This window comes from Dermacentor albipictus, chromosome 7 (genome assembly GCF_038994185.2).
Source record: "Dermacentor albipictus isolate Rhodes 1998 colony chromosome 7, USDA_Dalb.pri_finalv2, whole genome shotgun sequence".
Taxonomy (NCBI): Eukaryota; Metazoa; Arthropoda; class Arachnida; order Ixodida; family Ixodidae; genus Dermacentor; species Dermacentor albipictus.
Window position 1 is genome coordinate 112994805 of NC_091827.1, and position 72089 is coordinate 113066893.

General features: G+C 45.5%; 2 protein-coding genes across 7 annotated transcripts; one reads left to right on the top strand and one right to left on the bottom strand.

Moving 5' to 3' along the window:
• Positions 1-7488: 7488 nt before the first annotated feature.
• On the top strand, positions 7489-60723 carry LOC135907294 (uncharacterized). Of its 6 annotated transcripts, XR_011507547.1 has the most exons (5): positions 7489-7626; positions 30004-30104; positions 34505-34657; positions 38177-38332; positions 60489-60723. XR_011507547.1 is itself a non-coding variant. In XM_065438984.2 (4 exons), exons 2-4 carry the CDS (start codon positions 30008-30010, stop codon positions 60572-60574), a joined length of 339 nt encoding a protein of 112 aa, XP_065295056.1. In that variant the 5' UTR covers positions 7489-7626; positions 30004-30007; the 3' UTR covers positions 60575-60721. The 6 variants fall into 6 exon arrangements, 5 of the variants coding, with proteins under 5 accessions (XP_065295056.1, XP_070378712.1, XP_065295052.2 ...); XM_065438984.2 differs by lacking the exon at positions 34505-34657 and having other exon boundaries at positions 60489-60721; XM_065438982.2 differs by lacking the exons at positions 7489-7626; positions 34505-34657 and adding an exon at positions 29331-29420 and having other exon boundaries at positions 60489-60722.
• On the bottom strand, positions 13756-16469 carry LOC135907293 (uncharacterized). Its single transcript, XM_065438981.2, has 4 exons — positions 16176-16469; positions 14503-15196; positions 14183-14385; positions 13756-14083 (listed from the first exon to the last, which is right to left on the bottom strand). The coding sequence occupies exons 1-4, from the start codon at positions 16361-16363 to the stop codon at positions 13777-13779; spliced, it is 1392 nt and encodes a 463-aa protein (XP_065295053.2). The 5' UTR covers positions 16364-16469; the 3' UTR covers positions 13756-13776.
• Positions 60724-72089: the final 11366 nt, after the last annotated feature.

Consider the following 72089-nt stretch of genomic DNA (forward strand, 5'->3'; position numbering starts at 1 on the left):
ATTGCATCCCGTTTAGCCAAACCTTGCGGCATGCTTTGTAGATCCCGTGAGACGATACCATCTAAAGTAAAGCGGATCCTTTATAATGTACGATTCTCATCTCATTTAATGTATTCTCAGCTTGTGTGGGGTACCACGTCAAAGCAAAATATCATAAAATTATTACTGCTGCAAAAAAGGCTGTTCGTCATATCGCAAACGCGTCATTCGACGCACGTACATCTGAACTATTTTCCAAGTTTATTATCATTTGTCTAGCAAGTTAATGTGAAATTAACCTTGCCTTAAAATACCAGAGGTTTTTTAAGTATAACAATGAAGCGTTCTTGGGGTTGTGCAACCCAACAGAACCAACAGATATATCCTATAACATTAGGGAAAGAAAGAGATGGCTGCTACCACTCGCCCGCACAAATTATGAATCAAATCGTTTAACCAATCGCACCCCATCCTTATTAAATAAACTACATGGAAACGGTGTCGAGATAACTGAAATTACTAGGAAAACAATAAGACACTTCCTAATTCAAACTGAGTAATTATTTTTAAACGTTCCTTTGGCTAGGGAAAATCACTACTTACCTCCTTTAATTAAGCGGTTTACGTTTCGATAACATTTTCGCATATAGGATGTAACCTGCAAGACATTTATACACACCTCTATTTGCCATCTGTGTTTTCGTATGTTAATAGAACGTTTTATGGTAAATGTTTTAGCACTTGAAAATAATTATGTATGTCTGTTATATACTGTATATTCATATATGTCATTTGTACTGACTAAACACACTGCTTTGCATCACTGATTGCACATTTTGACTTACACATTTTCACTTATACATTTGTACATTGCACACACTAAAGTGTACAAACTTTATTTTATTATGTCCCCGTTGTCATGAATACGGGCAAGAACCTTGTCAAGCTGCAAAAAAGCAACTTTTAGTTCTTGTTCCAGCGTTCATTTTTTTTGCAAATGAACGAATGCGAAATAAAGATTGATTGATTGATTGATTGATTGATTCGCACGTACACTTTGGCAGGTTACAGAAAAGAGGGAAATTATTTATTCAAGGTCGCTGTGCGAGTGTTGCAGCAACGGGGTCTCAGGTTGTGATATTGGAAGAAACAGCCCTCCTCAGCAGCACTACGCAGGAAAACATCGCATTTCCGGCTGCGTACTCTAGTTTTCGCCATACGCTTCTCGTACTTGCACCACTGCGGAACTGGGACTGTACTTGCTGAGGCCAGTGGTCCTTCGCGTCGTAGCTCACACAAAGATGACCGCAACACGTTTAGACCAAAGAGGGTGGCTTAAAAAGAGCTATTGAGGAAGGACAGCAAAAGAAACGATGCTAAATTGCAGCGAAGAGAAAATTCTCAGATACAAAAACAGTGCGGGCTGGCTCTGCAGGTTTGCTTCGTCCGAACGATATTCCATTGATCTGGCATCAAACTAGGAGTCACTGACATCCACACAACCACACGAGGACCGTGAAATAAATGCTGGACCGACGTCATTCGCTCGATGGTTCGGCAACGAGAGCGTCTACCCCATTCACGATCAAATAGTGCATACAGCGACCTTTGTTTCACATTTAAAAATTACCAACATTCGTAAATGAAAAAAATACTAAAGAGAACAAAAGTTTAATTCTTCAACAGTGAACTAGATGGCACAGCAAGTCCATAAAAACTTCGGTAGTTTTAAATTGTTGCGTGGTGCGTATGGGTAGTCGGCGTGGTAAAGAAAAATTGGGTAAGTCATGGTGTCTCCGTGTGGAGACGCGGATCAAAACAGCAGCGATACTTTTCAGTAACAGAACCCTGAGTATTGAGTACCGGTTTTTATAAAATCAAGCTCCTTCTTTACATAAAACAGGGCTTTTTAACTCTTCAGAATTACACATATAGGCTGCTGTAAAATACGAATTTGAATAGCGACAAACCGAAGCTTTCGTAAAATGCGGAGTCGTCTATTTTCAAACGCCTTTTTCTTCAGCAGTGTTTCGCCACCTCATATAAGATGGCGCTCATTACGTTTAATCATGTCTCAAACATTAGTCGCACAAGTGCACACGGGACTCCTTCGCTTTTTGATGAAAAACGCAACAAGAAAGTCAGGTCTCCATGTGGAGACTTAGTGACTGAAAGGGCTACACAAGACAATTGAATGTAAATATACGATATACAGTATATATATACAATATATATACAATATATATAAATAACAATCTATATATATATATATATATATATATATATATATATATATATATATATATATATATATATATATATATATGAATATATGAATATATTGATGTCTCGAAGTGGGACAATGTATAAAATATTATCCCTTGTTTTTTCAGAGCGGGAAGAACTCTTCGCCTCTGTTTCGGTCTGCTAAAATTTGTTGCTAAATATATACCTGCCAACCTTGCGGAATTTTTCGTAAATTTTGCGAACTTGGCGTCGTTTTACAAGCTTATGAAAGTTCCATCAAATTTTACAAAAAAAGAAAGCTTTTGTGGAAAAGTTTCGCTCCTAGGCCACCGAACATCCCACTGAAAGATTTCCTATGGCGAAAGGGTGCTAGAGGGACGCTTGCTTCGAACAAGTTGACAGAGACAAGTTCCTGAAACAGGTGAAACCTGCAACAGCAAAGTGGCTGAAAGACTTATCTCGAAATAAAAAGTCATGCCCTGCTTGTTAGTCTCTGCTGTTCCAGCTTTGTTCCTGCTGTTGTTGCTGCTGCTTTTTGCTCTTTGTTTTTGCAGACGGATAGGAGATAGGCTACGTCAGAGCCGGCTATGCCAAAATTCCTAATTAGTTACTCAAGCAAAATAAATAAATAAAAAATAAATGAAGAATAAAACATCATAAAGCACATTACCACACGGCACAAGCGCACAATGATTGTCCTACATGGGAAACAGCCCCGAAGGCACAGTCCGTTTGACTATTGGATGTTAGCTGTTTACACAGGAGGGAAGCAGTTCGCACAAGTATGTACATTATATGCACAAGTATATGCACATTAGAATAGCCACACCGCAAGATTAGCTCGTTAGAAAAACATGCAGAATGTAGACGCCAAAGCACTAATTATATAGGCAGCCTAAGTATGGCATGCTAAAAACGAAAAGGGCGCTTACAGCCCGCCTCTGCTTATCAGGGCATGACCATGGTCCAAGCACTTTCCTCGCTGTAAGAGGACGTCTCTCAAAGACGTCAAGGGTGAGAAGGGTTTGGGCGTGAGGTAGTTGGTACGGATCGTTCATTTTAAACAGCGCAAAAAAAAAAACCGCTCACACACGGATAGGAAAGAGCATAGGACTAGCGCTGACTGCCAGCAACACGTTTATTGAAGCCTGCACTAATACGTACTATTAGTGCGACGGGTCTGCTTGTGTTCTCTGTCTAAAGCTAAACCATCGCTAAGACATATCCCAGAAAAGGCCTGTGCTCTAGGCAAGCTTTAAATAAATACGGGCTCGTGTCCGTATGATTTTTACAAATTTCAAAGTCCGCAGGTTGGTAGGTGTGCTAATAGTGTGTAGTGCCAAGATGGGATCCTGCCTTTTCTTCACATGAGATTACGCATGCTTGCGGTTTAAACCTGCCTGATATTTATGGATCGCCTATGAAACGTTCACAATATGCAGTTATTTGCAAAAAAAATTCTTTAATACACGTGACTACAGTTGCTTATCCCGCAGATAGTATTTGTGCTGGCAGAATTGATACCTAGAATGTACAAAATCCGGAGGTCATTGCATTCACTAATTCTAGTGCACCCAGAATAGGATTTCAGATATTTATCCAAATTTTTCAGAATAAAACATGGTTGTTCTTCACCTATTAGGCACGCGTCACCAAGTGCGCACCACGAAGACTGTACTGGTGCCTGATTATTGAACAGTTGACGATGTTTCAATTCCGGACTACCTCGATGCTAACTATGAGAATTTTTAATGCCTTGTTGCATGTGAAACTTCAAAGCTGAAAGATGCACGGAAAGTATTAAAGACACAGTACGCATTAACAAAACAGTACATTCCTGAGTGAAAGAAAAATGTGGAAAGGGAGGATCCGTGGATTTCGCGAAAACATTTCTGCATAAACAAGATCGAGACTCATGCTTCTTTGTGTGAAGAGAAAGCAGACATAGCAATCTACTTACCGTCTCCTGACTGGTCTTTTTCATTTTGTCTTCCAGATTATGCACCAAGTTTTCAGGCAGAATTCTTGGAAATAGTTTATCTTTGAGAAAGTTACCCCTATATGCTTAAAGAATAATTATTGTCACATATTGTTTTTCGCTATGCATCGCATGAACGCGTCTAGAAATTCAGCTGCTTTGAACTCATTTTGTTCACTAGCTCTGCTCCACTTAAACTTAATTAATTTAATATGTGTGCAAGGCCACCGAGAAATTCATCTTTATAAAATAGCTCATGCACTTCCGTACGCCCCTTTTAAATGGTTCAGTGGTTTCGGTGGTGCGAGCTACTGCTCATGCCACTGCGGCTAGATAAAGACAGTTTTCTTCGTCTCAAGACAGAAAAAAAACAATCATTAGCGAAATTCATGGAATTTCTGCACCTACATTACTCTTGGAAAATGCAGTAGTGGCCTTGCAAAAAACTATTCGAATCGTTGGATATCCGACGATTCGAAGTGTGATTTACAAGGCTGACCCTCGACCCTTGGTAATTATGCTTTCAGCATAAAAAGTTGCTTGGGCCATGGGATAAGGCATGATTACAGCGTTCAACTTTGAAAGCTTTATTACATTCTTTACTGAAAGTGGCATTGTATGTATATATCAACATCTTGTATGTCCTGTGTGCGGTATTGTTATATCGCAGCATTCCGTGTGGGTTATGATTGATTTGTGTGTTTTCTTTTGTATATTGACTGTTGTTTTACAGCGAAGCTGCTGGCCTCTAGTTGATCGGGATTTTTTCTGTCTGAGTGCACGGTGTTCACACAAAAATGTGGGCCGGTCCCGGATACAGTGCAAAGAAGCCGGAAGCGCGCAGTCTGCTGCTTCTCCAAGAGCCGCCTCATGACGTAATCAGGTGACATCATAACTCGACAAAGATGTCGTCACGTGACGTTACATTTCACGTGATGACGTCATCAGGTTACGTCATCAGGCGATATCGTCACGTGACGACGCCGTTGTTCTAGTATGTTCGAATTACAATGCGAAGCTATCATGTGTACTGCCTGTGTGTAAGTCGCACTTTACGAATTTTCCATCGCAATGCACTTCCATTAGAAATTCTGTTAGAGCAATAACGCTCTTGCGCTTAGCTGAGGGCCTACGAGAATGAGAATGTATGGTACACTTCCGCACGGGTGTATGCGCGCGTGGTGTACATGTGCACACAATGTATTTTCCCTTGATGCGTGGGTGCTCAGTGTGAAATACACCTTATTTCAGTTCTCTTTTGCGGGTTTACACGTCCTTATGGCGAATGCGGGCGTTTTCACATTTGTACTAGTAAAGGTACCTCCTCCTTAATTTGCATAGAAAACTTACCTTGGGTTGGGCCCCTCCAGAAGAAAAATCCTGGGTACGTGCCTGGTGCTCTGCCCGTTGCGCCTGTCGCACAGTATGTGCTGCGACCCTAATCGACATTATGGCAAACACTGTTCAAGAACCATACCTCCAGCTATAGCTGCCGCAGCCACTCAGGCAGACGTCAAATGGCAGCTGGAAACGGGCATTGTCTATGAGTGTCCGCGTGGCAGAAATATGTTTTCTCGTATGTTCGAGTTACATTCCGAAGCTATGTCTGCCGCTTGTGTGTGAGTCGCACTTTACGAATTCTGTAACACAGTTTGCTTTGAAAAATTCCATTAGTTCAATAAGGCAGTTGCGCTTGGCGGAAAGCCTAGAAGAATGAGCATGTCGGCTCCACTTCTGCACACATATCCATGCGCGCGTGATGTAGTACGTCATCTGTGGCGGTGGGGCTTGTCTGACGTCGGCAACAGCTTCGCTGTACATCCGCTTTCGCAGGGTGGAATGGAGCGAATTTTTTTACCATATTTGTGAAATGTGCTTTATTGTTGGATCGTTTGTTGGTTTTTCACGCGACCTCATGTTATCATACTTTGCTCATTGAACAATCGGCTGCTTGCGGTGAAGCCGGCCACACAAGAGTTGCAAACATTTGCAATCTCATCGCAATAAGCTACTCCATCACGCCTTATTTCACGACTCAATTTTTACTTGTACAGATATGGTCCGGCGGTGTCCCCTTTATGCTCACTCTGCAATGAAGTGCAATGAACGCATAATTTTATTTTGTCGCGACGGAGGTCTTCCAATCAACGAGAACAATTTTTGGAAATTGCGTTCCGTAATCTCGGGCTACCTTCATGCAGTACCTTCATGCTCTACTCTCACTTGAGCCATGAGCGTTAGGATACAGCTGCACGAACATTTGCCGAGGCATTTTAATGACCTCTGTGACACAAAACAATTGCCCCAGTAATATTTGCCATAGTGCACGCTTGATATATTTACCTTCAACCTTCTAGTATTTACCTTTAACCTTCTGGTAATGAAGTGGTTTGGGCACGTAAAACCCCACAATTAAATTATGGAATTTTACGTGCCAAAACCACTTTCTGATTATGAGGCACGCCGCAGTGAAGGACTCCGGCAATTTAGACCACCTGGGGATCTTTAACGTGCAACTAAAGCTAAGTACAGGGGTGTTTTCGCATTTCGGCCTCATCGAAATGCGGCTGCCGTGGCCGGGGTTTGATCCCGCGACCTCGTGCTTAGCAGCCCAACACCATAGCCACTGAGCAACTACGGCGGGCACTGGGGCCACTCATTGCAACTCTTCTATCTGCATCAGCTTACGAAGCTGGCCTTTCATGCGCCGTCGTATGCCCTTGAATGTGCCATTCACCAGTTCATACCTTCTATGAGCATCGATGTCCACCAGGTCATTAAGGACTTTCCCTTGCGTCAGTGGTCGCTTGACAAGATATGCAACACTCTTCAATGAGGGAAATTCTGGAACATTTTCACAATGTCTTCGTGGGAGCGCGCCATTATCAGTGATACATAATCTTGAATCTAGCATCTTTAGCTCTAATGGGTCGTCATCATCATTAATTCCCTCTTTTCTTCTCCTGCTCCTCTAACCCCTACGCAGAGTAGCAGGCTAAAGCACACTAGCTCACGCGGACCTCTCTGCGTTTTCATCAAAAAAAGAAAAGACCCCTCACTTTTAGTTTTAGGTACATTTATTATTTTGAAGTTCTATATGCTGCCACCTGTTTGTGCAAGGCTGACTATGTTATTACGCGCTATTTTATTTGTTATCGGCTGGTTTATTATCCTAGTTTAATTTTTTTTCGGTTATTACGTTACCACCCGGGTCGTGGCCTACACCCCACAGTGGGTCTATGCCAGTGTACAAGAAATCATCATCATCATTCTTAGCTCGACAATGAGGAAACTGACAAGTTCCACGGTATAACGCGGTAACCGCGCGACTCGTTTTACCCATTCTTTCATTCGTTTCGCGTGCTGCGAAGAAGAGGAAGTGGTTCAAATGAAGCACCTTGCAGCGGACATAGAAGAACGGCGTATGTACTATATTCACGCTTTTTCTTACCGGTAGCTTAAATTACATCGATTACGACCTGCAAGTCACAACAGGGAAGCAGTTGCATTCCCCGACAGCTCGATCAAGGGTGGTCGGCGGTGGCACCTTGTCCTGCAGTCGCCCTAATACCCACCATAACTTCCGATTGATCATTTTCTTGCGGTAAATGAAAATTTGAAACTCCCTAAGTTTAGAAAATATAGTGGCAAGCGGTATAGCTTTCTAAATTATTTACTATATAACTTCTTTCTACGAACCTGTTTTGGTTTCGGTACCAGGAAAAGGTGGATGCACCATGGCGTCACGATACACCGGATTGTTCTGTTCCGTCGATCGCCGACGTTGTCGTAGGCGAGCGCAGTGAGAGAGAACGCTCGCAGCACTTCTGTGTATTTTCATTATGAGCGACACCATCATGCTACACCACACACTACTGCATACTACTACTACTACCAGCATTTGCTACATGACGTTAGCAAATTTCGCTTTGTGTCGTGAAGTTCCAATAATGTCTATGGTCCGGCATTTTGAATCAGCTTTAGCTCGAAATAAAATATCTATCAGTCATTCTTAACCATCATACTTGCTAGACGTGATCCGTATACGTGCTGAAAGCGTGTGGTAAAGCATAGACAACTTGCAAAATATGCGTCAGTACAACTTTAATCTAGCCCTGCTTACAGTGCAGTTTTGGATGATGGCTCAGTAAACTAATTTTCTGCAGCAAAATAAGTTTAGTAGAGTAATTAGGAGTGTCGAAGCTGTGAAAAAAATTATTGCTTCTATGTCTGGTTTCCACTCCTTGTGCCGATCAACCTCGTGCAGATCATCTAAGGTGTGTGCTCGTTGCGTAAGACGGCATGCAAACTGCAAGAGCAAACCTGAACCCGTATTCACAAAATAAGGTGAAAATGCATTTTCCAGAAGATTCTTCATACGAGAAAAATCGCGTCAACCCTGGTGCTGGACGCATAATTAGCGAAGGTGGCACGCCAATGGCAAATAACTCTCACGAACGAAGACATTTTTGAATTCGGCCACTGGTCATGTGTCTGTTTCTATGTTTCTGGTGCGTTCGCATAGAAAAACACCGAGTTCATAAACAGGTTTAATGACTGAATAAGTTACATAATGAGCATCTAGCTTTGTGCTCGACGCCTTGTTCACTGCCCTAGTTACCGTGCAGGGGAGTGCTTGGAGAGGAAACGTCCCTAGAGTGTATGGTGATGCCATCTGGATGTAGATCATGCAACAGCGTCCTGTGATATAAATTTAGTGTTAGACAAAAGTAAAGTCATTGAGTCTCTGTGGTAGACTTTTCACCTGCCTTAGACGCAAAGGAGTTTGCCAGGTACGCAGGCTGCTGCGACACGTGTGCTGCCGGGAATGTTGTGGCCATCTGCGTATGTTGCTACGCGCACTCGTTGCTGGGGTCGCTTGGGTGTCTCGGACTGCTGGCTTCACCTACGAGGACTGACGTCACTAAAGCATCTTTGTGGCGGGTCTCGAACGTGCACTCTGTTGCACCTCAAAACACTGTCACCTACTCGCACCTTATATGATCTAAAACCACACTGTTTTACCACGGTACCCTTTGACCACGTTCTATACGAGTAGGCGGATGCTGTGACACTTTGATATTCCTTCAATGCATTCAGATCACTTGAACGTCTGTCGCGATGGATCTTCATGGTGCGTTTCCTGCGGTCGAAAAGGAGGTTCGCATTCACGGCCTTTGGTGCCGGAAGTGTAGCTATTGTGGGAAACAGTTCCCGCGTTCTTCTGTCCGTAAGGAAGTACGTAGTACTGGAAGGGGTGTTGCAGGGGTGTGCTGCGGCGATTGAGAAAGACAAATTGTGCATAACCAGTACTCTCCTCGGCCTTCCTGAAAAGCGATTTAACAGGATTCAGCTGATTCAGCCTAACCATTCGATCTGGGGTAACGTTGACTTTAGATAGAATGTTCGAAATTTCATTATGTACCAAAATTATTCAAGGCTTCAAAGGAAATATGGGGACCGTTGTCGGTGACAAGAACTGCAGTTATGCCGTGTCTTGCAAAATGTGCTTTCAACTTGCGAATGACCCAGGCAGTAAGGGAGCGAACGGGTCGACCTGCGAAAAATTGCTGTTGTCCGCTGTCACTATAAAATTATTGCCTTTGTGGTCCAGTATGTTACATCCTACCCGTTCCGGGAGTAAATTCGGTCGCGGATAACGTTTCAGCGTCTCTAGTTGCTGTGTCGTTGCACCCTTTTGACACACTTCACACGATTCGACATAATGATCTCGGCATTCATGCCAGTATATAAGCAATCTCGCGCACGTCGTGTTGTACTCTCAGTGCCCACGTCTTCAAAACGTAGCTTCTCCTTCATGTCAACTCGGAATGCTTTTGGCATCACTAGACGTTGGCCTTCGTTATATGAGGTCATTGTGTGTATCACAAGTTTATCCCTAAATGGAAGGTATGCTTTGGCTTCTGGAGGCAGTTGAGACTTCTTTGTGGCCATCCTGACAAAATAATTTCTTCAGGGAGCCTTCCCTTATCGTTGCAGTGCGTATCTTTTCTATTGTTCCTTTGGGAATTGGTAGACACTACACCAGATTTATGTCTTCAGCTTCCGCTTGGAATTGTTCGTTTAGTAGGAATGCTGGAGACATATGATATCTACCAGGAGTTTTATCAGATCGGTGTTGGATGTCGATGTTGTAACGCTACGTTTGCAAGATCATCCCTTGCAGTATTTGGGCAATTGATCCAGTTACTTCTTTATGCTGGTTTGCAGCGGCTTCTGTTTAGCCACTACAGTAGTGTGTCGTTCAAAAGTGTATCGACGAAACTCGCACAAGGAAAAGACGATAGCAAGCATCTCCTTAATCTGCGCGTATCGTATTTGAGTAGGCGTAATAGACCCCTTGCAAAAGTACGCCCCTCGCGGCCGCCGCCGCAACTACGTGCGCAGCCGCCATGTTGTGGGGGTGCCGCCAGCTGCCGCTCCTGTCTCGGCATTGTTGACTAAGGAAAGCGTCGCGTCGTTCAAGGCTCTTACGTTGCAAGTCTGCGTTAAGAATATTTATTTGGCAATGGTTCACTTCTGCTGTGTTCCTGAATGTCACCAGGAGGGATACCGATGCAAAAGCGGCGAAAAGGTACGTATACGTGCGTGCTATTATTACGGGTGTTGTTCGCGGACATACCACTGTTGTCCTGGTGCATTGACTCCGCGTAAACGAGCTTGGAGCGAACTTTCCCCGCTGCTGTATTCCGTTATTTTAGCGAAACATTGTGGTAACGCTTTAGAGGCTACGGTAACTGCGTTTTGTGTGTGTGTGTGTGTGTGTGTGTGTGTGTGTGTGTGTGTGTGCGCGCGCGCGCGCGCGCGCGTCTGTGATCACAGTAGGAATGAAACGACCGTGCGTGCTAAATGCAGGCGTTAAGCCGCGCTTCGCAAACACTGCGCAAAACTAGCCGCTCGAACTTCGTTCCCCACCGCGTGGAACGTTTCTGCTGAGCGTTGGTTTATCCACGCATGTGTTCGTATTTTGATGGGCGGTAACGTTTTGGGGCACTTGTATAGGGGGTAGAGACGCTGTCGCTCCCTGAAACCACGGCTGTACTGCAGCGCAGCGATCGTACTAGTGACAACACGTTAAAATAAATGACCTCGTCGCAGTGTCCGCAGTCTACAGGCAAGCTATATAGATACGGTGAAGTATATTTGCACTGACGAAAAGTCTGTATTATACCGTGATGCAACTCGAACGTCGCACTCTTGGCCAGCCTGTCTGGTACGACGTGCTACAAATGTGTCGGCAGCCGGCAAGTAAAAAAAAATGTATGTGGTCTACCTATAGCTGCCTAGTTTCCTCATAATCATGCCGAGTATTTTAGTCAAAGCCGCGATCAGAAAAAAAATATTACATTTTTTTGCGCCTGCGCCTTTTCATTTATTTTTAAAAACCAAGGATAATTTTTTGTGAACCACAGATTAAAATCATGCCATGAAGTTATAGCGAAGAAACCACTTTTTTTGCGAGTGAGCAACATGCAGTGCTAAAAACGTACTGCCTAGATCCATCCTGAATTTCCTTTTAGTCAGCTGCATTGGTACCCATGGCAACGTAAGAATATGACGGTTAGTGACCCAGCTCTTTTAGTGAAATACCTGTTTTTAGACAAGCACATCATAATTTACCTTTTGCAGGTCTCATTTCACAAGTTCCCACGGGACAAGGTCATGCTCAAAAAGTGGATAATCGCCATAAGAAGGGATCCAGGGCCAAACTTCGTGGTCGGCCAGTTTACGAGGGTCTGCTCCAAACATTTCAAGCCGGATGACTATATCCCAAACGTGGCCAGTGGGCGACGCTTTCTGAAAGACAATGCTGTGCCGACGCAGTTTGTGTTTGCCAAGCCTGTGAAACAGCGTCGACCACCTAAGGAGCGAGCACTGCGCTGCAGCAAGAGTCTCACAAGCCATCTTTTACAAGCAGCAAGCCCCGACACTGATCTGAGTCAGCGTGAAAGTAAGAGTGACCGAGATATGACCTGGGAACCTTCACAGCAATCCGAAGATGCAGGCCAACGAGCCAAGGGTCATGCGACGCAAAACACTGCTGCAGATTTGGTTTGTCAGTCGTGCACTGCCACTTTTCAAAAAATTCAACTGGAGCTAAAAGCAAGGTGCGAAGAAGTTGCACAGCTGTCTGCTCATGTTCAGAGCCTTAAAAGGGCTTTAGGTGAAGCAAGGAAGCTCAGAGAGGACATCGTCGCAGTAAACGACAACAACATTGAGCTGATTGCAGAGAACAAAAAGCTAACTGAGCAGCTTGAACATGTCAAAAAGCAGCTGCAAGAAATGCAACGAGCAGCTGAAGACAAAGAAAGTGGAGCAAAAAAAGAAAGAAAGCCATTTTCACTTGCGAGGTTCCGTGATGACGACAACAGCATGCAGTTTTACACTGGATTATCTAGCTACAAGCACTTTCAATGCTTCCTTTTATACCTGAAGCCGGGTGAAAATGCCTGTAATGTATACTTGGAAAATGAAAGCACACCTGGGGACGTTAAGGGACGCCCACGGAAGCTTGAACCTGCGGAAGAACTTTTTCTCACACTGATGAAATTGAAAACTGGATTTTTCCACCTGCATCTCGGGCATATTTTCGGTGTTTCTGCAAGTACAGTGTCAAGAGTGTTTTCTGGTTGGATCAATTTTATGTACATCCATCTGGGAAAACTTACTCTGTGGGTGCCACGCAGTAAGATTGACAGGCACATGCCTCCTGCATTTCGGGAGCTGTACCCAAGCACAAGGGTGATCATCGATGCCACAGAGGTAAAGTGTGAAGTACCTAGCTCCCTCGTTTTGCAGTCAGGTACGTACTCAACTTACAAGTCGGCGAACACGTTTAAGGCTCTCATTGGCGTGGCACCAAATGGTCTTCTTACGTTCGCATCAGAACTTTTCATGGGGTCGCTCTCCGACCGCGAAATAGTGATCAGAAGTGGTTTTCTGGACTTAAACTTTGCTCCCGGCGACACTGTCATGGCCGACAAGGGCTTTAAGATCAAGGATCTACTTCAAGAAAAAGGGGTCGGCCTGAATCTGCCACCTTTCTTGACACAAAAACAATTTGAGGAGGATGACGTGCAGCGGACACAAGAAATCGCTTCACTCCGAATTCACGTCGAAAGGAGAATACAACGAATCAAGTGCTACCACATCTTTGATAAGGCAGTACCACTTTCCCTGGGTCCGCTGATTAATCAGGTATGGTCAGTGTGTGCCGTGCTGAGCAATATGCAAAGCCCTTTGATCACCGAAAGCGAGTGACTGGTGGGAAAAACTGCTTTATTGCTGCTAACTCTTACAAATCAATTTGTTTATTACAAAAGCTCACTTGCCTTTATTGCATAAATGTTTAGCTCTTCATGCAATATTCATGTTTTCACCTGCTGTACGAAGAATGGGAGCAGAGTGTCAAAATAAAGATTGTCTAGCACATGAACCATGTCGTTCCACTCTTTTTCGGCGAAACGCACGCGCTGCACTATAATAAAGTGCGGTCCGAAGACAACGAAGTCTGCCCACTGTGTGCGAGTTATCCCCATCTGTCCAATCACCTACTTGTAGTGTTCATGGGAAACTTTCAGTTCAGGTTGGCAATCTTCATCAAATGCAACGAAGAAGTCTTCTGAAAGGAGAACCTCTCTCGTGGCATGTCTGTGGGAGTATGGGCATTTCACCTCTACTGTACCCCATGGAAAAGGTTCACAAGGGTCAAAGGTTAGGGCGTCAGGCGATGCTCCAAGCCATGGCCTGGACGGGTCGACAAAAAGGCCACAGTTGAATACATCAACAGGATGTCCCGCAGTTGTCAAGGTATCCTTGTACCTCAGGAGGGCGTCTTTCTCGTTGGCTATGCCGTACCTGGAAAAGGAATTTAGTGAAGCTTCAGGAATTCGAGTGTACGCCCAGGACACAAGTGCATTTGCAATATGTTTTCAGTAACACCATGCCTGAACGTACCTGACGGGCTGAACGCGTGACAGGTCCTTCGGAGTCGTCAGGTTAATCAAGCCTTTCTTTGTCCACTTCTTCCGGTTCAGGACCAAACCGAAGTTGGATGCAGTAAGGCGGTGAAGGCGTCCTTGATGCCATGTTAGGCTGTTTCGTTGCCTCCTAGACGTCCTTTCTAGGTCCTGCGCCTCCGCTGGGGTGATGCATATACTCTGAAATGAATTTCAATGGCACATACCTTATGTGTTAGTGTGCAGGGACTGAAACAATTGATTGTTCGAGCCTACATTAAGGCAATGTTGCATGAATATAGAATATAAAACTATTACCTTAAGAAATGCTGCAGATGCTCCATCAAACGTGTCGGGTATTTTCCATTGTGGAACAGTGAAAGCGCCCGTAAACAGCTCCGCACTTGCCCATATTTGCGGCCGAGGCACTTCTAGCTCTTTGGATATGAAGACTGCAAATCCATGAGGAACCACAGACTGTTGGTAGTCGAGAAGGCAGCCCTTTAAACGTGTCCCAAATTTTGTTTCAGTGACGTCTGAGCTGTCTGCAGCGTCGAGGAAGCTGGCGAACTCCTGCATACCATTAATTTCTTTCAGTGCATCGGCAAAGGCCTTTATGTCTTCCTCCTGTTGCTTCGGGTCTTCGTTAGCAGCAATGCCTTTATAGAGGCGAGAGGTGCGGGGCAAATCTTGCCCGCCCTCCCCTACTCTCCGCCAGTCTACCTGCTGCAGACTTGTTCCGCGAAGCGGATTGGTCCTTGGCACTCTCCACTGCTGCGGCAAATCTGTCGATGAGAGATGCTCTGGCGCTTCATTGTATCCTTTAACTTGAAGTAATGCCACTAACTTCAGCACAGCTTGCAAATGGTTACATGCGTGCTTGCCAGCAGCGCACTCACAAAGGCCGCCAAGTATGTCTCCCTGAAGCGACAACGCTGCCTTGACTGTATATGGTGAGAGGGTTTTTCGTTGGCTTCTGTAGCAGCTGGCCTTCACAAAGATGGTATTAGCCCTGAAACGAAGTGAATCGTAATGTAGAACAGTCCCGGTTTATGCTGGATTGCCACGCGAAATTCTTTATATCTTTCAACTGCGATGAGAAGCACGCGACCTTTTGTTACCAATCGGAGGGGGGGGGGGGGGGCGTTACCCCTTACATACGCAATGGACCGTGGCTCGTTGGGAAATACGCAATTTTTTCAGTGTGGGCGTGTGATGTAGCATGGCTTTTCAACTGCGAGCTTATGCAATCATGTGCACAATCACATTTACGTCCAACAGGAAGCCGATAGGTCTGCTTCGCTGCAGGGCAGATGAATGACACAGAAGTGCTTCTGAGGGGGCAAAGTTGATTAACATAGTCGGACACACGCTGTGACATCAAGCAATGCTGTAAAACGTGATACCTGAATTCCGCAATGGCCCGGCGCCCACCACATTTTTCGAGTAAAATCAGACGCTGGGTTTCTTACCCCTCTTTAGAGACTTCCATCATTCAACTGCGTTATGGCGAAGCAGAAACGCGAGCATTTTTTAGTGCAGATTCACGAAGCCCAAAATTTTTGAACAGGTGGTAGCGGGACAACGCCTTCTTTTTTTTTTCGGGAGATAAAGTATTTTACGGATTAGTAATCAGCAAGCGGCTCAACAGTTCCACGAGCGTAAAACCCTGGTGAGCGATTCACCTCACCAAAGTGGTTCTTTTCCGTTCGAGCCTGCGTTCACACCGTGTATAAAGCTACAAGTACTACAACAACTAACTTTATTGCCACATTGAAAACATTCAATGACCAAATTCGGTTAAATTAATCGCCTTTCATTCAGATAGCCTACTACATGGCTCCGAACAAGCGCGCGGGGTGCAGGAGCTATTAAGCGCTTCCCAACATGCCGAATCCATGCGCGCACAAATGTATTGGCCTTGCAAGCTTTCTCAGCGCTGTTACTAATGTTATCTATGAAATTGGCATCACTAAGCCGCAAAAACTTACGTTTTGCAAGAGTAGTTCGCGGAGACTGTAGAGGCAACAACGTAGCTCTCTGTCACCAACTTGTACGCCTTTCGTCGGCCCTTCGTAGTCTTCGTCGAAACAAAACTGCTGATTGCCGTCTCCCGGAGTGGCGGAAGGCACGACAAGTCACTCTCCCAACCGTGTACCGGGTAAACGACGTCGCTCATGTCGAAATCAGCGTCCAAGTAACACCTGACAACTCCAACTTACAGCAGCACCTCGTCATAGAACAAAGAACCAACAACGGCGGCTACTACGCTCCCGCAGTGCCCGCGCTCCCCCGCAACATGGCGAATTCATTCCCAGGATGCTTTTCGCAACCGAAACCGAAACTCAATTTACTCGGCAGGTGGCGTACTTTTGCAAAGGGTCTATTGCTTTGCTTGTAAGCGCTCATGATTGATCATCTTGAAGGAGTACAGCACCGATGTCACGTCCACTGACGCCGCACCGAACAACGTTTGGCTTCTGTGGGTCGTAGTACGGCAGTACTGGTGGCTTGACAACAAAGTTGTTTGCTTCCTGAAATGCCTTGGCATGCTCATCCCTCGAGTCCCTTGTTTCAGACTTCACCGTTAGTTTCCTAAGTGGCTCTGTTACATCTGATATTCTTGGTAGCAAACGTAGCAAACGTGCAATGTAGCTGGCCATACCACAGAAGCGCGGAATGCTGTAGAGATCGTAGGGTGGTGGCATTTCCTGTTACTCTTTTTCTACTTTCCGAAAACATGCACGTAGTTTATTCTTGAATCGTGTATAAGCCAGTTAGGCTTTCTTCCTTTTTTTTGTCAAGGGAACATGTTTGTCAAGTGAACATCTTTTATTGTTGTTTAGGAGATCCAGTTAAAATTTCTCGGTTTGTTCTTTTTGGCAAGTGAACATGCTTGTGGTTATAATAAATTTTTGATTAGATTGATTTGCATGTATGGTGTACGTTTCATATCTATATTGCTGTATGTGAATTGTTGTAGTCTTCCTGTAAGAAATTGTTTGTACTTCGTCATTCATTATGTCGAAACTGTGCCTGCATGAATGCAGGGTGTCTAGGACCTAGTCAAGTGACCATGTGTGTCACCTTTAGCCCTCTTCACCTGGACAATTGTATGTTATCCAAATTTCAATAAAGTCAAAGTCTAGCACGACCTTGACCTTTTCAGGGTCAACGCGTAACCAGTCCACGTTAGCAAGTGCCCAAGAAATTCCACATTTATACGGTGAAGCTAGTCTTGCCTCCGTCCAAACGTACATCGACCTTTTAACACTTGTTGAGCGAGTTTTTGAGCTTCTGGTCATGATGGCGGCATGCTTCGTTTTTAGTTTCTCCCCCCCCCCCCAAAAAAAAAATAAGGTTTTCGTGCGTTACGCGCAGTACGCCACTCTGTCCCTCAAAAGCTGTTCGAAGGCCGTTTTAAGGATCTCACTGCCATCACGGACACTGCTAACTTAAGAACGCCATTCAACATGCCTTTGTTAATCCAATGTTATTTGCACCAATTGTTTGTTATGTTTCCCCCACTGCTTCGTGTAGTGCCTCTTGGTCCTGAAAGTAAGTAAGTCAGTAAATAAATAAATAAATAAACAGCTCGGGCCAAATGGGAGGGGAAGTCATTCGAAACGTCCCATTGATGTATATAATGCATTGAGAAGACTTGATTCTTTATCCAGGACGTACTGCGATTCCACATACCGCCGATCAAATTTTGAGATCCTGACCTTTGAGACCTCTGGCAAGACGCCGTCCAAGACAGGTAGCGGGGGTCGTTCTCGTTCCAGAGCATCATTCAGGGCTTGTGAATCAACGGAGATCCTCCTTTCACCATTTTTTTGTGGCGATTACCGTTCAGCTAACTCGCTGAGTAGGTTCACTGACTCTTTGGGTTACTTCAGGTAGTGGTTTCATGCTAACAGGGATTCAGAAGTTCGTGACTGCTTTTGGTGAGGCTGACGGTTTGATCACGATAATCTTTCCCAGTGAGTGAGCCTGAGGATTGCCCCAGAACGCCTCGGTGCTTGTGGAAAATACAGTTCACCGATCCTATTGTGTGTTTCAATACCGTTGGCCACGAGGTCACAGTTCACAAGAATAATTCCCATTGCTTCAGCTGTCTTTGCTTCTATGAGCGATGTGAGATCTTCTTGGACAACAATGAACCCCGCAGCGTGTTTGCGTTCATCTGACGTGGTCCCATTTACGCGCGGACCATTCACCTAGCCTATCGGTGTCACCTTTACACCATTCCACATATGTAGAGAAGTCGAGGTTGGTGTTATCTGTTGTGCAACACCCTTTCTTGTAATGACGTTCTTAGTCGCTCCACTGTTAATTTGAATTTCACTTTCCTGCCATTGACATCTAGCATTGTCAGTAAGGAGCTTGTGATAGCGCTCCGAACCATAATTATGTCTACAGAATCGTCTTCGTGTATCACGTTGGCGATGGTGTTATTGCTCCTGAACATACTTGCGAAATGGTTGGGCTTTTTGCAATTTATTCTCTCAAGTTATTGACGTCATTCTAGCGTCACGTCCATGAAATGAATACTGGGTCTGGCTGACCTGTCGTTACCTCGCAAGTACTCTCGTATCTTTTTCATAGAATATATTACTTAAGCTCTTAATGAACATCTTTTCATCACACCCAATTGCATCTCATCTCGCATCGACCATCAACACAAAAGTGCCATCTTGCCGAATTAATTTGTATCATTCTTTCGTTTTGCCAAGAACCGCCGATGAAAGGAATGTCTTTCCACTTCCACAATCTCAAGTTGTGACACCACTAACTTCAAGACCGCTGTTCAATGTGCCTTACAGATTAATTTTCTATTCTTCTCCTGAAATTATGGGGTTTTACGTATCAAAACCACTTTCTGATTATGAGGCGCGCCGTAGTGGAGCACTCCGCAAATTTTGACCACCTGGGGTTCTTTAACGTGCACCTAAATCTAAGTACACGGGTGTTTTTCCATTTCACCCCCATCGAAACGCGGCCGCCGTGGCCGGGATTCGATCCCGCGAGCTTGTGCTCAGCAGCCCAACTATTCTTCTCCTGTACTGCAAATATATATTGACACGTGTGCTTGTTGGTCTTTATCGGGCGACACGTTTCACCGCCTAACAAATGTTATCGCACAGCGCTAAACGCGCCGGCATGTATCGGAAGTTTCTGGAATGTTATCAATGCTTCCATCCGCTGTCTGTGACCGAACCTTGTGTAACCTGATCACATGTGTGCGCGACGCGAATAATGTAGAAGATTGTCGAAGGCACGCGGGTCCTATTGATTACTCTGGAACATTCGACGACTGATGTATAAAAGCCGACGCGCTTGACCCTCTGATCAGATTTTCGACGATCGCCCACTGTGTTCGCCGCTGTCGCCGTTATTTTAATGTAGCCTGTTTTTGAGGGCACAAGTTCGCCCAATAAAACGCTAGTTTCGTCTTTCCCAGTTTGGCTGCTTTCTTCACCGTCACTACCACGTGACAAGATTTTCACCACTCTTTTCTATTGTGCCTACTAGGCCTTGAAATTATGTATAATAAATAAATAAATAAATAAATAAATAAATAAATAAATAAATAAATAAATAAATAAATTGTTACAGGTCTGCTTCCACGCTGAACATGCGCTTCTTGTACTCTCGTGATTTCCTTCACAATATTTGCATTTATGCTCTACTTTCGCCGAAGTTGCTTGACTTACCTTGACGTCGGGCGTAGGGATGCGGCGTCGACTTTTCTTCACGGCGTGCGCTTCATGACTAGATGTAGCACCATTCACGAAAATTTTCATCTCATGTTTTGTCGCTCCTTGTGCGGGGTATGCCTTCACAACTTTCTCAAGCGAGGGGTCTTCCAGCTTCACAACGTCTGCTCGAGCTCTCTTGTCGTTTGTCTCGCCGACGATCTGGTAACGAATAATCTTTTCCCTTTCGGAGCGAAAATTGCAGTCCCTGCTCTTCCATTTGAGATCAGTAAGGAAACAGTCGAAGTAGGATACCTCGATGTCAGCGCCAAGCCTGGTATCGAGGCCGCCCAGGTCAAAGGGCGACTCCACCCTGAACGGCGGCCCTACTATCGAAGCACCCCGTGAAAACAAGATGAACCTGCAATGGTGATAAGGGTATGACAAGCTCGTGCAGGCCACTTACAGTAACGTCGGTGCTACATACTGGTAGAATGGCAGTGCAAGCCATCGAATTAGAACTGTCGAAATGGACGGAAACAAATTACGCACTTGGGGAACTACATGGACGAGTTCAGGCCAGACACACGCTTATAAGATAATATCTTTGTTTTAAGCCATGCATAGAGATTTCAGTAGCTAAAAATATATCTTGTGGACAGTATTTCTATAGCTACTATGGGAACCTACGACAAATTAGAGAAGGAGTTGTTATGGAGTGTTTTTAAGCACGAAGGTAGAAATGACGATTTAGTGGAGCTGTTGAGGGAGATATATAGAGACAACCAAGGTTGTGTGGGAAGGTCGAAATTGTAATGAAGTGCTAGAAATTCACCAAGGACTGATGCAAGGGTGCCCTCTGTCTCCATTGTTGTTCAACAAATTTATGTTAAGGAAATGTGTAGATAACTGAAAAACAGTCAATCATGATTTGATTTATCATACACGCATATTGGACTAATGGTGCAGCAAAACGTCTCCGCACTGATGTGTGCCGACGACATAGTGCTACTAGCGGATAATACAAGGTATTTTCAGACACTGGCCAATATGCGTGGCAACACAAGGGCAAATCTAGGCCTTAAATTTAGCACAGGGAAATCGGGAATTATGATCTTTAATGAAAAGACGAGTAACTACCGGGCGCCGATTCAACAGCAAGTCATACCCACAGTCAAGCATATAAATACCTCGGCGTATGCATAAACGAAGGAAAGACTTACGAAGCACCCACCAAAATAATCTGAAAGTAAAATGGAAGCGGAATGCAGCAATAAAGAAACATAAAACACTTTGCGGTCACAATAAATACAAGGTGGGGCGTGGAATCTGGAAATGAGTTATGGCGCCAGCGCTGACATCCGCAAATGTCATTCTGTGTCTAAAATCGGATGCGTTGTAGGGGTTGGAAGTTACCCATAGTTCAGTGGCCCAATTGGCTATGGGAGCCCATCGCAGAGCCACAAATGAGGCAGTGCGAGGGGACATGGGTTGGACTCCGTCTGAAGTTAGAGAAGCGAAGAGGAAAATCAGTTTTGAAGAAAGACCAGGAACACGGACAAAAATAATTGAGCGGCTAAGGTGTACTAGTATCTGTACATAAAAAGTGTGGACATAGACTAGAGGAAGAGGTCAAGAAAGTTGGGAACCAAGTACAGGGCAACTTAAAGTATAGACAGACAACCAGGGATAACCTGTAAGAAAGTGAAAGAAACAGAGACAGCGATTTGGATGCAACGAATGGAAGCGAAAAAGACTATGGAAATTTACAAGAATGAGAAAAAAAGGAAATTAGAAGGGGAAACCTGCAACGATAACACGAATGGAAGAGCCTTGCTATTTGGGGCTTGAGCTGGATGCCTAAGGACAAAGACATACCGGAGCAATTGAATATTCGCAATTAGATGACGCAAATGTCTTCTGCGGCAAAAATCCAGAGACTTCTCGGCACATCCTAATGGGATGCGAAGGAATTCATTCAGCGAGACCAGTGCGTCAGGTACAATTTCCAAAAGTCATGGATGTAAAGTAGATGGAGGCATCGACCGGTCAGCAGTCGAGACAAGTAAGCGACGTTTAGAGTATTAGTCGAAAAAAAGCAGAGACTGATACGCTGATACTACGAGATCCATTACAGGCATAGACAGCGGTGCAATGTATATTGAGACTATTAAATAGATCTGTACAAGAAGGCGAGAAACAAAAGCGTTGATAGCATACCTGAGTAACTCAAGCAGGCTAAGGGTTGATTTGTCCCCGCCCCGTTTCAAAGGTGAGTGCAATAAATCATCATCATCATCATCATCATCGTCGTCGTCGTCGTCGTCGTCGTCGTCCTGAGAGGTCCGGCCTACACGGAGGTCGTCATAGTAGGCAGACTGCGCGAAATCTCAACGTAGCACATTGCGTCTCTTCTCACGTGTTGCGGTAGATATTCACAGTATATAATACCGGCAATTTTCCAGCTCTGCCTCGAACATATTGAAGTCTCCACCATCTAGTTCATTAGTGCCTTTACTTTTTACAGTACTTTTCTATTATCTTATGCGTTGATTTTGTAGCACTTATGCATAGTAACTTATTTTTCTAAAATTATGTGCGAGTTGACAGACCATTCGTTGTCTCTGAACTTATTTTAATTATTGTTGCCTTTGCTGCAGGTTCTGTGAATTTGTAAGTACTCTCTTTCCTTCGGAACGAAGCAGGTACAGCGGAAATGCAGTTATGGTGCGTTTGCTGAGAGGGCAATTATATGGATACTCCAGGCGATTTTGCGCTGGAATGTCCGGCATGCTCTTCTACTTTTTTTAAAATTATGGAGTTCTACGCACCGAAACCACGACCTGATTACGAGGCACGCCGAAGTGGTGGACTCCGGATTACTTTTTACCAGCTGGGGACTTTTAACGGGCCCCCAAATGCACCGGACACAAGCGTTTTCGCATCCCGCCCCCATCGAGATGCGGCCACCGGGGCCGGCATTTGATCCCGTGAACTCGTGCTTAGCAGCGCAGCACAACCACTGCGGGTCGCCGTGTTGTTTTCGGCTGCGACGGCACGCGCGTGGCTCGCGCTGAGGGTGCTGCAAGTGCGAGAGTCAGGGCGAGCCGAGAAAGCATGGTGCCTCGATGCGCTCGGCCGTGTGACGCAGTGGCCACGCTGCGCTGTGTTTCGGAGTGCGCGTCGCGGCGGAACGGTAAGGGAGCGGCAGCGCGGAGTCTTCGTTTGGGTGCAAGCACGCGTGGTCGCTTCTGCCGGCACTCCTGGTGAATGGCTCTGTCTCGCACTTAAGAAATTATCATTCCAACATTGCGGTCGTTCTTTATTTTTGAGCTGAAACGTTTTTCGCTTACTAAAACCGCATGCAACGAAAAGACGTTGTACCATTATAGCTTGTATTTTGCAGCATTACTACCCACGCTTATCATTTTGGTATCGTTGTGTAGCAGAAAGAAACCATTATTCGATCATACATCTATCGAGTGTTGCACAATATGTGCCTTTGTTGCGTAACGCACGATGCAATCGGAGCTAAACTTAGCGTCTTGCTCGGCGGCGAGAGGCTAACGCACTGCCGGCTTTCGCTCTGCAGTACGTTTGTCGATCTGAGATGGAATGGCTGGAATTTGGAGAGCTCACTCCAGCCATAGCAAGTATAATCTCTTAGACCCAAACTTATGCTTATAAGAGGGCATAAAGCCTACTATGTGTGGAATTTGTTGCAGTAATTTTACGCTCGTTTTGCTATGGGCCCCCGCGCGTTCGACACATATGGTCCAGAAATGGCGTGAAACAACTCATATAGCAAGACAGATGCATATCTAATGCCTTTGACAACTGCGGGACGTGTCCGTCTTCATAGGCGCGCAAACGCAGGTGGTTGGGGAAGCGCGAAGGAGCCCAGCTATCTACGAGTGCGGTGGGCTCGAGCGGCGCTAGGCATTCTCGGATGCCACCAGTATGGGGGTCACTTCTTTACCATAGCACCCAAACACATACTGCAAAACGAACGGGCCCACTACGAATATAGAAAGACAGCACGATTACGGAATTAGACCATAAGATCCCCACTAGCTGTAACAAAAGTTAGGCAGTCAGCTATATAATGCGTGAATACTTGTGCATTTGGTTGCATCAGTTTTGTAGCCTAGAGTCACTACACCATCTGCAGCCCGCAGAAGTTGCTTCACGCAATCTATTGCGACTGTGTCCCTGATACAGCCTACGCGACTTTTTTCACAATATTTTTTTTTCGGATTGATGATAACACGTGTTTATTTAGTAAGCGAATGTTTACTGAAACTTATACTGCACGTAGAAGTACGAGCCTTACGTGTTTGTCAGTCAGTACGGATGGTGGCAAGCGAACGAAATCTACGGAACTGAAGTGACTAGGGGCGGGGTGGGGGGAGTTCAGCGGAATCCAGAGCAGGCAGGTCAAGGTGGAGAGTACTGTGTGAACAGTCTATGAGAACAGAATGCGCCGAGAGGAAGTCCAGGACCAGGATGATGTCGTGGGAATAGTGGGCGATGAGAATAAAGAAAATGATAGTGAAGCGATTGGAAAAGGAGACGCGAGCGGCACACATGCCAATTACGGGAGCTGTTCCGCCGTCGGCGACATGGACAATAAGCGTAATGGCGGGTGTTATTTTCTTCTTCAGGCAGTTATGAAAATCCACGCTCATGACAGATAAATGCGCCCTAGTGTCAATAAGAGCAAGCACAGGAGAGCCATCGACTTGCACTTCAAGAAGGTTCACATGAGTGGGCAGCATCACTAGAGAATTTCGCGCCATAGGGAGCAATGCAGCATCACCTCGACGCAATGCATCATCTTGTTTACCGCCTGAGAGCGTCCGTACGGAGTCGACGAATACGAGCGACGGGGCTGCGACGAGCGAGATTGTCGGCGTTGAGGCGAAGGCGACCGTGAATAGGAATGGGTCGGTGCAGGAGATTCAGTGGCGGCATTATTGGAGGGTATGGTATCAGGACGAGAAGGACCGCTTGGGCGAGAGTAGTCAGTGTGGGCGATCTGTACCGGGGAGCTCGCGCGACTGCGACAGTGACGAGAAATGTGCTCGATTCGACGGCAGTGAAAACAAATGGGCTTGTCGTCAGCAGTGCGTCATTGAGGCGGTTTACGGAAACGTGGTCGTTAATAAGATGGGACGGGTAGGGATTGAAGAATCCCTGCGGGTGGCCGGCAGACGCCGCGAAGGCCCATGTTGGCGAACTCGTGGCGGACAACTGCCGGAATCAGGGAAACTATGACTGCAGGTGTGTTCGAGGAATTGGATTCGAAGGCAGCTGAACAGGCGGCCTCAAACTCTCGCCGGACGATCAGGGTAACATCGCCAGAGTTATTGGGACGGGGAGCGTTGGCACAGGAATATGTTGCTGCAGAGGGGCAAACTGGTGGTCAATTCGTCGGCTTTTTGCGAGTTCGAGGCGCCGGCATTCTTGATAACTACATCCGTCGTCGTCACGGTGTTAAAGACGAGCAAGTTGAAGGCGTCACTGGCGATACCTGTGAGAATGTGAAAAAGCATGTTTTGCTCAGTCGTGTGCGTGCCAACTTTGCGGCACAGAGCCAAGACGTCTTGAATGTACGTACGTGACCTAAGGCTCTGTTTACGTGGGCGCGCGGCTGGATAACGCCTTCTTCACGGCATGTTGGTGACTGTAAGAGTTGCAGATCAAGTCTCGCAACTTTTGTTTGAGCTCATCCCAACTGGTGAGCTGATCTTCGTGCTTCCTAAACCATATTCGAGGTGTGCCACCGAGATGAAATACTATGGTATATGTTGCAGAGCATTACAGGAGGGTCCCACCGGTTATTAGTGCTGTCGGGTTCGTACAGGCTGATCAAGTCCTCGACGCCTTCCCCATCGTTACTCGAGGATGCCCCAGGATCACGCGGAAGGGAGTGTGCAATGGGAGTCGTCGGAGCTGCAGATGTCAGAGGTGGTTGAGTCGAGCTGTCGTCTCCGGGAGCCATGATGGAAGGCTCGACGTACTGTCCACTGCGAAGCTCCGCGACGAGTACAGGAAACGTCCGAATCCACCAAATATGCTATGTGGGAAGACGCAGACGAGAAGCTATACACAAGAATATTTACCAGTGAATACGCTGCACTTGGGCAAAAGACAGCCTGCGCTAGCCTCTGATCGTTGTCGTCATCCTCTTTACACGGCTGTCCTCTTCTTCATCGTTACTGGTCTGTAGCAATATAATAGGCTGTTTTAGCAGAGCGTTTTTGACGGTCCGCTCCGCTCAGCGGGCTAGCGGAAGCGCAAGTGCGCATGCGCGACCCGTTCAGCCGTGAGCAGGTGAGCGGACGGGAGCCCCCTCTCCGCTAGAAAGCTTTCTCAGCGGAGCGCGGCGAGCGCGTCAAGCGGGTCTAGCGAAGCAAAATGGCTGCCCCCAGTGCTGCTGGCCCGTCAACGAGCTCGCTTGAATCGGGATTTGTAAAGCGCAAACCTAGAGTACACTTTAGGAGACACGAAGATCTTCTTCTATTCGGGAGGTTGTGGCCATGAACCCGTTTCGGAACCATGCCATGTGTGCACGTTTGTTTATGCGGACCACGTTTTAGGTGTACTGAAAGAGCAAAAAACCTTGTCTTGGCTACAACACAGTGTAACGGCTTTGTTAATGTAAGGATTATACATATATATAAGAAATGAAAATGCAATGTATTGAGTGAAATGCCTTCAGACATCGAGCAATTCCAAATATATTATTTTATTGCGGCAATTCTTACAACTTGAATATTATGTTCATAGCGGTTTTACCTTCTGCGGCAAGGTGGCGCGTCAGGCAAGCACATGCTAGAGTTACTGTATATGGTAGCATATACAGTAATTCTAGCACATGCCTTTCGGACGCAGCCGGGCGCTCCGTTAAAACTGATTCTTCGTCCGCCGATCCGCTAACTGTGAGCGGGTACGCGAGAGCGGAGCGGACCGTCAAAAACGTTCTGCTAAAACACTCTAATAGCTTGATATTGACCTGCTGTTGTTGCTTAGCAATGTGGCAGTTGCGCTTCTAAGCAATAGGTCACGTGTTCAATTCGCGGCTACAGTGGCCGCATTCCGATGGCGGTGAAATGAAATAAAGAAAGAAAAACAAAGAACGTCCGCGTACCGTGCCGTGGGTGCACGTTAAAGAAGGCCAGGTGGTCAAAATTAATATGAAAAGCACGCCATAGTGACTTTCATAATGAGACGGTGGTTTTGGCACGTAAAAACACAGACAAAAAAATCTTGATATCACTGTGAATGCTTCGCCCTCTGCGGGCAAACCTGAGAATTTATTTTCGGCGTGAACTCCCTTCGCAGCGATAACACACACACACGCACAAAGCAAAACAGATACTTTACACCATCTAAATAGGGGGCAAGACATAAGTAAGACAATGGTTGCGGATTTATTAATTTTTGCGCAATGTAAGATATTTCATGTAATGAGAGGACCTAAGTACCGTGCACAGTTTACTTGACGTGCGCATTGTCTTTCGATCACTGTCGCATGCATGAAAAAATGCGTTCCCCCCCGCTGTGGTGGCTCAGTGGTTGGCATCGTCTGGCGTTCGATCATCACAAGGACAGATTTCTTTTTTCTTTCAGGTATTGAAATATTGCGTGAACGCATTGCGTGTACATAACGCTTCTGTGTGTGCGTAACACATAACGCGTCGTTTAGTCTGTAGGTGGCCCTTCGTGTACGTTTCGACGAGTGTCTTAGTCCAAGCAACAAAAATCGTGACGAAGAGAAGTCCGCTTTTCAGAACATTGGCCCCAGCGACATTACCCGTTTTACCATGTCGATCGCCTCAAGCATCCACCTTATTGCGAACTTCTGGCTTGCTTTTACGCACGCACATAGCACCGAAATGAGAATAAAAAATGAGTTATTCATAAAAATACACTTAAAAAAAATTTACGGGTAGCAGCTTTCGTGTGGCTGTGGTCGTGCATGGTTATTTCAGATTCAGTAGTACGATGGTCGACAAGAGACTGACAAATGATGCGAAAGTTGGAGCGTGGACTCTATACGATAGGATGCAGTATAAAGCTCGGGGGGGGGGGGAGGGAGGGGGGAGCTACTTAATTTACAGGAACTTAACGTTTATTTCCAGAGCTTTAAATGAACTTTATCTTCGGTCGTAGTATACGAGTCCGTGCGCAAATGAGAATATTTTGGGTACGTCGTGACTATAAGAACCCTGAAGGATTTTAATAGCCCAATTACTTTTGACCTTCAATTCCTCGTAGTCGTGTTTTTGTGATAAGTACACATTCCGCACACCTTAAGAGACCTAATTACGCAATCGCGAGGCGCATATGCCAGCAGGAGATAGACAGGCATGGTTGCAATAAGCATTGACTAATGTCCGTTGTAAGGTTGCTATAGCCTATATTCACTAAGTAAGCAAGCGAATGATCCCCTTGGCACAAAGGAAAACAAAATTTCCAACAAAACTTACTTGCACGGCTTTCTGCGGTGAGCCGCGGCTAGCGCCAGAATCGGCCGATGAGCACGGTAAAATATAAGAAAACAGTTTCAATAAAATGAATCACTGTAGTGTAAGGCCCCTATGCCATTGGGGCCTTACACTGTAACACGGTCGTAGTATACCATTGGGGCCGTGTGCCGTAACGATCCACTTCATTTTTCATTCTTATATCCCGTTGTCATCGGCGCAGGCGTGGCTCGGACGTCATTGTGCGGCAATTATCGATTTTATCGATTACTCAAGGCTATGTGTTATAAAAAACGGAATGGAAAATGAAATGGAACGCTGCAGAATATGGTCCCTGGATTCATTTTCTGTTCTACCGGTGTCGATTGTTGAAAGTCAACCACGCGCACACACATGCTAGATGCGATAGTCGAAATACAGAAAATGCAACAGGAATAAAAATAAAAAAGGCTGAACCGCCAACTCCCATATCCATTTGTTTCCAATTATGAGCTAATTCTAACTAGAAAACGTGAAGTTCATTTTATGTCCAGTTAAAAACTACCATCTCCATTTGTTTTCAGCTGAACGTTGAAATACTCAAACAGGAAGTGCTGGGAATATTTGTGCTGCGCATTCACTTACTAAGGTGTATCACGTAGCCAAACAGCCACCCTGCGCAATGAATTATTTCGCCATTATGACAGCGAGACAGGCACGTCTAATTGCAGGCGCAGGCTACAATAGTGCTGTATAATTCCGAATTTCTAAACGTGATCGCCAGGAATTACTCTGAATTTTGTATTTAACAGTGACGAATGTGTATATAGCACGCCGATTTGAACCTTGTGAATAGTTTTGAGGATTGCCGATCATGATCGCCGCTGTCGCCACGTAATTGCAATGTTCCCTTGCTTCCTTAGCAAAAGTTTTTCTGGTTAAAAGCTATGTGCCTTTATTCTTTTCTTATGGCAGTGTTTATGCTCGTTCAGCGTTGTTTAACCATGGCACCGGTTTATTACAACCACGTGAAAAGAACAGTCACTGACGCCAAGGAAGACATAAGGTAAATAACTGCGCTGGTTTTATTAAATTTAGAAAAATGTAATTTAAAAAGTGAAAGTGGACAAAACAAGGCTTGCCGCAGGTGGAAACCGAACCCGCAATTGCCGCTAGGCACATGCTATGATTTCAACAGTATAAGTTTCATTTCCATGTTTTTTTGTATTTCTATACACTCGAATGCTTCTGTTTGGTTTCTTGGCTTCATTTTCTGTTGGTATCACGTGGTGATTGCAACTGTGCAAAATGGAACCCGTGGTTCTCCTCAACCAGGGCTGTGTTTTATTCGTCCAGAGCAGCTCTGGCATAATAGTTATATGTTTTCCTCTGAAAGGTAAGTGAAGGTAAGGCTGTGAGCCAGCCCATGACTGCGGTTGCTTTGTTGTTCAGAGTGCATCTATGACGGATGCATAGCAACGCGAGGCAGGTATACCTCAACAGACGTTCGCAATATTTCTGTAATAAAGTAACGGCGTTCGCGTGTCGTTGAATAAGTGCAACAGAATAACAGTAATAGTGCCGTTGAGTAACAACTCTCGCCTAACAGTGAGAACGCGTCCCAGTGATTTCTCGTGATATTTGGGCAGGCCGATGCCATGGGACCGGAAGTCCACCTTGACAACCTTGGGCTTCTTCGGAGGCGTCGTCCTGTTCGCCGTGGTCGTCGCTGTCCTCCTGAGCAAGATTGGTGAGTCGTCGACGCCGGCTGTGGCCACGTTCGTTCGAAACATTCGCTGGTTTCATTCTTGAGTGGGGTGACTCCATTTGGACCGGATGTGGGGAGGGGTACGCGCTGACGTAATGGAACCTGTTATATTGTTGTACATCCCGCACGGTCCGCTAGTCTCCACTAACACATTGAAAGCTATGAATTCGGTAACCATATGGCGTACAGGACGCCACGTGAATGCTCCCTAATGACCGTGAATTATTTCATTCATGTTGTTTCCTATGTACCGGCAATAATTTGAGCTGGAAGCCGAGGTCGTGCTTGAATTTTCTTCCTTGTATATCGCCCTGTGCTCACGCTTAGATACAGACTAGGAATGTGTCATCAAATTATTATATTACCTCATATTATTATGTATTATCTCAAAAGTGCTCGCGCTGCTTTAGTGTACCATTTGCACCTCCTACTTCTTGGTGGCGACGTTGAATCAAATCCCGGTCCCATGACCAAGGCACAGGAGGACAAGTTAGACAATTTGAGTCTTGTGGTCCAACGCTCGGAAACTAGCAACTAGCAGTTTGGGAATCAGTCTTGGAATCGTTAAATAAGGCCCTTAACATTCATATTAGCCTCAAGCATGGCTTAGATTTGCTAGCAAAGCGCGTTGCTGAATTAGAATCAAAAATCGAATTGGTGCCATCTGCGCAGTCTCGGTTAATACCCAAACTAGAAAAAATGCAAGACAAAATTGACGATCTGGAAAATCGGTCTAGACAGTCGAATGCTCTTTTTTTGGCGTTGCTGATACAGTCGAAGAAACTTGGGCGGCTTCGTAGCAGCTCGTGCTCGACTTTCGTTCTAGTAAACTTGAAGTCGTGGTAACCTCTATCGTGAGAGCGCATTGTTTGGGCCGCTTTTCGACGAGTAAGACGCGGCCAACCATTGCTAACTTTTACGATCATAAAGAATCTGAATCTTTGATAGCAAACGGCTCCAGGATCAGGAACACAGGCTTCAGCATCGCTCGTGATTATTCCCAGGCCGTCCGAGTGAAGCGCCGTCACCTGTGGCAGCACGCAAAATCCATAAGGAAAGACGGATACCGCATGCGCCTCGTATTTCATAAGCTTCAGATTAATAAAAATGCCTATGTGTGGGACAGTGAGACTGAATGCGTAATTTGTGTATGTCAGCGATCCACAGAAGAATTACATGCTCCTGTTTTTATCACAGATCAGACGCCCATTTCCCATCCTTCTCAAATCTGAATGTGTAGTACCGGTAAAACATCTTTTTTTTACCTTTACACGAACATCAAAAGTGTCGTACCAGAGAGTGCCGAAATATCTTCACTAATCGACTCATGTTCCGCATCATAATTAGCACTAACTGAAACATGGCTCACTGATGTTATAACAGATAACACAATTTTTCTCACCGAAACGCGTTTCAATATTTTTTGATGCGATAGATGAAACTCTACAGGAGGTGGTGTACTCTTGGCAAAAAAAGATGATTTGCGTACTGTGTCGGCAAGGATTAGTTCATTTCTCGAATGTGTATGGGTTTCATTAAAGTGCTGTTCTATCGATATAGTTATTGGTGCTATCTACCGCCCTCCTAATATGAATGATTGCTTTTATGCCGAATTTCTTCGAGTTCTGTGTGAAATATGTACACGTTTCCCAAACTCTAGTCTACTTATATTTGATGATTTTATTTCCCTAGTATAAACTGGCTCACACAATCCGTCACAGCTAATGAAAGCGAAGCTCGTATGTTTCTTCAATGATGTCTTGATTTCTCACTATCGTAACCTATTGCAGATCTCACGCGTCGCACATCGAGCACCGCCAACATATTAGACCTAATATTAACTAATAATCCTGTCATTTTTTCTCACATAATTCACTTAGAGCGCATTTCCGATCATGAAGTAATAACAGCACGTATTCCAGGTCCTTTTAACGAAAAGAAAACTACTATTAAACAAATCCGGTGTTACAACAGAGCTAACTATGATAAAATTAACTCTAAATTTGATTGTTTCTCTGCTGAGTTCTTGAATCAGTATTCGTTACAAACCGTTGAGCAAAATTGGGATTTGTTTACAAATACTTTTATTGACCTTATCAATGAATTTGTGCCTCATGCCCATCAAATGTAGCAGCAGCGCACCATGTTTCAATAAGAAGTTCCGGCGCATGAACAGTAAGAAAAAGCGGTTTTATCGGCAGGCAGTAAAAAATGCTCGTTTGAGCGCGTGGGAAAAGTACAAGAAATGTGATAAAGAGTACCAATCACTCCTAAGATCCACTCTACGTCTCTTTTTCAAACATGAGTTGGTATCGCTGTTAACCCACAACCCTCGTAAACTTTGGCGCAACGTAAACCATAGGTTTCATCCCGACATATTGCTTACCGACAGTAAGGGCGTCGTAACTGATGAATCTGAATGTGCTCAGATTTTTAATGAAACCTTTTCGTTAGTTTCTACCAATGAAAATATTAGTTCATCTCCTGAATTAAATATATTTGACGACATATTGCATCCCTGAAATAGTTATTAATAAAGCTGGTACCTTAGAACTAGGGTGGTTGCTTGGGCTAGTTGGTAATTCATGATCGAAAATAACGTACAGCGCGAAGGACAAGGACAGCGATAGACGACATACACAGCGCTGTGTATGTCGTCTATCGCTGTCCTTTTCCTTCGCGCTGTACGTTATTTTTGATCTAGTACCTTAGACTTGTTAAACAACCTTAAACTTACTGGTAGTGCGGACCACCTTGGCTTTAACAATAAGATATTGAATATCTTATATTGAATATATATATTGAGATATCACCATATCGACCTCTCTCTTGCATCTGCTACCGCTCACTTGGTCTTCTTAAACGTAACGTCAAACATGATCCTATCCACGTCAGAAAGCGTGCTTATGCTACTCTAATACGCCGTAAAATTGAATATGCTGCGTCGATTTCGGATCCCGATCAAGCCTAAGTTATTTATAACATCGAATCCTTGCAGAGCCGCGCTGTTCGTTTTATTTTTTCAGACTATACTCATTCTACACAAGCGTCTCAGAACTAAAAAAGCGTGCCCGACTGGAAGACCTATCGTATCGCCGTAAACTTGCTCGCTTAACACTTTTCCATAAGCTTTAACACCATGCATCTCTTCACGACAATTTCTTTCAGTCACCCCATGGCATCTTTCAACGATGTGATCATTCTTTCAAAGTTAAACATGTAAAGTGTCATTCATGCTCTCACGCCAACTCATTCATTCCTCGCACGATCATTCAGTGGAACAATGCGCCATCGCACATCACCACAGAAACTGACACAAAAAAATCCCAAGACTTACTTCGCTGTGATGGAAATGTGTAATAATATTTTGTTCATTTATCTTTTGTTCATGCTTTCCTTTCGTATTATGCTTTACGTTTTCATTGCGGTTTTTATTATTTTTGCACTATGTATTGATGTTGTTTTTTCTAACATGTACAGCATTATTAATGACTGTATCGCACCCCTCCCCCCCTATGTAATACCCTCCCCGTGAGAGCCTTTAGAGGTAACATGAATAAATAAATGAATGAATGAATGAATGAATAAATAAATAAATAAATGAATACATTGCCTCTTACCGAACACTAGAACTACTAAATGTCTGTCCATGTCTGTCCAAAGATAATCGACATAGTACTTATACTGTAAATCTGTTGTCACCTTCATACACCAAATGAAATGTACCTTACAGGTGTGACTGTCGAATTACATTGTGCAATCATGACTTATTGTGGTAAAAACGGCTTTGTCGAATGTGCAACGGCAACTGCAACAAATATTTTTCATTGCACAGTTTGACATACAGTAGCCGACAAAGAGATACCCGATTTTGCATTATCGGTTCTAAATCGGGGTACAACCCTAATACGTATGTGCAAACAAGCTCTGTGTTTGTTTGAGAAAGTTTGATATTTTCCCAAATATTACGAAGCACCGTTTCTTAGGTGGAATTATTGAAATAATCGGAGCACATTAGTGTTTGAAACTTAAAAGCCACCACAGCGCCAATCGCAAGAGGGACACCTCGCGGCTACATTCGTATACCGTCGGTGCGCAAGGAGGAACCGCGGTAACATGCACGCTTGCAGTCTCGGAGGGACGCGCATGCGTGCAGGTGTTGGTCTCGACACCAAGGGTTCACCGCTAGCAGGGCAAGAGGGTCATTTCGCCACGAGCTCGCGCACCCCGCAATATTTTGTGGGCGAGTGTACATGCTGCATGGTGATGTTTTTCGGCGTTTAAAGAAATCACGCAAAATATGAAACAAAACCACGTGACTGCGCTCGTGCGCTATCGTATTGCAGCGCTCTAAACCATGCGTCGAACCTGTCGCTTATCAGGGACGATGGCGCTTCCTTTCCGTGTGCCACGGACAAATATGCTGACGCACTGGGAAGCCGATGCCTAGAGCCGCGGCCGCTTACTTCGCCATGGTCCGGGCGCACGGTTCTTTCGAACGAACCACGGTTGAGAGTGCTGCAATGCGATAGCAGGTGAGCACAGTCTCGTATTTTTATTTGATATTTTGTGGGCTCTTTAAACGCCGAAAATAACAAACATCACGCAGCATATACGTTGCCACAAAAAACTGGATTGGTCGTTTCTTAATCCGCTCTACAACGCAAAGAGACGCACTTGGCCCTAATGTGAATATTAAGAATTTTGCATAATTCATCTTAGTTGATTAACTAATTAAGCGGAATGTGAAAAGACCCCCAAGGAGTCCCACATGACGACTAACCATAAGCCGTTGATTTCATTCTGCTGCGGCTAACCAGTTCTCTTTTACATCCTTGGTTCAAGTTGCGCGAAGCACACTGCATATTAGGGTTCTACTGCGGTTCAACACAGGAAATGCAATATAAGATATCTTTTTGTTTGCTGCTGAATGCGTACCGTGGCACTGCTCACTTAAGTTTTGTGTATTGACAAGCGGTTTTCGCTGTATGGGCCACTTGTGTCGGTGTTGTGACGTTTTCTCGCAGTGTCTGTGTTGTGTCGGCTGGTGCTCATAATAATAAGAGCACGCTGCGAAGTGCGCATGCGCCACTAAGTGTTAGAAGCAGAGTGCCCCTTGCTAGCGGCTCCTCTCTTTCTTGCCGAGCCTCTACCCACAAGCATGGGTCAATAAACGTCGTTCACCCGGAACTTGTCTGATCCTTTCGGCACGCCTGGCGCAAAACGCAACAGTCTGCATAGGAGTTATACTAGTACCTTTCTATCTTATGCATCTTGTAAGTGATTTATGCAGATAGGACGTCATTGTTGCAGGCATTTCATGGCACCAATTGCTTAGACTACTGATAAATTGGCGCAGTGACATTAAATACGAACCGCTCTTGGTTAACTGTACTGCTACGAGTGGGCGTGGTCAGGGACCTCTCTAAGACACTTTCAGCGTCCCTTCCTCTTTTCAAAATTTCTCAAATTTCGCAAGAATGAATACACGTTGAACTATAGCCTGAGCTGTGACGACTTGTCTCTCTCGGTCAATCATAGCCTGTCGTGTAGTTACGCCACACGGCACAGTGAGAAGGTTCTGTCCTTTGGTTAAAACACGCTGGCGGGCTAGTTGGTTAGAATCCATGGTAGAGTGTATAAGCGCGACTGGACGAGAACTAGGACGTATATGGGTATTCACTGCCGAGGTTGTTCCTGCAAACCCATGTTTGGAAACACTTCCATCAGGCACGTACCCAAAGGGCCCCCCCCCCCCCCCCGAAGTTAAGACGCATGTCCCCCCCCTCCCCTCTCCGCCCACGCCACCACTTCTCACACACGTTCCTAAAGCGCAGCCAAATCAATGTTGATACTTGACAGCTATTCGGTGGTCAACATTTCTTTGCCTTTTTCAGTGCTTTTGGATGGCGGTAGTTATCGGCGTCTCTTGGGATGTGCAGGCCAGTTTTCTCATCAATTCGGTGCCCGCGCTATTAACTCGAGATGCATTCAGTTGTCACCGTCTATTCAACGGTCACGCGCATCGTTGTTGCTTCGTTAGTTCATCCTTCTTCGTCTAGTCTGATCCAGGGACCAGGAAAGGGATTCAGTTCGTGGTCAGCTGGTCTGTATGAGCGTGGAACGAGTTGCGGCCAGAGAAAATGCCAATTGCCTTTAACTTTTCTTTTTGTTTCATTATTTGCTCGAGTGACGGCTCGCCGCGACGCTGACAGATCCTCGGAACCATATACCCGCGATATGGATTAGATAAGGTGGAAAATAAAATAATGCGAGACAGCATCCATCATCAAACCCTGTACAATTGGCAAATGGAAACAAGAGTCTCAAGGAGCTCAGAAATTAAGCGATCTACTAAGGGAGAGGGCCGAGACAACAGCCAAACAGGAAAGAAAAGCAAAAATTAACAAATTTAGCCATTGTTTATCAAAATATTTATGGATCAACACCTGTTTATTTAAAAAGGAAACAGAGAAAACGCCGCCGGAAATGGAGGACAATTCCGTGTGTTCTGAATGACGCTTCTACAGTTATCATTAGAGCCGCCCAACGTAGCCACTTCTCTGCTGTGCTTATGGAGGTGCATCACGTCTAGAATTGCAGCTTCCTTCGCACTACGCGGTTGTACGCGACTGGTGGCCACGCATCGTTACGTAACTTCCCAAATAACAATACGAGTTGGTTGTGGCACTTGTTAGAGCTGTAAACGAGGGATCCAAAAGAACTGCGAGTGTTCCGCAAATGTATATTTCTGTATAATTCTTCCAGAGTTAATTCAAAAAACGATACTATAGTCACATACAACTGAAGTCTGCAATGAAGCCCCGCCCACACCTTCATAACCGCCAGCCACTGTTCCTCCGCGAGGCTGCAAATAATTCGTACTTGAAACTTTTTCTGTTACCCAAATAAGGCGGTAACTACAAAAATAAAATTATTAGCGCGTAATTTTGTACCTTTTCCCTCGCCTGTTATAGTGGAATGGCGAATTCCTAATCCTTTATTGAACTGAAATAACATGCTTGCCTCGCTACAACTATTCGTTGCGAAGTTTCACTTCAGTTGGCCGTGAAGTTTCATTAGTAAAACGGGTGCAGAAGTGAAATGAACAGCAGCGCAGACTTTTGAAGACTCCATACATTTTGTCCACGTCTGTTGCACGCCTCATTGCTTCTGCCGATGAAGACTCTTTACGAGCAGCAGACGCTCCGGAGGTATCAAGTACGACGCCATTTTGAAAAGACCGCATGACGACGATTTTGTTGGCTTCTGTGATTGGCTAGCGGAGTAACCTAACTCCGCGCGGTCCGTTTGCCTTTGTTGCCAACTGCTGCTTTTTCAGTTCTATTTTACTAACGTAATCTTTATTTTACTTTTGCTTCTTTATTTGTTCTTGGTGCTTCTTTCCTGCGCGAGTCCATTTAACATAGTTCTTTGTTTGTCAAGTAAAGGAGAGGTGAATCGCACAGGCATACGTGTAAAATACACCTTATTTCCGTTTTTTTGGGTTTATGCGTTTTTATGGTGAATGGTGGGCGTTATTCACATTTGCACTAGTAAAAGTAACCCCCCCCCCTCATTTGCATAGAAAAGTTACCTTGGGTTGCCCCCCCCCCCCCCCCGAAAAAAAATCCTGCGTACGTCCCTGACTTCCATTCTGTACAAGGCACATAGCAGGATGACGAGGGAGATTGTAGAGGCCTACGAGATTGCAAAATTTGAGCAAAAGTGTGTAAGCAAGGCTTCGGTGTCACTATCGGAAAAGGAGATACGATTCCTCAGTTTATCTTTGTGACCATTGTAGTACATGTTTTTCCCTTGCCTTGCCCACGTGTTCGGTTCAACGAAATGCACCACTCAATGTTCTTTTTTTGCTGTTACGTTTGTTTCCGCTTGCACGGTATATATTTATCGATGCGTGCGAAAATAAAATTTATAGTTGAAAGTGAAGCGCTGTGTCTGTGTATCTGTTTCTTTCTACGTCCTCGTCCAGTCGCGCTTATACACTCTACCATGGGTCTGTCCTTTGCTTCCTTTGTTATGTTTTGTTGCAGGGCCTTCGAAAGGTGCAGCTAGAGCCGGGATGCTGCACGACGACCCGATCGAGCGTGCGAGGCAGATCGGTTGCCAGTGCACCCCTGCCGCCAGGACGCCGATCGGCCCAGGCGAACGGCCCTACTACTGCGTCTGCCCCAAATCGAAACCCAGCGGTGAGTTGGGCGACGCCGCGCATCGGTCGGCATGCTCACCCATGAGCACAATAAGCTCGCGCTCGCTGCACAGTGATCTTACAGAGGCTGGATAGAGTATCAGTGACAAAAGGGGGGGGGGGGGGTGGTTGTACGTGGGTACGGACGAAGTCGAGTGCCGGTGAGTCTCAGTGGACGTGAGTTGGAACGAGAGTAGGTGTCGGTCAACGCGAATGTCAAGGAAAGTTGACATTCGACCGTGAACATGCGTGAACGCGGGGTGCAGACGCGAGTAATTGCTGGTGAGTGCAAGTGCACGCAAGTGTGAATATTAATAGTTATGTCTGAATGAAAGCAAGTCGATATGAGCGAGTGTTGGCGAGTAAGCGCGAGTTAGAGCCGATGAGTGCGAGAACGCTTGTGTGCAAGCGGGTATACAGCCCCCCGAAAAACTGGCGTGTCAGCGTCACTGCGTATGCACTTATTGTGTCCACCACTGGCGTGTCGCTATAACGTCAGTGAAACCATGATCTCAGCTGGTTTCTTATAATTTGTCGTGATTTGAATGGTCAAAAAAAGCTCATTCAATAACTGAAGGAACTCATTTTTGGGGGCCATGTTTTGTAATGAAGCTGACACGGTCGACATTCCTTTAATAAAGGCCAGACCTGGCTATTTCTTTAGTATGTAGGGATATACGCTGAAGAAGTAGCATGCAAACATATTTCAGTGTCCTGTGAATTATGACGGCGTTAAGTGGTTCGTTCGCTGCTTGAAAGGCAAGCATGCACAAGTTAAAGCGTTGAAGTACGTGTTTGTGTACAGTGCGTATTGCTTCCTCTTCACGTCAAATTCAATGGTGCACGTTTTCCATGTTTACTAAGTTCTGAAGGGCGCTTTGATAGCAGTCTTGTGACATTGCGCTCATTACCAGGTAAGCTGTATATGGATAAATGAAAGAGGCGCGATGCCGCAAAATGGAGGCAAAAATACCTGACAGCATGTTTGCATTCTTTCGACCGAAATTTTGCAGGCAAATTTTGGAAAGGTTGGCCATGTCTGTTAGTCTCGCCTTTCGCTAAAATTCACATCAGTAGTTGCGATCCAACTGGTTGTGCTCAGCACGTTGGTCAATGACAGCGTCACTGCATCTCAGTGACGTCACGCTACGAAGCTTTTCTATATTGTAAATCGATACGAACTTGTATTGATTTCGTTCGTTATCAAATTATCTGGCTGTAGCTTCCCCCTCCTCTCGAATGTACGATAAATCAAACGCAAATAAAGTTGGCTAAAGTGAAATACCAAGCAAAGGCGTAGGACAGCGGCAGGGACGACGCAGGCGTTGTTCTGTACTGCATGAAAACAGCGAAATGGCGATTTCGGTTTGTTGACTGCAAGTAATTTTTGTCTGAAATAGGAGTGTAGATGGTGACGAAGGAGCGAGTTCAAGAGTGCGCTTGTTCTGTCCGCGTTTTCTGCGCTTTTTCCCCCCAGCCGCAGGATCGCTTTATTTAGGCATGGTGTAGGGAGAATTCAGTAACATTCTCATGCACAATTACACTGCCATTACTGTGCCAGCATGGGCAACGCATATGCAAATTTACTTTGATTTACACGGTATAGATTTAGGGCTTCGTTTTTCTGCAGCTTCTTTAGCTTTCGCCCACTTTGGACACTGTTATCAGGTATTTGCTCGTAATATACAACTCCTGATAATATTTAGATTCTTCCTAAATAGTAGTGTTTTGGCTGATAAAAGTTGCATGCTCTAACGTGCAAACTATGCTACTGGTGGAGTGAACAGCTACTATGAAGTCATCAGTGGAAGGCATGTCACATGTGTTGAATAACGTGGCTGGCGGGCTCGTTTTGTGGCTACTTTGTCATTGATTGTATAGTTGCTCGGATAACTGTTCAATGGTATTTTATAGAATGGCTGTTATTCCGTACATAATTGGGTACATTTCTTTAGTTTCGAAACGTGCCGACCGTGTCTGGGCAAGCTAGGTTGTCCGCAACATTGTACTAAGAAGATAGATCATAAAGGAACAAAATACCTTTATTATTTACATAAAAACAACAGTGGAGCAACTGTGTAACGTTGATGAACAAAAGTGATTGAGTCTCAACATCTCGTTTCGGTGAAAAAGGGTCTGTATAAAAGGATTATTTATGAAATATTGGGTCAGATAATTTTCTACTGCATGATAGTTGTCAAAAGTTGAAATAGCATCCTAGTGATTGGCGTATGAGGAGAAAAAAAGAACGACATCGCTGGATGCGATAAGCAAAAAAAAAAGGAGTCAATCAAAGTGCAAACTGACCGCGAGGATTATTCTAAATGACTAGAGAAGGAAAGCTGACGTTCCTTTGAAATACAGCGACGAAGGTATGGTGTAGTGAATAAAGATGGGTGCGACGTCACCGATGGCCTAAATTAGTTCACATTGACGTGGCCACGGAGTTAAAGTGGTGCAATTACTTGTCAGGTCTTGTGGAAATGCGAGGACAACAGACACTGCAACCTCGGCTTGCATCTCTTTTACGCATACGGGCTCGGCAGCAACACAACTAGTCGCGGGTGCGGCTTGTGAGGAGACGTATCACTAAATAATGCACAATGTTACATCTGTCATCGGTGATGTCCCCGTTTGTTGGACGTAACACAGAGCGATCAACTCCTCCCATCTCAGTCTTCCTTGTAGCCTGATGCCACCAACTTCTATACAGTGTGTTTGACTTAACTTGGGCAAAACTTTAAATCAAATCATGGGGTATTAGGGGCTGAAACTACGATCTGATTACGAGGCACGCCGTAGTGGTGCACTCTGGAAACTGTGGCCATCTGGGGATTCTTAACGTACCCCTAAATATAAGTACACGGTTGTTTTCGCATTTCGCACCTAGCGAAATACGGTCACTGGGGCCAGGTTTCGATCCCGCGACCTCGTGCTTAGGAGCCTGACACCATGGCCACTAAGCAACCACGGCGGGATGTGGGCCAAAGCCTAAAGTTATGTAAATGCTACGTAGCTGGACAAAAACAATTTAGACTCATTTGCCGTCGCTTGGACATATTCAGATGATTTTTTTTTGCATTCCGCATAATCAAACAATTGGTCTTAATTAATTAGCTTCTCAATTATTATCATTACATGAATAGTGTCAAAGCAAATATTATAGACCAACATGAAAAACTCCCGATGCAGCTTTCTGGTGGTCGTGCTACATAAAGAAAGCTGCTACATGGTCGTGCAGCTTTCCTGCTACATAAAAGTGTGTCTCTGAGCTGGAGTGAAGCCCGCTAACCCACGCGAAGTGCCTCGAGTGGCCAGTCACGCGTGAATTTTGCATGTATTTGTTGGCTTTAATGAATATATTGTGGCACCAAATGGAAAATAAAGACTTACGAGGGAGAGTCAGAAACGGCAGGTCGAGCGCTGAGCGCTTTGTGGGCTTCTTTCACGCTCGGAGAAACACTTTTAGGCAGCACGTGTTGAGCACCAGAAAGCTGTATCGAATGTTTTTCATGGCGCTCTACAAAATTCTTTTTGACGCTTTTCACCTAACTATATTATTTGAGAAGCTGAATATTTAATTAAGAATTATTATTTAATTAGGTGGAATGCAAAAAAGTAATCTGAGTATCTCTATGCGACTGCAAATAACGCTAATTTGGTTCTGTCCAGCTGCGTAGCATTTACATATTTTTAAGCTTTCACCCAAGTCAGGTGAAACATCCTGTGTAAACCTGCAGGTACTTCATAATGGAGTCGAGATCAAATCGCAGTGTTTCCATTCGAATTAAGTCCTCGCACGCACGCTTACTTACAGGTGGTGTCGCGAACGCGCCACGCTTTAACGCTTTTCATGGGTGAATAAGGCAAGACCAGGCTTGAGTTGATCATGGCGCCACGCGATGGTACCATCACCTAACGTTTTTCAGCGCCCATGTGGGGTTCGTATGAGGGCGTAAAAATGTTGGTCCAATGGACGACCGAGTGCCGATTTAAGAGGAAGCTTTAGCTCGGGCCCAACTCCGATGCGGCCTATTTAAATACATGTGAAACGCAAAAACGTTTTTCTGAGATAACCCCTTGAGCGCTTTTAATGAAGTTTGTTGGATTTGAAAGAAAAAGTTAAGTTCTAGTCACTGCTGGAAGCGGGATTTCGATTTAGGGCTTGAAATTTTGTTAAGAGGATTTTCAAATATTGGACCGTTTGAAAAAACTAGAAGCACGAAGTTTACAAATTCATAGCTGTGCATAAAGAACAGATATTGCGGTTCTGTAAATGGCATTCATTAGATCATTTAAATCGGAGAAATTCGATGTGTCATTTTAGATCTTACGTGAATTTCTTACCTTGGATGCAAGGATTCTGCAAAAGCTGTATTTACATATTACTAAATTTTTTATATTCATGTGTAACCTATCAATTTTGTCCCCTTTAGATGTACTATTAGATGTAATTCACAGAATTGTATTACTCTTTTTAGTTGTTCACTTACAGGGTTGTAAACTTGATAGTTTCATTTTCTGAAAATTTTTGGTTTTTGCCGATTTTCAGTAAAAAGTATACGACCAAACTCAAAAATTCGAAACCAACAGTCACTAGATTTGAAGATTTTCTTTTAAATGCAACAAACATCGGCACATTTTGTGCATTGGTTGCCGAGAAAAACGAATTCTCCTTGTACATGTATGTAGATAGGAGCACTCGAGCTATAGCCTCCTCAAAAGTGCACTCGCCATAACTCGTGCCACTTTTAAAAACGGCCCGTCAGCGGCAAAACAAGATCTCGAGAGTGGTTTTTTGGGGTGCCAGAATTTTAGGCATAAGTGTTTGCTACCTGTTGGTCTTAGGGCTTAGTCGTACGCGAGCGAAGTATGCGTAAAATTAGAGAAATTGGAAAAAATACTGATGCAGTAATAAGATTCTTTCGTGTTTCATTTTATTTAACAAAGAAACCAATGACTCGCTATTGACAGCAATATCACGTGTAAGTGTTGATGCCTGCTGCGGTTATTTTGAGTTGCTTCTTAGATATGTACTTCGAATTTCACGTTGCCTACCACTTTCTTCATGATCTTAAGTTTTCGTTATTTGCAAGATTCCACAGGACCCCACGCGGGCTTAATGAGGAAGGGCACTAATTACGACATATTGAATATAAGATATGAGGCAAGGTAATATTTTAGTGTGAGAGAGCAACATCTAAATAACATAAAATATCACGAAGCAAATACGAATGGAATTCCATGAGTTCGTTGCATTCCGCGCCGATAGTGAAGCGAGCCGCAGATTATTTTACTCTTTTATTGCGTGATAGAAAAATTAACATTGAAAGATAACAGACCTGGCCAAGGTGGTATTGGCGCTAGGATTGACTTTGTCGACCCAGAAGGAGCTTAAGCCACCGTTCAAGACTCGGGGACAGGCGTAAAGAGAAATTGTGAATGAAATAAAATCCGCAGGCTAAACAATAGCTAGCGTTGACGGCATTACGCATTTCGTTTCCCCCAAGGCTGCTTACTTGTTGCAACGTGTAGAACCCCCTCTCACCCCCTCGCCCAATTTCTTTTTACCACGTTAGGTTCGTTTAAATTAGCTCTTAAGGGCAACGCTTTCTTCCGTACGAATAATTGTTTGGGAACGCGATGACCAGTTCAGTCAATATAAGTGCATCTAGCTTTGGTGGATTTTGATGAGATGGCACTGCTGTTTTATATACAAGCACACAAGCATTTTCAAGCTTTCGAGCATTTTAGCATCCACAAAAATAATCTCTGAAACGGAAAGAGAAACACCTTACGGGTTGCGTTACACGTCGCTCTACAGATCTTCACAGACGTTCACCAATGGCACAGATGTTTGGACAGGAACCCCGCCATCTATCCTTAGGATGTCGCTGCTCCAGTACGCAGCGCACTATTGAATCGCATGTGCGTTCGATTGGCGCGCTTCCATTTGACATTTAATTACCGCGGGTTTCTTCACTATTGGCTCGGGTAATGAGATGCCGTGCGACGTAGTGCGCCTAATCACACAATTACACGGGTCGCTCATGTAACTGCACTGTGCTCGGAACAGACAAGTCCTCAATACTTACGACCGCCTGCACCCTAAATGCAGTGCTTGGCAAAGCAGTGCGCCTCTTGAGAATGGCGTCCGGATACAGATCAGAGGGCGCAAAATCCAGCGAGTTTGGCTTCGTGGGGTGCAGTGAAGTTGGCTGCCAATTGATTGCTCAACGATGGGCACGACGGCCACATTGTAGTGTCGTGAAGGGCCACACGGTGACGAACGCCGATCCGCGCAACGTACATGCGCTTCGCAGCTACGCCCCAGAGAAGCTGGTGGACACGCCAAGTATTGCCCGTCCACTAGGCACTTTGAATGTCCCCTATCTGCATCAGTGATCATCAACTTTATAGCCGTGGGCACGCACTTTGCTACAGTTCATTTCAATGTTCGTTTAACAATTCAGTTTGAGAGCGTGTTGCCTTACTTGGTTGAATCATTTCAAAACCGGTGATTTTTCCTTTAATATACGGATCCTGAGTAATATAATAAACTGAAATTTAGGCGTGAATACCTGTACATCCATAACTTACGAGACTGGAATTTCTAGGCGCCTGCTCCAGTGTTCCCGAGAAGATAAAGTTTGACAGGGTGCAGTACATATGTGATATCTATGAGCGTCTGAAGTAAAATTATTTGTTATTGCGATTGCAAAATATTTAAATGCAACGCTTTTCTTACCGTGCCGATTTCATTCGATCAGTTCGATGGACAGTTTTTCTGCGCCTTGTAAAACATTTTCATTGGTATTTTTCTACCAACAACGCCATGCACCATGTGAAATGACGACCGAACTTGAACTATTGCCCGGATTTGACAATTTTTGACCATATGGGAGGGTCTGAAAAATAGAAAGCTTTATTTTAAATAGAATAAAACTTCGGCTCAAGTCGAAACTACCTTGCGCTGCTCCTAGCACTTCCTCAATAAAGGATGCAAGATTTGCACTTTGGTCGGCTCGCAACATGATTTTTAAGCGAGAGCAGCAGTGAGGACACCGAACCTCCTGTCGAGTTATCGAAGCTTCCATTCCAATGTCCAGACCGTTTTAACGATGTCTCAAATAACAATAGATGCGTTTCGTCAGCGCATTCACAGATTATTACAAGGGATCCTTCCGCACAGGTGCACAGGTGCTAAGTTTGAGTAAAAACTGAAACAAAGCACGCAGTTCATTTAAGACTGACCTTTGACCGAAGTTTGACTAGCAGACTCATCACATTTCAAACACCGCCTGTGCAAGTTCCTTTATTCATTACTATAAAATATTGGGCAACCTCCACATTATTGAACATACCACCAGGAGGCTCCAGCGTCAGCTGAAAGTAAGGGACATTAGATGAAAATCCCTTGATAATTTCAAAGTACCGCCACTCTTTGGACTCTGCCACCACTGCGCGACCTCCTCGCCGCCTCCTCGCGGGAAGCAGCCTTGCGCCCGTTTTTCTGCACTACGATTGGTCTCCCTGCCGTTGCCCTTGGAAATGCGCGGATCTTGCGTTTTGCTTGTGTTGTTCTGCTTTGTCCGCGCCATTTCTCTCCTCAGCCCGGCTGGCTCGGCGCTTTAGTTCGGCGTAGCGAACGTTGTACGCTGTGTTCCTCAGAAGATAAAGTTCGACAGGCTGCAGCACACACACACACACACACACACACACACACACACACACACACACACACATATATATATATATATATATATATATATATATATATATATATATATATATTGTAGCGGGTAATATGCATGTGACACTGTAGTTGTAGTGGGTAATATGCATGTGGCACTGTGCGGACTGCCACCGCTGCGGCGCGAGACACGAGCGCGGGTTGTTGATGCGAAGCGCTAGGACTCGTGATCTAGAGCTACCTGCGATCCCTCGAACGAGCTACATAAACCCCATTTCATTTGGTGGAGCTGCGGGGTAACCTCGAAAACTGGAACTCCGAAGCAGGACGCTACCGACTGCTGCGACCATGCCTGACGAAACCACCTAGGAAGATGCACCACAGCCTCCGACGGTCATCGTTTCCGGTGCATTGCGCCAGCGTGATCCTGCCATCTTTAGCGGCCCCGATGATCATGACGTGGAGGATTGGTTGTCATCTTACGAAAGGGTGAGCCAGCATAACAAGTGGGACGACGTCACAAAGTTGCACAATGTGCTGTTTTACTTAACCGGCGTCGCGAACCTCTGGTTCCGAAACCATGAACACGATTTCACAACGTGGAGCAGATTCAAGACAAGTTTCACAGAAGTGTTCGGGCGCCCCGCTGTGCGCAAGCTTCGCGCAGAACAACGCTTACGGGGGCGCGCGCAACATCACGGTGAAACGTTCACAAGTTACATCGAAGATGTCATTGACCTGTGTAAGCGCGTGAATCCGTCAATGGCGGAACAGGACAAGATAAAACACATTATGAAAGGCATTGATGAGGACGCATTTCATATGTTGCTTGCGAAGGATCCGCGTACCGTGGCCGAAGTTATCAACTTGTGCCAAAGTTTTGACGAGCTACGGAAACAACGCATCTTAGCTCGGCGCCCACCGCCTACGGAAGATTCGTTAGCAGCATTGGTTATTGGCGACAACCACACAACTTTGCTGACGCAAATAAAAGAATTTGTGCGCGAGGAGGTCGCGCGACAGCTCTCGATTTTGCCGACCACGGAGAAGCCTTCTCAATATTTGGCTTCAGCGATCCGACAGGTAATTCAAGAGCAAGTGACCGAAGCTCTTCCACCTCCGTGTCAGCCGGCTCCCGTGGCCGCGCCTCTGACGTATGCTGAAGCCGCTGCACGGGCGCCTCGTCTGCCGGAATTCTCTCCTCCGCCTTCAGCGCCTCTCCAGCCGGTGTTCTCTCATCCGCCCTCGCCTCGCCAGCAGGTCACTCCCTTTTTCAGCGCACAGCAGCAAGGCACAAATCCTTGGCGTACTCCTGACAACCGCCCAATATGCTATGCCTGCGGTACACCGGGACATGTAGCGCGCTTCTGCCGCCGGCGCTTGCCGACCTTCGTGGGCACCGAGCGACCACCCAGCTCCGGCTTCCGACCATACCGTATGCCTCAGCGACCACCACCGGAAGTCTACGCTGCTGATGACATACCAGCACCGTAGTCACAGCTCTACAATACTCGTCACTCACCTTCCCCTCGTCGGCGCTCACTCTCACCCATGCGTCGTAGGCCCAGTGCCAGTACTACTGAGGCGGAAAACTGATTTCCGCAGTTCCTGAGGCACGAACTGCGTCATCGTCGGAACATCAAAGTCCTCGTTTTTCCCCCGCTAACGTTATTGAAGTGTCTGTTGATGGCATCAAATGTCTTGCCCTCGTCGATACAGGTGCTGCTGTATCTGTGATTAGTGAGAAACTCTGCCGTGAATTACGGAAAGTGACCACGATGCCTTCGGTATTATTGCTTAGAACAGCCAGTGCACAGCAAGTTCAGCCAGTCGCTATGGGCACTGCCAGGGTGTTGATTCGAGACATTTTGTATCCGATTGATTTCTTTGTGCTAACTTGTTGCTCCCACGATGTGATTCTCGGTTGGGATTTTCTGTCGCGCCATCACGCCGTCATTGACTGTGCACGTGATGAGGTTCAGTTCTCCGTTCTGTGCGAAATGCCATCTCACGACTTTCCAGTTCATGATGTCACCAGGATCTGTGTAGCTTCAGATACTGACCTTCCCCCTCACAGCGCGGTATTTGTCCCTCTTTCATGCGCATCGCTTGCCGAAGCGACGGTCATGTTTTCACCCGCTGCCGTCTTCATTCGCCGCCAGCCTATATTGTTGCGTTTCGCTCTCCTCACGGTTCACCATGGGGCTGCAGAAATACTGATTTCTAACCCAAATTCGTACACTTTGGCTTTGCACTGTGGCGAGACTATTGGTACCATCCAGACTGTGGACGCTGACGCTATTGTGTATTTCCCTGTTCCCGATGACGTGGATACTGCCAACGTAACAGCACTGGAACCCCATGTGCCATCTAACCGAGTACCACCGCATGTTTTTTGTCGCTCTATTGCCGATGACCTCGAGCCGACACAACGTGAGCGGCTTATTACTCTTTTAAATGATTTTCACGCCTCTTTTGACTGCAGCCAAGCATCATTAGGCCGCACAAGTACCGTCTCTCACCACATTGATACGGGACACCACGCACCATTACGCCAGCGTCCGTACCGCGTGTCATCCACCGAGCGTCGTGTCATCGCCGAGCAAGTTGAAGACATGCTTGCACGTGGTGTTATCAAGCCATCCTGCAGCCCTTGGTCATCTCCTGTAGTACTCATTAAGAAAAAAGATGGCTCGATTCGTTTCTGTGTAGACTATCGTCGCCTCAACAAGATTACACGAAAAGATGTCTATCCTCTACCGCGCATAGATGACGCCCTAGATTGTCTTCATGGTGCCGAATTCTTTTCTTCTTTGGACTTGCGATCGGGCTATTGGCAAGTGCCAGTGGATGAATCCGACCGCTCCAAGACAGCTTTTATTACGCCTGATGGCCTGTATGAGTTTACCGTAATGCCATTCGGCCTCTGCAATGCACCCGCGACATTCGAAAGGATGATGGACAATCTTCTACGAGGCCTCAAATGGAAGGCGTGCTTGTGTTATTTAGACGACGTGGTAGTTTTCTCCCCTGATTTCACCACTCACCTCTCTCGTCTACGCGAAGTTCTTACTTGCCTTACCACCGCCGGCCTTCAACTTAACTTGAAAAAGTGCCGCTTCGGAGCCCGCCAGCTGACCATACTTGGCCATGTCGTGTCCAAAGACGGCGTCCTTCCCGACCCTGACAAACTTCGTGCTGTCGCAGAATTTCCGCGGCCGACTAGAGTGAAAGAGCTCCGCAGTTTCGTCGGTCTTTGCTCTTATTTTCGCCGCTTTGTGCGCAATTTTGCCTGCATCATCGCTCCCCTGACGAAGCTCCTGGCTGGCTCTGGTGCCCTTCGCGACTGGACTCCGGCGTGTGACCAAGCCTTCACCACGTTGCGTCGTCGGCTTACCTCTCCGCCTGTTCTACGCCACTACGACCCGGGTGCACCGACTGAAGTTCATACCGACGCCAGCGGCGTTGGTCTTGGGGCCGTCCTTGCGCAACGGAAGCCTGGCTTTCCAGAATATGTGGTTGCATATGCGAGTCGTGCTCTCACGAAGGCAGAATCCAATTATTCTGTCACGGAAAAAGAATGTTTAGCTATAGTTTGGGCCTTAAATAAATTTCGTCCTTACTTGTATGGCCGTCCGTTCGACGTTGTGACAGACCACCACGCGCTCTGCTGGCTTGCGTCCCTGAAAGACCCGTCGGGGCGTCTTGGACGTTGGGCTCTTCGGATCCAAGAATTTGACATTCGCGTCATTTATCGATCCGGGCGCCAACATTCTGATGCCGATGCGCTCTCCCGTGCGCCCATGCGATCCGACGAAAGGCCACCTTCATCCATAGAGTGCCCGGTTGCTACGCTTGCTGTTACTGACATGCCGTCTGAACAGAGAAAAGATCCGTGGATTGTGTCTCTCATTGACATTCTTAGCAGTTCTTCAACGTCTACATGCCCTCGAGCCATTCGTCGCCAAGCCACCCACTTCGTGCTACGGGACGCCATCTTGTAGCGCCGAAACTATCAGCCCGACGGTCGCAAATGGCTACTAGTCATCCCTCGCCATTTGCGTTCCGACGTATGCACGTATTTCCATGCAGACCCACAACAAGCTCATGCTGGCGTCCTGAAAACCTACGAGCGGCTCCGCCAGCGGTACTACTGGCGCGGCATGTATTCTTATGTGCGCAAATACATTCGGTCATGTGCAGCCTGTCAGCGACGCAAGACATCTTCTCATACGACAGGCCCTCTGCAACCTTTACCGTGTCCTGCACGTCCTTTTGATCGGGTTGGCATCGACCTTTATGGGCCTCTTCCATGCAGTGCTACCGGAAATCGTTGGATAATTGTCGCCGTAGACCACCTGACAAGATATGCTGAAACTGCTGCACTTGCTTCGGCTACTGCTCGCGACGTCGCCGCATTCATCTTACGGCATTTCGTCTTACGGCACGGCGCACCGCGAGAACTGCTCAGTGACCGAGGCCGTGTCTTCTTGTCCGAAGTTATTAATGAGCTACTCGCCGCGTGCCGCACTATTCACCGCACCACTACGGCGTGTCACCCACAAACTAACGGTCTAACGGAACGATTCAACCGCACCCTTGGGGACATGCTCACCATGTATGTTGCGTCGGATCATTCCAATTGGGACGATGTCCTCCCTTTTGTGACGTACGCATACAATACCGCCGTTCAGGCTACCACAGGCTTCTCACCATTTTTCCTTCTTTATGGGCGTGACCCATCCACTACCCTCGATACCGTACCACCATATCACCCGGATGCCTCTGAATTCACCCCTCTTTCCGAAGTTGCTCGCCATGCTGAAGAGTGCCGCCAACTGGCTCGCTCGTTCACCTCGGATACCCAAGGAATCCGCAAAGATCGCCACGACAATGATCAGCCCACACAGTCCTTCGCCGTGGACTCTCACATCTGGCTTCGGCTGCCCTTCCAAGCTCCAGGCCTTAGCCCAAAGCTTGCCCCGAAATATCAAGGTCCGTACCGGATTGTCGCGTGTACTTCGCCTGTGACTTATGTGGTCGAACCGGTGACGCCATCTTCGGACAAACGCCGCCGTGGCCGCGAGACTGTTCACGTCAGCCGCCTGAAGCCATACCACGACCCCCTTATGGTATCATCGCCTTAGGTCGCCAGGATGGCTCCTCTTCGCCCCTGGGGAAGTTGTAGCGGGTAATATGCATGTGGCACTGTAGTTGTAGTGGGTAATATGCATGTGGCGCTGTGCGGACTGCCACCGCTGCGGCGCGAGACACGAGCGCGGGTTCTTGATGCGAAGCGCTAGGACTCGTGATCTAGAGCTGCCTGCGATCCCTCGAACGAGCTACATAAACCCGATTTCAATATATATATATATATATATATATATATATATTCACCCTCTGTGCTAGCGCTATGCCATGCTGTTGTGCACATAACTGCAGCAAGAAGCCTGAAGATGGTTATGCAGTTCTTATGATACCACAAGGAAAGCGTGACGGCTTGCGCAGGAAGCAATGGCTTAAGAACATTGGCCGAAAGAACTTTGTTCTGACAGACAAAGAGCAGCGTTGTTTGCCAGGTGAGGCGTCTTTATTATTGCTCGTATCAAAGCATCCCCTAATGCTGCATATTTTAAATTCTTCTGGCCTGGGGTTATCCTGGCCGGAATGAAGTTATCCTCGGTACTCTTAATATTCTGCAGGGACTGTACCTCGCACGTCGCCAACTGTTGTTATTCAGTCGGAAATGCAGCACTACAGAATCTGCTTTCCGTTGTGAACATTGATGTGCGAAGATACGCCCTTTCGATCGCACTTTTCGCGATTGTTAAGATCAGTTGCCTGTTTTACTGAAAATTAAAATAGCGGCTTGTACAGGAGCTATTATTTTCAGCTTATGTCGATGTATGCGTCAGTCATACAATGAGTGCAGGCCCTAAAAAATTAGTGGCAAGTATACCCGTGGTATTGCAGGTGATGAGCGCTAGCTAGTCCACATTGCGTTTTTTAAAAGTTTAAAGCGAAAGCCTTTAGATATGTGTTTCAAGGTCGCGTTGTGAGCAGAAAATATCACGTGACCCAGGAAGGCCAGAAGCGACCCAAAGCATGTCCAGCCGTGTATAAGAGATTCATTAGTAGCCAAGTTAATGGTTCATTAGTGATTGAATTAAAGTGGATTAGGAAGGATTATGGTTGATTAGGGTATATTAAGGAGGATTAGGCTGAAATAGGATGCGTCAAAAGGGTTAAGGTGTAGTAAAGAGGATGAGGGTTTACGGTGGATGAAGGAATATTAGGGTGAATTAGGGTTATTGAAGAAGCATTAAGACCGATTAGGGTGCATTAAGGGGATTAAGGTGGAATGGGGTGTATAAAGGACGATGGTGCATGAACAATGATTAAGGCATATTAGGGAGGATTCTGGTTTAATAATGTGGATGAAGGAGGGTTCAGGTCGATTCGGGTGGATTAAGAGGATTAGAGTTGAAGGAGGATTCAAACAGATTAGGGTGGATTAGGGTAGGTTAAGGTGGATTAGGGTTGATGGAAGTGGATTAAGGTGAATTACAGTAGGTTTTACAAGGCTTTCGCATTCTCATCTCTTAATAATAATATATGTGGTTTTACGTGCCAAAACCACTTTCTGATTATGAGGCATGCCGTAGTGGGGGACTCCGGAAATTTTGACCACCTGGGGTTCTTTAACGTGCACCTAAATCTAAGTACACGGGTGTTTTCGCATTTCGCTCCCATCGAAATGCGGCCGCCATGGCCGGGATTCGATCCCGCGACCTCGTGCTCAGCAGCCTAACACCATAGCCACTGAGCAACCACGGCGGGTATTCGCATCTCTTGGGCGATACCTAAGGACACCTTGGATTTTTGGAATTTGCTTCGAACTGCACTTCCACGCATGCATGAATGGGCGACGACTGTTATTTGGCTTTCTCACGAATACAGTCAATGTGCAGGGGGTGGTCACATGATCGCGCACGCTTGCTGTTGCTATCGACATCCAGGCGGAAGCCGGGAATCTTCGATTTATTAGCGAATGTTGTAAAACCACGTTTCTGCAGTTTCTTTTTTCTGTGGGGAAACTTTTCCGTTGATTTAACCCAAGCCGAAATTATTGCATCAATGCGTTTTGATCACGAAGCTTGAGTAATCAATCATGATTGAGGTCATCATGTAGTAATGCAGAGAATATTCTGCAGGCAATAATGTTTAGAACTGGAACGTATTTCCTATTAATCCACCATAATTCACCTTCATCTTTCTCCATCGAGCGTAATGTTCCTTAATCCACCGTAATCCTCCGTTATACACATTTATCTGCCCTAATCCACCCTAACCCTTCTTATTGCACCTTAATCTGCCTTAGTAGACCTTAATACACCTTACTCTATCGTAATACAATCGCTAATCAATCATTAATTAATTTGGCTAATCAGTAATCATCTCTTATACACGGCTGGAGATGATTTGGTTCGCTTCCTGCCTTCCTTGGGTCGCGTGATAGTTTCTATACCTCACAACGTGACTTTGAAACCGAGATATGAGGCTTTTGCTTAATAAGCCACATGCAGATGGATGGGCCACAAGCAATACTAGATCAGACGCACAAAGTATATCTCATAAAGCGGCAGAAAAATTGTCTAGATTATAGAGCTCGCCACAAAGCTCCTTATAAATGGTGCGTTCAGCATTATCGATGCTGTTTTCAGCATTTCGCAACATTTGCGACACCACTGGGACGCGCAATCGGTCCGAAATAACGCGCCTCTATAGAATGCTGCGGCCCCTCCGCGGGAGCCGGTAAAGCCCCTTAAACTTCGTAAAGTAGCGCCACGCTTTGACGAATGCCGCCACCTCCTCGCGCGCTCCGGCCGAGGCAGCCGCGGCGTCGCTATTGGCCTAATAGCATCAACTGGGCCCTCGAGCCTTGTTTCAGCGCCATTTTTGCTCGAAAAGCGCCATGGAGTGGCGAGGAGCGGATGTTTTATTTATTTATTTGCGAAATACTGCAGGCCCAAGCTAGGGCTCATGCAGGAGGGGTATCAAAAAGGTTTACACAAGCACTGGTAATAACATCAAACAGAAATCATCATAGATCATGAAGAGAGAGAGAAAAAAAATAATATATACATAAAGATGACACCTAAATGAGCACCTAATCGCCATGAAAACAATTATAAACATTGCAACTTTAGGAAAAATAGTCCTTTGCAAGAAGAAAACAAGAAAAGCGCTTCATATTATGACGTCAGTGCGTCGAATGAGTCACTGTTCTGAAGCATATATAGCGGCGAAGCGTCCCAGTCTGTAATCGTTCGTGGAAAAAATGAAAACTTGAATGGGTTAGTGCGTGTTCTAAATGGTGTTATCGATTCAACATGACGATTTCGAGTCAGTCGTGACATCAGAGTTTGGATGTACGGAGCAGGGTCTAATGCCAGATGGTTGTTTTTCAAGTGAAAAAGAAACTTTAATCTCAGAATTTTGCGACGTAGCTTAAGTTCCTGGATATTATTTTGTTGCAGCCTAAAGGTTGGTTAGTCCGTCATACGGTATCGAGAAAAGGTAAACCAAATGAATTTACATTGAATCATTTCTAGAGCATCAATGTTTTTCTTAGCGTGTGGGTCCCAAATAACACATGCGTATTCGAGGGCAGGTCTAAGGATTGAATTATATGCCAACAGCTTGATGGACGGAGGGGCTTGTCGAAGTTTATATCTGACGAAGTTGACGCCGTTGCAGCGCTCGAGAAGTGTAGGTGGCGCCATGGTGGAGGCAGCGTGACAGAGAGATGAAACAAGGAGGAGTGAAGGAGCACGCCCTGCCGACGGGCGAGGAGAATCGTGGAGGAAAGCGCGGCGGGGAGGAGAGTGTCGGTACTTTCAAATTATCAAGGGGCTTTAGTTGAAAGCGCACTAGACGACTTTACTTGCACAATAAATCTGAATGAACGCAATAATAATACATGAGAAGCCTTCTTCGTGCTCTCTGACCTGACAGCCATTACTTCGTAGCGTAAAAAATGTAGTAAAATATGAACCGGGCACCTGCTGCAATGACAAAAACAAGTTCTCCCTGCACTAGGAACTCGCTCATTTTCGCACTTGCGGAGCTAATGCTTTCCCGCACAGCATGGGCCTCACTATGACTACTATTGACGCCACGAAGTCTACATAATTATTTTTCTTGCATGTTAAATTTTTTCTTGCATGTTCTTGCATACATGCATGTTCTTGCATGTTCTTGCATACATGCATGTTCTTGCATGTATGACTAACACAAGTTGAGAACAAAGAGCCAGGCGCAAATTTTATATGTTTAAGATTTCTCACTCTCAGTACTTCTACTAAACTATCAAATTATTATTTCATGTTCCTTGAGGTGCCTCGTTGTAGTTTCACATAAATATTCCCAAAAACCTTGCTGAGCAATTATTATTGCTCCACATCCATGCAATACACTAGAGATCAGGATATAACGTGATGTATCACGGTTTACGTCGTGACTACTACGACCTGAAATAAAACGCTGATCTGCAAATTAGCACATTTCTAGCGGCAAGGATCGAGTGAATTTCATGTGGTGTCTCGGAAACAATTTGTTGACGCTAGAAACTGTGCTCCACTGTACGCACGAACGAACAAAATTTCGGCAGGAGCCATCTAGGGATGAATTTCGGATGATGGACCAAGGTCAGAGCAGCGCTTCCGTGCCGGCTCGAGGGCTGCGCGTTCGAATGGCAGCCACTCCAGCCGGCAACAGACTGACTGGTGTTCTGACCCAATAAAAGCGCATTGCCATCGCCCAAACACGTCGCTTATGAGGCGTGTAATGTAGCGGAGCTCCTGAATCGCGCTTGGAGGGATGCGTGCTATGAGTGTTCCATTTAAACCGGGCGGAGGGCTGCGCTACGAAGAGCTATTTCTTATTTGGCCTAATCTCTCACCTATGTTATTTTTTAACAGACAAAAATATTCCCAGTCCTGGAACCATTACACCTTTCCACACACCCCGGAGCACCTCGTACCTATTGTATGGCCATAGCGCTCTGTGTTTCATTATGGCCGCATTTCACTTCCCCTTTACTGTTATATTTTATTTCCTGTGGTTCCATATATCCATTGCCTTTGATCATCCATATACCAAGGTATTTGCATCCTTTGACCCGACGTATTTCCTGGCCCTCTGCTGACAGTGTCTGTTCACTGTTTTCATTGAATCCCGTAAGAACTGTATTCTTAACGCTAAATTGCAATCCTAAATGTTCACTTTCCTGTCTTCAAGAATTAGTCATACTTGCTTATCACTTTGTTCATTAGCAAACAGCACAATGGCATCCGCATAAAACAAACCTGGGAACTGCTGCTCTACTGTCGTGCCCACCTGTTTGTATGAGACATTACACTCGATATTCATTCCTTCTAACGCCCTTTCCATTCTTACCATGAACATCATAAACAAGAGCGGTGATAAACGGCAACCTTGTCTAAGTAGTAAATTTTCTTCTCCCTCATTACTGTTTCCCATTCGACGCAAGAGGTACTTTTAAGGTACATTCCCCTCAAAAGCTGTATATAGTTTTTTTTTTGTAGACAGTCGTTGCCTAAGTCTTCTCCTTCCAGAATATCACACAAAGTGTTACAGTTAAAGTTGTCACACGGTCAGGTAATGCCAAAAAAAAAACTACAGTTGGCTGTTCGCATTCTTCTATGTTCATTTCGATACACTGAGCAAGAAAAAGTAAGTTAATATTCAGATGCCCACCATTCTGCAGTTCTCCCGACATCCCATTCTTCCTTCTTCTCCTTCTGCCTTCTCTTCCTTCTTCCTTTTGCCTTCTCTCCATGCTTGCAGTTTTAATTTATTTGCCTGCGTCGCTAATTTATATAGTATTACATTGTAATGGTCAACTGTCTGTATGAATGAATTATATATATCTTTTTGCCCCTGACCTTTATAAATTGATTCTCATTGGTCGCCAACTGTCTGGTATTCGCCTAATTGCAAGTTTTTTTTCAGCTGTTTTAAACAGCGCTTCCTTACTTTTGAGTCCTAGTTCATTAATCAGCCTAACGGGAGCTTCTTCTAACCCGCTGGCTGTGCGCTTAGGAATTCCCTCAGTGATTTTTCTTTTGCAGTGGAGATTTCTCAGCAATAGCTAATTTTTTTTATCTGGTTCTTTTCTTTTGCCCTCAGAAATGAATTTCTGATTACCTTGAAGTAGCTCGGCTGTTATTTGTCGGATGTAATATAATGCCGCGGCCCGTTCCAACTTGTTTCCGTGTTCGTCTGCGATGTGTTGTACTGTTGAAGACTTCCTGTTTAATAAGTTATTGTGGTTCGAAACTTCCAAAATATTCTAGGTGCGTTGTTTTTCTCACGTATTACGGCAGTCGTATTTCCCATTTTCTTTCTGCTTCATCCTTCGACAACTGCAATTTTCTTGCCTGTCTATGCTCTCGTGATGCTTTCTGCCATTCATCAATGCTTCCCCTATCTCCCCATTCCACCAGCTTTTCGGTTTCCATTTTCCTTTCGAACAAATGTGCGGCTTCTCTTTCTTCATTTCCCTCACTAATACGTTTAGAAGCTCACTATATTCCCGCTCATCGCTTAGTCATTTGCCAAGTTACTTCTCGACTCCTGCGACTATACGTATTTCTTATTTGTTTAGCTTTCAAACATGGACTGGGTATTCTTCGGTCGTTGCTCCTTTTCCCAACTACATAATATATTTTCAAAAATGATGCATTTATGGTCACTCCATATGCTGCTTTACGCTTCCTCATCAAGGACCACTTTTCTCAACTTATAAATTCCTTCTCTCAACAAACAGTAATCAATGATTGCTTCCCTCTGGATAGACTGGGCCATCTATCGGCGCCGCCGCGAAGCACCTGTGTGATGCGCGTCCTAATATTTGTTCAGACAAGATTGACTGCATATACATGACCCAGGTTAACCCAGGTGACTCATACGATGAACTGAATTCTGGAGTTTTACGTGCGAAACAACAATTTGATTGTGAGGTACGCCGTAGTTGGGGACTCCAAATGAATTTTGAACACCAGGGGATCTTGAGTACCCTCAATGCATGGGACGCGAGCGTTTTTTGCATTTCGCACCCATCGAAATGCGGCCGCCGCGGCCAGGATTTGCTAGCGCGGCCTCATGCTTAGCAGCACAACATCATAGCCGCTAATCCACCGCGGCGGGCGATGGCAATACGTGGTGTCGCTGTGTTGGTTCAATGTTAAACGCATTATCGTCGACAGCCATCGAGAATGGGGTTGTGCCGAATTTCGCAGTCAGGAACAGCACGTATCCAGTTGGCCCAGTTGCCGTAAACGAGTTTCATTGAAGAACAACACATGTCCACTGCATTCGTGGCGCAACTCGTGAAAGCGTCTAGCTGCCGTGCTGGAGGAGAGCGTGTGACGCGTGTTGGATGCTGCTGAACACTGAAGGCATTTTAAAGGATTTTCATTTTTATTCAAGAATGGCACTTCCACAGTGGCGCCCGTCCAGTAATTTGAGTAGGCGTTAAAGATGTTCAGTGAATAGCCTTTTCCATCCCTCTCTCTTTTTTCTTTCTACAGCAGGCAGTCCCGGCACCCTTTACTCAAAGCACCGTCAAGAACCTCGCGGTGTCTTTACCACAGTCAACTTATACCGCACATTCGTGGACGCACCTCAGCACCGAGGGACTGGTATATTCTGAACAATACATCCTTGTGGAACGCCTTTCTTGGCAGCGTCGGCTCGCGCATTCGTTCAGCGACCGAATATATTTTAGACAATTACTATCCCATCACATTGACCAAACACAACCCTCGTAATAGCTACCTTTTAACTTACAGGAGCACCACTGAATTGGTAGCCCACGTGACTATATTTTGTTTTTCTAATAAAGCCATTAAGTTATAAATATACGCTTCCTCATTAAGAATTCTGAATGATTGTTATATGCTTGATTTATATATTTATTTTATTTTATTGAGAAAACACCTTACAGGCCTTGTCGGGCATTGAGTAAGGGGGGCAATGTTACAAAGAACTGTTAAGTGCAATGGAAACAACTCAAAAATAAACCTTAGACAACTGTACAGTGGATGAACTAAAGAACAGAACAAAGCACAGCATGATCAAGCATAGCAGATATACAAGAGGAAGGAGATTATGTAAAAAGCACGTACAGGTGTTCACAAAATATTTTACGATCAGTTATCGTGACGGAGGGCAGATAACCGATGGTCATTAAGGGTTACGGACTGGATTCCAAGGGAAGGAAAGCGTAGCAGGGGGCGGCAGAAAGTTAGGTGGGCGGATGAGATTAAGAAGTTTGCAGGGACAACAAGGCCACAATTAGTACATGACCGGGGTAGATGGAGAAGTATGGGAGCGGCCTTTGCCCTGCAGCAGGCGTAACCAGGCTGATGATAATGATGATGATATTGTGACAATATCATCGGGAAGACTATTCCAGTGGGATATGGCACGAGGTACAGCAGATAAACTGAAAGCAGTGGTTTTACCGAGAATGCGCTTGAAGCAAAAATGATTATGTAATCTTGAGGACGTACGGAGGGGTAATATGCATGGCTTATCGGAATGAACATATTTGTGAAATAAACAGAGCAAAGCAACCTTGCTGCGGATGTCTAGGGGCTGTAAAGAAATATCGAGCTTGATCTGCGTTATACTTGACTTTCGATCAAAATTCCGAAGTTTGTTCGGAATTTTACTATTTTATAATTACTATTGTATAGTTACTGCTAATATATTTATTCGTTCTGTGTATTTACTTTATGAACATAGCTTTAATGCCCTGTATTTTCCTCCGCTTTACGTATTGTATTCGGGGCTTTAAATACATACAATAACTGAAATATAGAAATAAGGAGCGGCACTTAACCATTGACTCAAGTTGAGGTGAAAGAGGTTCATTGAAGAGGGGTGCATGCCCATCACAAAAAACGGAGGAGCGAGGAGTGCCTCGAGGCTGCGCACGCCACCGTTATCAGCCGTGGCCGTGCTGGTTACCAAGCTTTGCCTTGTCAGCGATTAGTGACAGCGTTAATACAATGCCTGTTCAAGATCTAGATTCGCAAATATAGAGTTTTTATCTACCCGTTCTCTCTCATACGGTGGAGAAAACAAACTCGGAGAAGGCACGGCTAAAGTCTTCTAATAAAAAAAAAATGAGCGAGGAGATTTTTCATAATATAAGGGAAACGCAACAAACGCTGAAATGTTGATATCTGTATTTGTAGAAAATGTCGGTTAGATTGCTGGACAGTGACTATATATTACAACAACGGTGCTCACACCTTGTCGGATCCACCGCGAAGTTGCTTTATTGATTACAAAGGTAGCGAGACACAAAAATATTACATTGGAAGTCCGAAAAAGCTTTCTTTGTCTAAACGTGCTTACGATCTTGCAGGTGGCACGCAGTCGAAGCATTCTTCCAAGGGTCACAACAGTTCGCGCCCCACTGGTAGCCCTGAATACACGGAGAGGCCGACGTGACGAGGCACTTCGGCGTCAGTGCCCTCCTGCGGCCACGTGCGCTTGGGACAATAAAGCTGAAACGAAGGCGGTGGTTAGGCGGTTGGTAGTGGTTAAGCCAAGAACAAGAATAAAACGCAGCGACAAAAGACCTTGCTCAGGATGCACGCTGGGACGGTTTCTCGTTCTTGCTTTTATTTTTAAACTTGGCCAATTGCGTAATCGCTGAGATACATAGCCAGGTTTTTGCAAAGTACACCAGTAGATCTCGGTGGTTTGGCGGATGGAGCCAAGAATTGGCTGTCTCATGGCATCAAGCGACGAGAGTTTGCAAGTAGTGTCGCGGGATCAGGTTATAGCCAGGACGAAGTCGAGAAGAATTGTTGGACGATCGCTCTCGACGCCGATGTCCGACAATAATTACAAACGTATTCCCGAATGATCTATGGCGGTTTTGTGGCAGGCATAGGTCGCCGATGGGCCAGTCGTCGCCTCCACACAGTGTCTCCGCAATACAACTGCTCCGTGACGAGTAAGCCTGCCTGGGAGGTTTCAAGCCCACGGTGAGAATAAATTTGGTGTAGTGTGGCGGATAAAGTTCTTGCAGTCGAGGAAATCACCCTGGGGGTAGTCGCCACAGAAGGGTGCGGGAAAAGTAGATGGAGAAGCCCAGTGTGGGTAGCCGAGTCGGCGTGTGTGTTAGTGCAAGTTCTAAATCGGGAAGTATTCAGATCAATAAAGAATTCGGGTGAACCATATCATGAGGGCTAAACACTAGAACACAGCCGTTAGAAACACGCACTTCGAGTAGTTCCTGCCAAGCCTATCGCTTTCACCCAAACTCTCTATCGACGGGGCCGCTATAGTAAGGGATGAAACACTTGAGACGCAGTAGCAATGTAAGAAGACACACTCAACGCGTCTTGCGCAATAAATAATTTTAAACTGTGATCTCATGCAGAAACCAATCGTCGATGACGTGATAAGCCCTTACAAAAAGCACACTGTATATATACCTATCTATCTTGTTTTTTTTTGAACGAGCAGTTTATTTGTTTGTTAAGAGCATATCAGCATAACGGCAGATTTTCATGAACGTTCAGACGCCTTTTAAAGGTGGCTATAGCAGCCTGTGGGGCACCTAATAGACATTTACATATTGCGTGACAAACCGTTCAAAAAAGAAAAAGTTGTACTCCCGCACGTCAAACTCGAGCGCGCGCAGGCGGCCGCGTTTCGAATGCTGCAAACGGACTCGTATCCGTCACGAGGCCTATTAAGCCACTACAATTCAGAGATCCCAGCAAATTGCCCAGACTGCCCAGAACCCTATTGCTCACTCTCGCACATGCTTTGGCAATGTACCGCGTTACCAGAGGGCCCTCTCTCCAGTAAGCCCGAATGGGAAGAAGCCCTCAAAAGCCCGGACCTCAAACTCCAACTCAAGGCCGTCCAGAGGGCCCAAGAACTGGCGGAGCGTCACCACGTTCCCGTCCCGACTTGGGCGTCGCCTATGGTTTCGGCCCAAGGAGCTCCCCGCGTGCGATCTCGAACGGCTTAAACCCCCTCAGGGCCTCAATAAAGTTCTTGACTGACTGACTGACTTGTTCCGGAAAGCCGCGATGTCATGCACGTGAGTACTCGTGCGAGGAGGCGTTCTGTTCCATCCCTGTTGCAGAACTCGCTCTCTCATACTCAGCTCTTGCTAACTTGTGGCAATTCATGTGCAATGACGTTTGCCCATATCCAGAGTTCTATGTACAGCATGACAAAGACAGGACAAGTCTATCTATTCCTGATTTCTTGTACAACCTTACCACAATTCTTCATAAAGTTTCAGCTGAAAATAAACAGATTTTAATAGTTGGTGATATTAACATCAATTTACTGGATACCGATAATAGTTCAGTAATATCATATAGCGATTGTTTTGTTGGATTCGGGCATGAGCCTTTAATTACTTCTCCTACTAGATTTTCTGCTTCTGGAACTAATACTCTTCTTGATCACGCCTTAAGCAATATCACACCATCTCCAAGTGCGGGTGTCAGTGACATGTCTATCACAGATCATCTTCCCATTTTCGTTACCTTTGTTACAGAAAAACCTTACTATGACACTAGTTACTTCACATCCTGGTTCGACCGGGATAACTTTGTTAATACAAGAAATTGTACCAACTGGTCATCAATTGGTACTCTATGTTATCCTGAAGAGGCACTCGAAAAATTCTGCTCATTATTTTTGAAAGCTGCGTGCGCTAGCACTACAACTGTCAAATGCAAAAAAGTTTAAATTTCCACGTAATTCCTGGATAACAAAAGGTTTGTTAAACAGCATGCGTAAAAAAGATAACGTTTACAGGAAGACTAAAAAACAGCCATTCAATGTGAATCTAGCACATCGCTATAAAAAATACAGCACCATGTTGAACAACCTACTCAAAAAATCAAAACAGCTTCATTATGAGAAAGAATTCTGCAAAGCTAAAATAATCCTAAGAAACAATGGCAACTTTTCAAGGACTTTTTGAATGCACCTCAGGCTAGTAGAACCATTGAGAAGATGACTTATAAACATGACACTTGCACTGCATCGTCTTGCAAAGCTAACTCATTCAGTGATTACTTCCATGAAGTGTACAGCAATAGCCCGATAGCCTCTTTTTATTCATGTAATCGTTGCAATCATACAATTTTTCGTTTTCCCGTCACAGCCGATGAAGTCTGTTCTGCTATAATAAATCTAAAACAACACTTGCCCAGGTCTGGATAATGTCTCTGCCTATCACTTAAAGCTTGTTGCCCCTTGCATTGCGGAAACACTAAGCAGCACAGTTAATCAAATTTTTAAATGTAGTACCTTTCCAAGTCCGCTTAAGAAGGCAAAAGTAATTCCTCTCTTTAAAAAAGGTGATAAATCTCTTGTGTCGAATTATCGCCCTATCTCTATTTTGTCCTCCATTAGTAAACTTATCGAGAAATTATTTCTGAAAGGTATAAACAGTTACCTAACAAAGTTTAAGTAGTTCAAATCTTGCCAATTCGGTTTCCGTCCTGGCAGTTCGACGAGCTTAGCTCTTATTGCCTTAACCGATTACATAAGGTGTTCTATTGACAGTGGTAAATTTGTTAGCTCAGTATTTTTAGATTTTACTAAAGCTTTTGACACTGTGAATCATACAATTTTATTTGCCAAACTAAAATCTTTAGGTATAAGAGGTCCAGCTTTATCTTTTCTTAAAAATTACTTAAATGACCGTTAGCAAACAGTCTGTGTAGGGGGCGCTTATTCCGATTCAAAAGTTGTTAATCAAGGGGTACCGCAGGGCTCAATACTGGGACCCTTGTTGTTTTGCGTTTACATTAACGACTTACCCGATGTTCTTGACCTTTCTAATGTCACTAATACTAATAATAATACTACTATTTCCATGTCTGATAACTCTTTAGCAACCTTACTCCTTAAACAGAACAATGAACTAGCAAAAGTTGTTGAAAGGTGTCAGTTAAATCATTTAATTTTAAGCCCTCTCAAAACTCAGTTCATGTTATTTAACACAAAGCAGAAGATCGTACCGTTTTCCCCCCGAGTAACTCTCGACAGTCACCTTATTCCTGCAGCGGACTGTGTTTTGTTCCTTGGCATAAACTTAGATTCTCACTTGAAATTTACTAATCATATTGCGTTTGTTAAACAGAAAACAGCTTTCGGCATAAGAGCTCTCATAAAATCACGTGCATTCTTTTCAGAACACGCATTATTATCGTTATGATTTGCGTTCATTCACAGTCATTGGATTGGAAAAACTTTAATAAAAGTCCTGCAGGACGCACGTCAGCGCACAGTGGGCGTCTCCCACGCAGGGAGCGACAGGGAATACCTGGCGGCCGCTGCGCGAGCCTGCTGGACGGCCCATTGCTGTCTTGCTACCTGTGGAAATACGTATAACTGCCACCTCTCGTCTAGTCAACACATACAAAACAAGGCTATTCACATAATCACCAACAGTTCCTTTTACTCAAATGCTCTCCCGCTACTCCAGGCAAACTTTATGCTACTTGTATCTGGCTCGTTTAAATATCATCTAAGTGTTTTCTTTTTTAAATTACTTAACAAACAGCTTCCTTGCGAGTTCGAGGACTACAAATTACTCACTAATACCAACCACACTAGGTTTGCGCACAATTACAACTTTTTATTACCAAAATATAACACAAACTATGGGAAAGTGGCGTCCTCGTTTTCAGCATTAAAAGTATGGAATGACTTACCCCATTCAGTTAAACTAACGTCATCTTTGAATGTATTCAAACATGAGTTAAGATGCTTTATTTCTTTTTGTAAATAGTTTCATGTCCTATAACATGTTCTCTGTATAATTATGCTTTTTGATATATGTACTTTTTTGTTTGTTTTCTCTTACCAATGTATTGCAATACGCGCATTCATTTGTTTTCCTTGTACTTTTTTATATTTGCTGCTTTAACCCACGTTTTGTACGCACCTTTTCTTTTTTTTAGAACCAAGGGTCCCGTTATAGTCATTGACTTTGGGACCCTGGTCTGCATACTATTTGTTGTTTACTCATTGTTTTTTGAATGACGAATAAACTGAAACTGAAACTGAAGTATGCAGAGGACACGACACCCATAGCAGCAGCTTAAAAAAAAAGTCCTCCCCCAAAAAAACTCTGCCGATTAGACCACAGATGCATGCACAGAGCATCACGGGTCGAAACGCTCCACTCGTGCCGTAAAAAAAAAAAAGAAGCGACAAGCACACAAATAAGGTGAACCGGGAAGTTCAAACTGGTTTATTTTTCTTGTTAACATGTGGTTTATGTACAGATCTAAAACCACAGTATATAGCAGAGCATTAAAGCGGACACACACACACAAAAATAAAATAAAAATGGTTTAACACTGTGCAGCTCGTTATTTGCGTCCGGTTCTCTTCTTCATTATATCTTGTTTGTTGTTTCACATGTGTACATCAGACGCATGTCAAAATAAACTCCTTGAGAGTTCGCGCTTCACATTGTCTGTGTTCTTGTCTCTCTTTACGTGCCCTTTGTTGTGCCTCAAGTGGCGCGTCTACCCATGATGGTTCACAAATAGGTCCCCGTTTGCAGGATTTATGGCATACAAAGAACTACCAGAACAATAATCCTACCATTACTTCGCTCGTGAAAGCTAGTGCTTTGGGACGCTTGGTGCTTGTGTCGCTGCGCATAGCAACTATTTACTTTTACATTTCGGACTGCAGCACTCTCTGTTATCCTCTAGTTCGGAAGCCATTGCTCTGAGGCGCTGTGACACTGCAGCACCCTGCGCCAACCAGCCGAGTTTGGCCAGTTCGCTACCATGGTCGCTACCATGATCGACCTAAAACGCCTCGAAACGGGCTATAACGTTTCTTCGCCCAAGTACGAAAATTCCGGCAGAACCCATCTCATGACGGATGTCGACGTTAATGCGGTTAGCAGTGAAGCGATTTTACGACCAACCGTGCTGCCGCCACAGAGACGCGTTGCATATGAGGTGTGTATGCAGCAGAGGTTTCTCTCTCGCTCTGCCCAGTGAACACACTGCGCCACTCAACGGCTCCGCCGCGAAGGCTGTGCGCGGGGTGTGTGATAATATATGATCACACAAGACTGTCTGAATTAATATCACGCGGGTACGACTCCTGCCAGCAACGGGAAATTTTTAAATAATTCTTAGCACAGCACTTAAGAGCGGCACGTACTTGGTGGTGCATACCATGCGACCCAAGTTAGTATGAAGGAGGTTCACTGAAGAGTGGCACATACCAAGTGACCGAAGTTGGCTTTGAGGGGGTGCATTGACGAGTGGCACAAATCGAGTGGAACAGACGGAGTGACCCAAGTTAACTTCAAACAGGTTTAGAAAGAGCGGCTTATACGTCCAGCGGCACATATTCACTGACCCAACCTGGTATGAAGTTGGCGTGAAAGCGGTCCCTTGAATTGCGGCACATACCCAGTGACTGAAGTTGGTCTGACGGTGTGGTTAGAACCTTCCTTTCTGAGCGCCGCAGCCTCACGCTGTGACCATGGACTACTCAGTGACCCAAATGAGCGGAAAAACGGGCAGACACACAGACAGATGAATAGTCCCTTGAAGGCGTGTCATGTTCGCAAAGAGTGCTAATCGCAATGATACTATATCGGTGGCCATGCTATCTTCGCCGCCATGACACTATATCGTCGTCGCCTTGCTGCCGTCATCGCACGCACACGATAGGGGATGTGAAAAAGAAAACAACGCAAAAAATTTTTACTATCCCAGCAAATTTTTTATTGTAGTTTTGACGCGTTAAGTGGCTCAATCGTGTTCGCAGCCTCTATATGTTTTCTTCTAGTACTGGGTCGGTTCCTGCAAACTTAAATGAACGAACACTGTTAAGAATGGCCTGCCGAGATGCCGACATGCAAAGTTTCTCAGCCAGCTGCAGCAGCAGGGTTGGCGTTTTCTAGGAACCAACCGTCCTTCTCCAGCCTCTTGGCGTCACGATGCCTGCTGTGTAAGGAGGACAATACGCCGCGTCAGCGACTCTCGATCGCGGGAAGGCCGAGTTGAGTTCAGCCAAACTTGGCTTTGTTACTGAACTCGCCACCGCCGACCTGGTCTGCCGTCAGCGGGGGAGTTCCCGAGGGAAGGTATTTGACGGCACCTTCCCACGCGCCTTTCAAGACGTAAGCCCCGAGTTCTGCGAAGCGCTTCTCACATCTGTGGGGGCAGTGAAACCAGTGCGTACGTGTGTGTGTGAGCCCTCCTCCTCCAAAAAGGCGGCTCAACTTCGATGAAGTTGCACGCTTCAAATTGGCGGTGAACTGCCGTTTTCCCTCACCTAGGGATCTAGAGAGAACGGAGTGTTTATAAGTAGCTGTTTGTCGGCTGCTAGGGCATCCTCTGTGATCGTGCTCGTGAGCAGTCTGCTCGTGCTCTGTGCTGCATGTTTGGAGCTTCGTTCTATGCTGTGTGCTTCGCCTTGCGTGCTCCATTTGGGAGTCACGCTAGACTGTCGAATGTACCTTGTGCTAATGTAAATTTCTGTAAATAAATCCTGCACGCCTAGTTCCCCCCCCCCCCAAGTTCCTGTCTACGTCCTCCAACCTTTCCAACTCCTACAACTGGTAGCAGCGGTGAGATCGTCCGACAACTCCTACAGCACGCAGATCATATTCCAATCTGACAGCAAAAAAAAGACACAAAAATGCAATACCTACGCTGCCTACGTTGTACATGCGCTGTAGTGAAATAGAAGTAGACAGAGTACGCATTTTTATATATTGGTAACAATTAGGGACGTCTAAATTGCTCACTGAAAATCTGATACGGTTATAATGAAGCAGAATAAACCAATAAAACCGGCATGTGCCGTGTGAAAGTATGATTGCACATGAGCGTTAGCCTTGTGGATCACCAATTTCTGTTTAGTGTAGAAAGCTTCTAGTGGCCGTGTATTATATTCCTGAAAGCCAACAGAGCAGCGTATTTAAATTTGCATTCGCGCCATATTAATTGGCTAGAGTGCAATAAGTGTACATCCACATGTTTATAAGAGATTCAAAAGTGAGATGCAATGGCTGGTGGCCTGTACGGGAGTGTTAGCCTATGCCTTCACTATACTATATTGCCGCAACACTATTGAAATTGCAGTACTGCCATTCATATCATACTGTAAAACGCGAACATGGTGTTCAACGCATTACTTTTCTATATCTTTCTCCCTAAATGTGAGCAGGCGTTGTGCATATCCCGGTGGCTGTTGCCAGCCTGATCTCTCCGTATATTACTAACTGTCCATTGAATGTGTGTTTCCATATCAAATAGTCACATAATAATCTGTGCGTGGTCAGCTGGTAGTGAAATTAAATGTTCATTTCACGAATAGTTAAAACAGGCAGCAAGAGGGGACGCAGAGGAATACGATATTCTTGATGCAGCTTGAAGACCGCTCGGCGCCCGTCGATCACAAGACTGTATCTTCACAATCACTAAGAACTCGCGCTAGTTTCATATAGGCTCAAGTGATAACGGCGAACAGAACCGGGCAAGGCTGTGGGTCGAGCCGGGCCGAGGGTCAAGCCGGGCTAGAAGCTTTCGGGCCCGGGCCTAGTACGAACCAGGTTTAAAAACAGCGGGGCGGGCTCGGGCGGGCCAACGCATGGCACTTTTGGACTTGGGCGGGACCCGGGCCTGAAGAACCTGCTCGTGCAGTGCTCTACTTCGGATAGTCTGATGAGCACATTCTCATATGAATTTAGAAGGTTGAGTAAAACAGCTTAAGGCATAACCTGCTTCGTTGTTCAAGCAAAAGGACCCCAGTGAAGTACTTTTTTCCTTTTTCTTATACTTGGAAGGCATTCGTATCTCCCCAGGTCAAACCTTTCCACGACGAATTAAACTTCTTCTAGTCATTTATACACTCACATCCCAAAACGGATCCCACACAAGGCATGTCTACTCCAATATGGACAAAACTTGTTTATACTGACACGTGTGCTTATTCACCTTTCTACGGTGACCGTTGTGACAGGCTAACAAATGTTAAACGTCATCGTTCAGCGCAAGACGTGGCTGCATGATTCGGAACTTTAGCGAATGTTGTCGTTTATTCTACCTGTTGTGTATGTTTTCGCCGAAGCTTCCAACATCAGACTGCATGCACGACAAGAATTGTGTGGTAGTTTCTGGAAACCGCGTGGGCACCAGCGGTAACACTAGAACCTTCGACGAGTGATGTATAACAGTCGACGCGCTTGACCTGCTGATGAGATCCCGATGATCACCGACTCTGTTCACTGCTATCGTTGTGCTTTGAATAATTAAAAATTAATTATGATGTTTTATGTGCCAAAACAATGATCCAATTATGATGCACTGCGTAGTGAGAGACCCCGGAAATTTGGACCACCTGGGGTTGCACACGCACCTAAATGAAGTGCACAGGTGTGGACTCGAATAACCTCGGGGCACGCCTGTTGTGGTGCTTCTCTTATTCAGCGCTCTGCGCATTCATTACTGCTCAGCTGACGCTCCTTCCATCGTTGAACTAGCAACGGGCATGGATCCTAATGACGATTGTTTGTTTCACCTGGCGTACCATCTTCTGTTTCAAAATAATGACGAAACTTACTTTCGGAACGTCCCTCGTACATCAAATCACATTGATCAGCTGTATAAAGCAGGTATCGAATCCAGCTACATTAACTTTCTGAAGCCCTTTTTGTCTTCAAACATCGCATGAATGGAATCGCTTCCCCAAAGAAATCCTAAAGAGTGCTAATAAACAGATGTCTCGTGCAACATGAACTAGCGTACGTTGTGTATTCTGAATTTATTAGTTACTGTTTGCGTTGGTCTGTAATTCTTTGCAATGTTGGAAGGGCCGCGTTAAGCGCCGACCAGCGAAGACGGACTCGCATCGAGCTTCGCTTTCTCTAAGGTTTTCGAGGGCATTATTGCTCAAACCCAACTAAAAAATCATATATCCTGCTTCGTGAAGTATTGCGGATGCCGTAGATATCACGATCTTGGACCAGGACTGACTTTACGAGAAATACTTTTCGGCACATTGGAAGCACATGTAAGGGCGTGGACCCTCACGATGACTACGGCCGGCGTCGCGCGTCGCGGGATATTAGACACATGGGCGCCCGCAGCCGCTCTGCGTAAGCAGCAAACCCACGGAGGCGTCAGTGCGCATGCGCAGTATGCAGGAGCATGCGCTTTATCTTGCCAACGCCCGCAGCTTTTCAAAAGCTGCGCAACGTCCGCTGCGGGCTCGATGGCCTTTGCGGGACGTTCTCGCGTGTTCTCGCGTGTCCACGAGAGCGCATTTTCGATATTGCTCTTGCCGAAGATATGACTCCGGCTTGGCGTTTGACTTCGTCGCGGCTGATGTCGGCTACAGAATTTCAGAAGGTGGCATATGGCGGCGCTGAGTAGCACACTACTGGTTCCTACGCGTGCAAGTGAGCAATCGCGTTGTCAAATTTTGCGTCCGGCCAACTATTGCCGTATTGTGCGCGCGCGCTATGCTACGCACGCACAACCTCACGCCCTGCGCACGTGGGCGGTTACGGACGCCCAACTAAAGCTGTCTCTTCTCACACGTGTGGGGTGCGACGACTTTGTGTGTGTATGGGTGCACGGTGTAACAACCAGTGATTTTTGGACACTTACCGACACTAACACAGGACTCAAGGTGAGCGATGTTTACCTCACCTTCGCGACTTTTTGTGTAAAACGATAAAAAAGTAGTGGGAAACGCGTGAGCCTAATAGCATGCCTAGCCGGGCTTTATTTCTTTTTTCGCCATATGGAAGTCGATGAACAGCTTCTCGGCCACTCTCAAGCGCCGGAATTTCTAACCAATAAAGTGGACGAGAGAACAATCTCGTCTCCACAGACAAGTTCGGATGCAGAACCGGCATCTGCTGACGCAACTCTCGGAAACAAGAATAGCGACGGGAACCGTTCGGAACGCCGCGCTTGGACCCAGGACGCTTCGCATATACCGTCCTCTCGCGTAGGCAACAAAAGAACCAGCTAAAGAAGCCGAAATCCGACATGGAAAAGAGTGCGAACACAAACAAGAAATGAGCAAGCGATCCACTCCCCGAAAAAAGAAAAAGTCAAGCCAAGCAGGGATTCCGACGGATGAAACGCAGTAGAGAAACCTAGGATGCCATGCTGCAGAGCGAGGCTGAAGACGACCAGCGTCGAGCAATCCGCCTGGCCGTTGAGGCCGTGAATAGTCAATGTCCTGAACGCACGCGGACTGTTTCGTCCTCCCCACCTGCGTGTAGGTTAAGAGCCGGGTACCCCAGCTTGGTGGAATAATAATGTTTTCAATCAATTAAACAAGTTAATTGTGATGCCACACATGGTTCTTTTGGTGAAAAACTAATTGGGACTGGAACTCTCCAAGGCAGTGATGGATGCCTGCCAACAAAGTTTCAACGGCAACGACTTCCTGTAGTGGATCCACCCAGGGTGAAATATTGTAATTATATCTGCGCCAAGCGAAGACGTGGCGAGTTGGCTGCTAGAAATCCGCCAAATAAACATCATGGGACAAATTTACTCCTTCAACGAAAACGTGGCCGTCCTGAACCTGTCCTGCGGGGAATATTTCACGGGATACCAGCTGGAATTTTGCAGAATGACCTTATGGAGAACCTGTCTGTTCGGACACAAGGAGCAAAAATTGAGAGAGCAAGAATGCTGGCCTCGTGAAGGACGGTGATAATCATGTTCAGGGGCAGCGTACTACCGAGGAGGGCATACATGAAGGGAGCAGAGTTAATCTGCTACCAATACAAGCCAACAGTACAGAAATACAAGATATGGCTCTTAACCGGACAGCCAACGTACGTGTGTCGAGTTCCAAATGTCAACGTGTGCTCCAAGTACGGTGCAAGAGACCCAACGCTAGGACACGATTGTACCCCCAACTGTGCGATTTGTGACGGGGAGCACCCCACGGGAGACCCAGTTTA

Excerpts from the sequence above, each read along its gene's own strand:
- LOC135907294 (XM_065438980.2), top strand. The coding sequence starts at position 10,734 with ATGGTTCACTTCTGCTGTGTTCCTGAATGTCACCAGGAGGGATACCGA. Across the intron at positions 10,800-11,854 it reads GATGCAAAAGCGGCGAAAAG|GTCTCATTTCACAAGTTCCC; the intron begins GTACGTATACGT and ends TACCTTTTGCAG.
- LOC135907293 (XM_065438981.2), bottom strand. The coding sequence starts at position 16,363 with ATGAGCGACGTCGTTTACCCGGTACACGGTTGGGAGAGTGACTTGTCG. Across the intron at positions 14,386-14,502 it reads CATCTGCAGCATTTCTTAAG|AGTATATGCATCACCCCAGC; the intron begins GTAATAGTTTTA and ends AATTCATTTCAG. Across the intron at positions 14,084-14,182 it reads TCACGCGTTCAGCCCGTCAG|GTACGGCATAGCCAACGAGA; the intron begins GTACGTTCAGGC and ends TTCCTTTTCCAG.